The 72,089-nt window shown below is 41.1% G+C and overlaps 1 protein-coding gene across 1 annotated transcript; it reads right to left on the bottom strand.

The window, feature by feature from the left end:
* Positions 1–31,295: 31,295 nt before the first annotated feature.
* Positions 31,296–66,501, bottom strand: LOC134222992 (uncharacterized). The gene is made up of 3 exons (XM_062702131.1): positions 66,470–66,501; positions 34,319–36,319; positions 31,296–31,503 (listed from the first exon to the last, which is right to left on the bottom strand). The coding sequence occupies exons 1-3, from the start codon at positions 66,499–66,501 to the stop codon at positions 31,296–31,298; spliced, it is 2,241 nt and encodes a 746-aa protein (XP_062558115.1).
* Between the last annotated feature and the right edge of the window lie 5,588 nt (positions 66,502–72,089).

Below are 72,089 nucleotides of genomic sequence, written 5' to 3'. Positions count from 1 at the left end.
CTCCTGCGGCAGAACCTCATCCTCCCAAACCTTGGTAATCACCCAGTGCAGCGCTCTAGCCAGTGCTTCAGCACCGTGTTTAAACAGCTCTCCTGGTAGTTGGTCAACTCCAGGGCTTTGTTGTTTTTCAGCCGGCCGATCTCCTCCTGGATTTCCTGAAGATTCGGAGCCGGAAGTCGCATGTCCTGCGCGCGTGCTCCTAGGTTCATTACCATACCGCCACCGTTGTCTGCCATATCGCCATTCAGGTGCTCTTCGTAGTGCTGCCGCCACCTTTGGATCACCTCACGCTCGTTCGTAAGAAGGTTCCCGTTTATGTCCTTACACATATCGGGCTGTGGCACGTGGCCCTTACGTGAACGGTTCAACTTCTCATAGAACTTTCGTGCGTTATTAGCGCGGTACAGTTCCTCCGTCTCTTCACGGTCTCGATCTTCCTGCTGGCGCTTTTCCTCCGGAAAATCGAGTTTTGTCTGTTCCGCGCCCGTTTGTATCGTGCCTCGTTCGCCCTCGTGCGGTGTTGCAGCAATCTCGCCCATGCTGCATTCTTCTCCTCAACTAACTGCTCACATTCGCCGTCATACCAGTCGTTTCTCTGATCCGGAGCCACCGTGCCTAGTGCAGCGGTTGCGGTGCTTCCAATGGCGGATCGAATATCTCTCCAGCCATCTTCAAGAGATGCTGCGCCTAGCTGCTCTTCCGTTGGGAGTGCCACTTCCAGCTGCTGCGCGTAGTCTTGGGCTAGTCTACCGTCTTGTAGCCGCCCAATGTTAAGCCGCGGCGGACGACTCCGACGCGTGTTGATCACCGTCGAGAGTTTTGAGCGCAGACATACTGCGACGAGGTAGTGGTCGGATTCAATATTCGCACTGCGGTAAGTGCGTACGTTCGTGATGTCGGAGAAGAATTTACCGTCGATTAGAACGTGGTCGATTTGGTTTTCCGTTACTTGATTAGGTGATTTCCATGTGGCCTTGTGGATATTCTTACGGGGGAAGAAAGTGCTTCGGACTACCATTCCGCGGGAGGCTGCAAAGTTTATGCATCGTTGGCCGTTGTCGTTCGATACGGTATGCAGACTATCCAGTCCGATGACCGGTCTATACATTTCCTCCCTTCCTACCTGAGCGTTCATGTCACCGATGACGATTTTGACGTCCCGCAGTGGGCATCCATCGTATGTCTGCTCCAGCTGCGCATAGAACGCTTCTTTCTCGTCGTCGGATCTCCCTTCGTGTGGGCAGTGCACGTTGATGATGCTATAGTTGAAGAAACGGCCTTTTATCCTCAGCTTGCACATCCTTGCGTTGATTGGCTGCCACCCAATCACGCGTTGGCGCATCTTTCCCAGCACTATGAAGCCGGTTCCCAGTTCGTTGGTGGTGCCACAGCTTTGGTAGAAGGTAGCCGCTCGATGCCCGCTTTTCCACACTTTCTGTCCTGTCCAGCAGATTTCCTGCAGCGCTACGACATCGAAGTTGCGGGGATGTAATTCATCGTAGATTATCCTGTCGCAACCTGCGAAGCCTAGCGACTTGCAGTTCCATGTTCCAAGCTTCCAATCGTGATCCTTTATTCGTCGCCTAGGTCGTTGCCGATTGTATCGAGTCGTATTATCTTCTATGTTGTTCGTAATGGTTGTTTTTAAAGGCGGCTTATTGGGCCTGCGCAAACCTCCTGTCTCGTCGGAGGGCCGTCGTGTCAGGGCTGTTTAGCGTCCCACCTAACACCAGGACTTGGGCTTGTGCGCTTTGAGCGGCACACGGTCGCTTTGGCGGAGCCTACTTGCGGATTCATGCAGCTTTTTATAGAGGTTTAACAGGGCCCACTGTCAAACCCCACCACATCCTAGGCAGGCGCCACAACTCGCAGATGGCCTGGGGAGGGATCGTCAAGCCCTTGGACATAGTCCCTGCTGCCCCCATATTGCATTCATATTGTGCAAATAGTAAAAAAAATATCACCAAATTTAAATTAGAATCTTGGAAACACTGAAGACGTTTGGAAACACCGAAGACTGTAGAAGAAAACTACATACGTACTTGTCGACTAAAAATGGGGTTATGAAGTAAGCGTAAATAGAAAAATTTGTATAACCTAAAGTTTTGAAAACAATTTTACGATTTTGTTCAGCGGCGCAGCCAAAATTTTTGATAATATAATGTCTGGTTCAAGCTTAAATTTGTTTCGAAATTCCGCGGAATTCCGTTAAATTTCGTTAGAAGCTAGCTTTTTCTAGCGAAATTTTTGCAATTTTACGAAACGAAACGAAATCAAGAAATCAGATTTCGCCATGCTCAAATTCCGCGAAATTCCGCGGAATTTCGTTTCGAACCACCTGAAACGAAATTTTTCGAAATACCGCATATGCTTACCTGGTACTGCCCCACGAACTCCCTTGCAATTGGTGCTAGTCGACGGCATACAATTTGAGAGAGTACCTTGTAGGCGGCGTTCAACAATGTGATTACGAAAATATGGCAAAGCTAGTCAAATATGTAAAATATGTCATTTCTAGGAGGAGCCAATTCAAAGGACCCCCACCCCACCCAAAAAATTTAAAAAAATAAAAACCGTCCGGATTATAAATATAGGGTTATAAGCTGTGTATTCATCACATTTTACACGCCCAAATCGAAAATTGGCCTTATATGGGGCTGCAAGTCTAGTTTCGAGTCGAGCTGCATAATACGCTAGGCAAAATGTAAAAAATAGTAGAATCACGAAAAAAAATCCACAGCGAGATATGGGATGCAATTCTCCAAACAATTTTTAAATTTTCAAAATGATATGTAGATATATATATTCTATTTGAAAATAATTTGGAGCACGAGGATAGACTATTGATTATCTACATTGTACATAAATTTATTTGATTGTTAATGATAATAAGTTTTTTCTCGAATTGATCCCGGAGAAGGTACTATTTTTGATGTTAATTGAATTTCTAATTACGTGTAATAAACCCTTTTACAAAAAATCAGTTCGAAATTTTTAAAATAATTTTGAATTCTATTGGCTACACCTTGCCGTGGTACTTTTTTGTGATTCTACTTTTTCGCTGACGACAGCATTCATCCGGTTCTCCTAGCCAATGCCAGGCTCGTTCATTAGCCGCCGTTCGCCAGTCGCCCTGCACACTGACCTCACATGCGTCTTCTTCGATTGCACAAAATCAGCGAGTATGGACTTTAAAGTATCATTGAGTCCCTTGTCATAAGACGAGTTTATACAGTCCCATTGAATTTCACCACTTAATTGTATCTTGACAGATACGTATTTCGACCTCAAAAGTAAGGCCGTCTTCAGTGTCTTGTACTTGACTCGACTCGAAGTCGAGTCAAGTACAAGACACTGAAGACGGCCTTACTTTTGAGGTCGAAATACGTATCTGTCAAGATACAATTAAGTGGTGGAATTCAATGGGACTGTATAAACTCGTCTTATGACAAGTGAAGACATTCCACTAAAAAGCTCAAAATAATTTTCTTATATCATTGGGTATCATTTCCTTTTTAACAGAGTGTAAGGACTTATCGTTTTCAGACATCGACATTTCTAAAATAATTGAACATTTCCAATCCTTATTCACAGACAACAGCGTAATTTCTATACCTCGGAAAAGATTCGCCAAAACCGATAACATGCATATAATTACGAGGGATAACTCGTTATGGTCCAATGGATGGTTATCAAGATGTAAGACCAATCAAATCTTCTCTAATATCATCGTTCCATCCGCAAACTCGACCGCAACAAACGACCGTGCAATTAAATTGTATCGAAACCAGTTTTCAGGGGAGCACTGACTGGCACAATGCAACAGTCTTCGATGGGAAGCTCAACCCCATTAGTTCTTGTAGCGGGATCTCGCACGTAAACCACCAACCTGTTCGAATGTTGGAATTCCCTCATTTGAATTTAAGTGAATTTGACTCTGACTCCTCCGGTGACCAGCCAGTCTCCATGCTGCAGCTACATACATGCTCTAAATGCTACTTAATACTAATAGGATTATTAACGATTGAATCACCCCAGAGTGTACCAAGAGCTGGAGCGCTAGCAATTTGCCGTGGCAAATTGCTGTGTACGAATGAAACACGATTATTTCCTAATTGACTGAAATCAGCTCGTTTGGAATTCCACATTTGCTATCGAGTCCCGATGAAGCTGTTGCTGCTGTGATTGAACGGGGACTGGCCACAACACTGCAATGCAACCGTTCGCTGATCGAATGGTTCTCTGACCGTCTTGCTGTAGTATCTTCTGCTTCCCGATGAAGTGCATTCCGCATAAGGTTTGATTCTTGTTTTGCATTGCGTGGAACTGTCCCTAGCAGCGGTGCTCGTTCTTAAGAGAATAAGGAGCTCAATCGAAATATTCGTACAGACGAAATAATGACACAGAGATTCATTTTTATCATGATTCACCCGAATCTGAAAGATGCATTTTATAATCGATTGTAATAACACATTTTTGGCGTTCAAAGTTTGAATCTCCTCATCACCATTATCATCATATCCGAACATATCGAAGATCTTAATTTACGTTTGCTCAAAATTCGAATTGATAGTTTAAGAACTAAGAGATTCAATACCTAACGTCATTTTCCAACAAAGAGTTACTTGATCCCTATGACTGAAGGTTATCTTCCATGAGGTCTCACCATACCCAGCATCCCCAGCCTTTCAAAACAGTGTAAAACTTTTGTCATTTAGATCGCAGTACAAATACACTTGCTACTACCAGCGGCAAGCACAGTACGTTCCGACACCGTCGTCGCCATCGCCGTACTTGGCCCACAAAGAACCCACTTTAGCTATCTTGTGCCGTGGTGATTGCATTCGCTTTAGTTTTCATTAAATGCACAAAGTTGCCTCGTTTTCGGGAAAACTTTGGGCTGTCTAATTTCAACACTTGAAAAGAGTCTCCCCCTTTCAGAAGTTTTACAAACAGCACATAAACGTACAGCTTGTGGAACAAGACATGGGCGTTCTCTGTTAGCAGTGGAATAAATCAAGCCCTTTCGGTTTTTCAATGCTTGCCGGAGAGCGTGAGGCCGGAAATTTCTGCAAGAAAAGGAAGTAAACGAGAACAACTCACACATTCCGGTCGAGATACCCGGCGGAACGTTCCTTTTTTTTCCCACATGGTGAAAATTCTGCCACGGTCGGCCACCGCCACATATCGGGACGATGATAGTCTAACGGACATATTGAGCACAGTTCACAATTCGATTCGTTTCGCTCCAGGGGAAACACTGAATGGATTGGCCTTTGTTCGTTGTCATTTTCTTCTTTTGTTCGCTGAAACTATGGGAAAACGATTTCGCTCCAGAGTTTGATTTTTTGTTCAACCCCTATATGGGGTGTGTTTTCAAGGAAATCTTCAACGCTGTCAAATCAGTTTTGCGAAACAATCAGATGACAGGAAAATTCGTTCGCCCAAAAATTTTGCCTCACACTTCAACACCCGGCAACTGAGAAACACTTTGATTAATGGATTCTGTGAAACTTTCGTTCAATTAGTTGATGATGTCGTGTGATTGGAAGTTTTGCCCACCCAGCAGAGGGCATATTTTCTGATGAACAATGATGCTATCCCATGTTATATTGGCAATTTTGGGAAATTAGATAATGGTTGAAATTTTAGAGCCAAATCGAGTTGGGGAAATGTAGATATCATTAGAAATTGAACAAAATTACATTCCCATCTTAAAAAAACAGTCTCATATACTTTTTTGCGGTGTGCAACGTTTTTCTTCGCCGACTGCCCGATCGTAGACAGTTTCCTCGTGCGGTTGTGATGTACAATAGTGAGCATTTGTGAACATTCGTGCCCGTAACTGAATTCGATAAGCTAACATAAAAACAATATAGGGGAAAAGTGGGTAAAACCGACACCTTAAACAACTTTACAGATCCCCAATCTATGAAGGAATTTTCTGGTCTAGAAATTTCATACAAGCATACTTTGGCTCTTCATGCATCAGTCCATGAGGACTAATGACAATATTTCTTGATAGAATTTGATTTATGATGAGAACGCGAACAGTCCATCTTCCAGCCCAACCAGCTGGGGTGCTGGTAAGATCGACACTACATGAGGATAAAACTGAAACAACAATTCGTTATGGAATCGACCATCAGAACACTTCTAAATGATGTTACAACGTAATTGAAAATGTTTAACAACATTCATTTTGATATTTTTGTATGAAATTCATGTTTAGGGGTCACTCATAAACGATGGTTGAACACAATTTTATATATTTAAAATCATCACCACATTTCACATTTTATTTAGTTTCTTTAGTGGGTTTGGTGAAAAATATATATATAATTATATAATTATATAATTATATTATGCGAATGAAGAGTCTAATAAAACAGAGATATTTCGAGATTCGATGACAGGTGTCGAGTTTACCCCAACTGATAACATAATAATGATGAGATACATGTGGATGTTAGATAACTATTTTTTCCACAATATACAAAAGAAGATGTTCAATTATGGATCAGAGATTGATTAAATACTGATAATCAACAAATTATTGTCGGAAAAGCTTATACACCGATGCTAAAATTTTACATAACTCATCTCGTCAATGGTGATCAATGCTGATTGTCTGTTTATTATGACTTTTACACGTCTCCACCAGCTATAAAATGACTACAAATACAAGAAATCCAACGTTTATTCAAAGTGTGTCGAAATTCTGTCCGAAAATCACTTGAGATCAGAGATTTGAAGTGGTGTCGGTTTTACCCACAGTTCCCCTAACTGCTTGAAATTGAATTCCACCACCTCACCAGCTTGAAACTGTTCAGATTTGTGAAGCTGTACTGCCCATAAACTCATAAATGTCCCATGTTTGCTGGATTTCCTATTCACATGGGACTGCTATACTTTTATAGAGCTAATAAAACCCTTGAAAATTGCTTTATTTTTGGAGTTCTGCGAGAAACTGGCCAAATCAGAAACATGGCCAAAACTGGTACAGTTTTCCTTCCTTCTCTAGTAACGGAGAAGATGGGCGTGGCCGGCAATAGTAGCTTCCATCCCGAATAGTAACCTATAAGCAATTGGCGTAAGAAAGGTAAAGAATATACATGGCAGCTATCAATATGCAATCTACTAAATACTCCGTCCGTTACAACGCAACGATCTTTTTGGCCAAACGACTTTTTTGATCAAATGACGTTCTCGGCTGTATGTCCATTTCGGCCAAATGGCATTTTAGATCAAATAACCTTTCATCCTTATGCCCATTAAACTGGATAAAAAATACGTTAACGCTGCGGACCGTTCTGTTTTTGATTTGATCATGTTATAGCGAGTGGTTTTGAGATTGATTTAAGTTCAATTCCCTTAGCTGGTAGATATTGTTCTGAGCTTTCGCTAGCTTGTAAAAAACATTGCTTGAGAAGCAATTTATTTAGAAAAACGCCGAAAATGTTGGGGATCACGATTTAGTCTAATAGCAACATAACTTTGCAAGCAATTCAAAATTATTCGTGTAGTCTAAAATATGTGCAATCGGTGGTCCAAAATAGAAACAGATGGTCCAAAATCAAATCTAATATATCTTAAGATTGTGTGATACTTGTGTGTCTATTTGTAGGATTTGCAACCTTTACCCCATTGGAATGGGGTAAATGGAAAACCCAAGTTATCTTGACCTTCAATTGTGATGAGTAGTGATATATAATTAAAATCAAGACGGTTATTGCTCTGAGTATTTTGTGTTGAATAATTTCATTGGATTAAAGGAATAGGTCCCCAAGGAATTCTTGTAATAGCTAGGGGAGGGCTGGTTGTGCAAAATCTGTATGTTCGCCCCAAAGATGAACTTTTTTGAGGAAGAATGAGACTGACAGTGTTACAAACTTATCGACTTAGCTTAAGGAATTGTTATGATGTGTGTGTGTGTGTTTTTTTTTCTTCCTAAACAATGGAGGGGGAATCTGCTCAACAGACATCCTGGGTTGACCAGGAAGTGCGGGGTTAGGGATCACCGCACTATGGGGGATCCCCATACAAGCGAGCGGTCAAAAATAAAATTGGACTTTTAAAGTGATTTTCCACTTAGTTTTAGCTGTGTATGGTCGAAATAGCATGAATATACAATTTCCAACCCCCCCCCCTTTGGGGATCGTCTATGAATTACGTAATTATTTTTTTCATAGGTTCGATAAACGTGACAAAGCAAACCTATTTGGGAAGTTGAAATTTCGTGCGTTTTCTTAAGGAGAAGGAAGGGGGCTGTACAAAAACTAAGTTCAGCAATTTATGGACATTATGGCGGCGATCATGTTAAATGACATTAATTTCATGACATTCCGTGATATTTTTGTTCTCACTCTCATGCCTCACAATTTGTATTTAGAACAATTTGTTTGACAAAGTACTAGGATCTGAAGGATCATAAAGCATTAAATGTTAATCAAATAATCAGAATTGAAAATAACTTTTGAAAAAGGGTATTAGCAAATTAGAAATCGCAATCCATGACATTTTTACGTGTACAAGTTATTCAAAAATGAGATTAATATATTCTCAAAAAATGTGGACATTCATTGTGGAATGTAAGAATGCTCCATTCTTCCGAAAAGCAAAATTCTTTTAATTTAAATAACAACACTATTTGAATTACTTTTGATTTGTTTTCATGATTTCTACAAGTTATATACAGCATCATTCTTTTCTGTGTCAAGGTTTAAGTCTTCAATGATATTTTCTTCAATTCCATCAACGATGGAAGATGAGATAAATTCATCTAAAGTATTAGAAGATAAAGAACTTTTGAAAATCTTCAAATATTACAAAATTACGCATGGCATAAGAATAACTAAGTGAACAATTTTGTTCCAACGTCTCCTCGTTATCCAAATCGAGCTTAAAATGGATCTGATTCATGTAAGGCACGAAGGAAAATGTCAACATTTGCCTCTCTTGATCATTTTCTTGCATTATGAGTTCTAAATTTCTTCAACTGTTTATATTGACTTTCCGCTGGTTGTTCAGCCAGTGAACCTCAAAGTGTAGATGAGTGAATAAATATTTCCCTACCATTAGCCAGACATTCATGAACACTAGCAGGAATTTCATACGCTCCGTTCTAACTAAGATATTGTTCGTCTTTACTTTTGCAATAAACATGTCAGGAATTATTGATTCCAGGAGATTTATAAATATTTACATATTATGAAATCTCATATTTAGTTCTCCATCAGTAGCTAATGAATAGCTCAGAAAATTAGGTTTAGAGAATGACTCAAACCACTCAAGCCCCAAACGCATTTCAGCGGAATGGCGACGGAAACAGTAAAATTTGACAGGAAATATATGAGCGAACTGTTAAATCCTTCCGTTACCGTTGTGCTGCATTGCATTGGGGGTTTTATTCATTACTCCTTTGAAAAGTTAATTAAATGAGCTCAAATGGTTATAAATGAAGTCGAAGTTCTTACCAATAAATGTATTTTGACCATACCCTTTGAGCGCATAGTTCAGTCTGACCCATTTTCAATAGGAAACGATGGGACTAGATTTCCCGTCGAATGAAACTTGTTGCGAGAAAATCGGACACAAATAAGTGTCTAAATGGCGATTGCGTTCTTTTGCGCACATACATACAGACGCGCATGCACACACATACAGACATCACCTCAATTCTTCGCGCTGAGTTAGTTGATATATACCACTAGGGGTCTCCGGGCCTTCTATCAAACATTCGTTTTTGGAATGAGCATTAACCTTGGAGTACGAGAGAGGCAAAACACGGTAAAAAACAAATGAAAAAAATCAGAGTGACTTAACTCTGTTAATTGCAAATACTGGCAAGAAATTCTTTCGGGACATTTTAGTCGAAGCTTTGTCCTTGATGTGTATCATAAAAGAACCTGGGGATTCCTGAGGAAAAAAAGTTCTTCACTATCAAAGTTGAAAATAGCGTCGTTTTGGAAAAAAATATTGCTTCCGCATTTTTTCAATTTTTTTCACAGTGTAACCATTAGTTTTTGCACACCATTTAAAAGCTTATACAATAACCTTTGTAATGATGTATTAACATTGAAGAAAAAACATTTAAAAATATTTCAATAAATAGTTGAAAATAAAATATTTTTCAGAAAATTTGCTAACTTTTTACCCATTTCTGACTTTGCCACCTTATATCTTTGGAACTAGTGCACCTAGAGACTTCAAATTCAGAATTTCTCTTAATTAGAGTATTGACAATGGAGAGAAAATATTTTAAAATAATTCGGAAGACATGACATTTTCGATTAATGACCGCCCGAAATCCTATAGTGCACCGAGGGAGGCAGGACTACATTCCCGACCCGCTAAACCGTTTCCATTGCCGCCAAGCCCATAGTCCCTTCGGTACAACCAGAAAGTAATGCTTCAAAGGGGGGCCAGTGCACAACGCACCCTCGAGGTGAGCTGCGTGTCCTTGCAGCACCGAACATCGTAACTCGCTTTTTTAGAAGAACACCATGGTATCGTGCCAGCGCGTTGCCTATGTCCTCGGAAGGTGGGCAGGGTCGACTTCGCGCCTGCTTCCCTCTGCACGACTGGTATCAAGAATGATGATACCGCGTGCACCCCAAATTGACCTTTCTGCGATAGGGCCTATTCGCCAGCACACAGAGGGACTTGCCGACGCGGTGCCTACGCCTGCCCCAGCCTTGACGAGGACCCCTTTCCGTCCTCGGGCTCGGAACCCGCCCGTTTGACCAACGCCGCGAAAGCGACGATACCATGTTGTTCTTCGCGCGGCCACTTGTTCGGTAAAAGGATCGAGTTCGACCACAGAGCATGACCACCGGTATGACCCATGAAGCAGACTCCGATCCCTTGGACCACCTCTTATTTGCGCCTGAACTAGCCATCCTTGATTCCACGCGCCACCTTCTATGTAGCTCCGAGACGATTTGGGCGATAGCCGATAAAACGGCGTTCCAGCCAACTTCATCTTTACATATCCTCCGAACTAGGTTGTCCGGGGTAGTGTCCAGACCATATGTGGCAAGCATGTGGTCACGCATTGCGCGAAAACGTGAGCACATGATGTGTGTGTGTGCGTGTTTGTATGTATGTGTGTGCGCAATACACGTACAAAATAATCACCTATTTTCATGCATTTGTCTCTAACCGATTTGTTCGGAATAAATTGCATTCAACTTCGAAACTTGTTATGAATAAAAATTAATGTGAATTATACAATATATTTACCTAATAGTGCTATTTTTATCTTTTCTCATACATTTCTGTTCATATGTAAAACATGTGAAAGGCATCAATACCGATAGACGGATTAATCAGGCGTTTTCTTATGTATATTAGTCCAATCACCGTTGAAATCACAATGATAATAAAGAAGGATTATATAGAAATTCATAGCGAGCGAACTAAACACTGGAGGAAAGGGAACATTTGCGTAATCAGAACATTATCCACTTCCCCCGCGGTGTTTGATACCAGGGGTAAGTGTAAAATCTTAAAATTATTTGCTTTCATTGTACAAACCACTACCAATTGAATGTTGTTAGTTTAATTGTATTATAATGGTCACCTTTGGTGCAAAATCGCCAGAAAAAGGAACAATTTATGCAAGTAAGCATTCATTTTATGAATGCAAAAATCAACTTCTCGCGAAACCTCCCTCCCCCTTCATACGGGAGCTTGGCAGAAGGAAGGTCGTGTGATATGTGCCATCACAAATATTGCCCTCCGTTCGCTTTCAAATCGACTTCTATAAAAACATTCTTCATGCCTGCCGTATCCTATCAATTCTATACTTTCGCCTCTAATTCTATCATGAACATGTACGTCTAAGTTTGGAAGATGATATTAGCATTTCCATATCATTGTAAATCGTTTAACCACAGATAACAGATATTTAGGGTAGAACAAATTTTCTTGAAAATCCTGTGTAAACTTTTGAATTGATATACATTGGCCCACTACTGCCATCTACGCAACTGATTGCGGCAGTAAATACGGACGCAGCTGAATATCAACCGTCGAACGCAGCCAATACTTTTGACAGCCGCATTCGGGCTGCGTTTTCAATAACAATAATACTTGCGCCATCTGCAATCGATTGCCAAACGCGGTCCCAATTTAAAATACATTTGAATTGTCGGTTGCGGATGTTTACACACGTAGCGGATGCCAGCCTCAATATCTGTTATCTGTGGTTTAACTTTACGTAGAAGTAACACACACAGAAATCATGCATTTACTGTATTAAGAGCGATTCCAAGCAACAGCATCAAAATTTAAGAAAATTTTTAATTCATGATTTTCTATTGAGTTGAAACTTTGCACAGTTTTTCAATTTCATCTAAATCGTCATTTTTCGATATCAAATCTTCATATTGAGTCACGACTAACTTTTCAAAAGGGTGTATGTGAAAATGGTTCAAAAATATTTAAAAAGCTGCACAGCAAAAACGGAATGTTCGATTGTTATGATTTTTTCAGCAAAGTTAGACAACTAAATGGTGATTCTTAGAAAATGTGCACAGTAAAAAAAAAAAATTTTGTGTCTTTAAAAATATCATTTTGTCACAAAAACTCAAATATCTCAAAACCCTATCTTTTTTCGAACGTAATTTTTTAGGAAAACGGTCCATTATATTAGCTATCTACCATAAAAATTTGGTGATGGTAAACTAATAAACAAAAAGTTATGACATTTCAAACATTTCACAATTTTCACATATAGTAAACAAAAAAAATTTCCGTTTTTTTTTTTCAAGAATCGCAGTTTGATGCTGATTTTATTGTTAAGGGGCTTGCGTGAGTTAAACAAGTTGTTTGTATGATATTCCATATTTATGTATTCATCGATATTATGTATATTATATGTATAAATATTATATGTATAAATAAATAAAATGAATTAATATTATCCTAAGTATTAAATTAAATGTGGCAGTTACACAATGTTGTTATAGAAACTCTAAGAGTTTTGGGTTTGAATTTTGGTATGGGTTATGATATCATGAAAACAGTTTATTAATACTTATTTTTATTTATTTTTATTCAAATTTTTAAAATATCGAACACTTTTGAATTATTATCAGCACAGTTTGAGTATAGTTTTGCTTTAATTTTATTTTCCGACAATGGAATGAAACAGTGAAATTTTTGGGTTCCTTGGATCGTTTTCGCGTTATTAAATTGCTCGCTGAGCTCTGAAGCCTTTATTTCGTACTCTTCAGTAGTAGTAAAACAAAATGATAATTTGGTTAAATCTTTTCTTTTCTACGATTTGCCCAATCAAAAGTTCTTTCGCAGTTTTAATTGGATGCTCACGTTCTTTGGCTAAACTTGCTCTTGTGGCCATGCGCTTTATTGTTCCTCCAATAGCATCACAAGGACCTTTGCCATGTGATGTAGCAAAAAAATGCCATTCTGCATCAATTCCGTACATTGATTTAAATTGACATAGGCTCGAAAAATTCTTACGATTTTTGTACTGCGACGCTGCTCCATCAGACATGAAATATATCTTTTCGACTTCTTTATGCTTATCAACGCGTAAAAAGTTAATCATTTTTTCAATGAACAAGTTTACGGATACTGAATCGTGTCTTAAATCTTCGGAAATTATAATAAAACTTAAGTGTTCAATTTGCGTACTTCCATTAAAATAAATAACGAATGGATGAATTGTAGCTTGTTGTACGTTCCAGTGATGGGACTGCACTTCATCTTGCAATACAAAGCTGTAATTTTCAAAAAATCACAAATGACTAAAATTCACCATTTTGTAATGTATTTTTCGTATTTTTTAAAAGCTGGATTGTTCTGTTTTAATGAAATCGTGAGGGATTAAACTTTCTAATTTCAAGCAAAAATATGACACAAACTCATCTACAGGTTTTACAATAGTTTCTATGTCACACCTATCCGTGGTCACCCATTGCTCAAATGATAACTGATCAATATATTTTTCTTCAAACTCAGTATTTTCCAATGATGAAGAATCTGGACAATCCGAACAAGATCGTAGATAGCAATTTGATGTTGTATTTTCACACAAAAGACTACCAGTTAACATTTTAATATCCTTTGTTAAATTGATTCTTTTCAAACTATGTAAAATAAGATTAATATTCTCATGGGTTGTGCACACACACACATTATGTGTTCCTGAATTGGAAAGAAGCTTACATTGCCTTGGACGAAGGCTTGCAAATGAGGAAAAACTATTTTAATATTATCGTGAATTTCCTTGAAGCGTGTGTACGTTTCTTTCAAAGTCGTCATCATTAATCGTTTTTGGATTGCTTGACGCTTTCCATCTTTTTTACTGATACATAATCTTTTTGACCAGGCATAGCTCGACTTACTTCATCATCTTCAAAATATTGAACTACTATTTCTTTTGTCTCATCTGTTAATGCAGTACTAGACCTAGTATTTTTGGTTGAAAGACAGTTATTCTTCAATTGTTTTGCCTCTTTTACTGTATTTCTATTGGTTTTGAACTCATCAATGGCATCCTGAATAGACCACGAACTTGGCAGCATCGACAAAATCAATAATTTTTCTTTCCTTGTCGTGGCTGCATTCGAGAACCTTTCCTTCATATTTATAATTACCTCATCGTAGTCTGTATTTTCCACATCATCAGGTCCTAATTTGAGGAGGGTTTCTTCGTACAGCTTCGTTTATTTCACGGTATTTTTCTCCGGGTAATAAACGTAGTCCATCTTACTCCATTTAATCAGAGTCACTTTTATCCCAGCTATGCCCTCGTTAAAGCGTTCGATGTTGACCTTTTGGATACACTCATCTTCCGATTGATTTGTTGAAACAGATTTCGCTGATGGTACGGTGGCAAGGCTCTCAGCACTTAATACTTCTGGTAATTCCTCAGTTGTTGTCGATACATCTGGCAATTCCTCAGTTGCTGTCGTTTTCGAACTTCCTGCGCTCTGCTCAACCGATGATATACAGATTGCTCTTTTGTCAACGTTTAAACGGCAGGACGTGCAAATGCGTAAATTTGTATTCAATGTGGACATTGGAGCATAACCAGTCGCTTTCAGTTTATCTATGGTGCTTTCGGTGAGATTTCGTAACTCTTTTGAACACTTTTTTCCATCAAACGGCCTACAACAGTTGAGAAAGCGGCTACTCATGTTGTTCGTAATATTTCAATAAACAAAATCACTTTTAAGTTTTTACTGACTAGTTTGGTGTCATTTGCTTGACTGAAGAAAAAATTACTATAAGATCTTTAACAACCTTAGTAGTAGTAATTTTTTTGCTTTTTCGTGAGCATTGTCATGGTATGTACCTATCATGCATTTGTTGTTGTTGAAGATACCCGTTTCCTCCCGATCATTAAGTCTATTCTCTAAGAGGTATATTTTTTGCAGGTAAACTATAGACGTACACGTGTATATAAATCTTTGATTTTGCAGCTTTTGTCTTAAAAATAACATTTCTGATATGTTTCTATCAACGTTATTATCAACAGGTTTCAACACTATTAAAAGAATTTTTCGCCAGTCACGTGCAATGAAAATTATGACACTATCAATACTTTTGATTACAACACTGGATCGTGTCTAAGTTTCTTATAGATGCTATGAATAATTAAATCAAAATATCATGAAAACAACTTGTTTAAATCACGTCCCTTAACAATAAAATCTGCATCAAACTGCAATTCTCGAAATAACTTACACAGAAAAAAATTTTTTTTTGCTAAATGTGAAAATTGTGAAATGTTTGAAATGTCATAACTTTTTTGTTTATTAGTTTACCATCACCAAATTTTTATGGTAGATAGCTAATATAATGGACCGTTTTCCCTAAAAAAATTACGTTCGAAAAAAGATAGGGTTTTGAGATATTTGAGTTTTTGTGACAAAAATGATATTTTTAAAGGCAAAAAAATATGTTTTACGGTGTACATTTTCTTAAGAATCCCCATTTAGCTGTCTAGCTTTGCTGAAAAACTCATAACAATCGAACATTCCGTCTTTGATGTGCAGCTGTTAAATATTTTTGAACCATTTTCACATACACCCTTTTGAAAAGTTAGTCGTGACTCAATATGAAGATTTGATATCGAAAATGACGATTTAGATGAAATTGAAAAACTGTGCAGAGTTTCAAATATTTTCGAAATGGTCGCTCAGGATCGACTGACATGCCCCGTGGAATGCCTCATTAGTGTATATATAACACAGATTTTAACATAGTATTAACACCAGGCTATTGACATCCTATTGTTTAGCCCATCGCCAGATCGTAGCCAGGATGTCCCGGGCTATAATTTTTTCATACTGCGTTTCAATGATGACAGTGGGCTATGTCTATTGATGATGATGACACCACGCTTGTCACCGGCTCGATTAACACAGATGCTGTGCATTCTTTAAGGTCACTCCTGATAGAATCCAAGTTTCAAAGTGCTCGCGTTTTCGGGGGCACACCACTCGATAAGGAGGCGGCGGACAACTGTCATTTTTGTTGATTCAGCTTTGCTGCGTCGCAGCATGCGTGAAAAAATAAAAATGACAGTTGTGCGTTGCTTCCATATCGAGTGGTGTGCCCCCGAAAACGCGAACACTTTGAAACTGGGATTCTGTCAGGAGTGACCTTAACCCTTAAATGCACAATGTTGTTTAAAAAAACAAACCGAAAATACGGTTAATGTTAATGATTTCAATGATTATTTACGTTAAAAATATTTTCGACGATTTCTATAAAAAATGCTTTGCGTCTTTAAGGGTTAGCTATTCGCCACTGCTTCCCTTTCTATTCCGACGAGACGTTTGCGCAGCGGCTCAAAAGTCGCACGTCGGCAAAACAACAACATCAATCAGGGAGTCCGTCATTGCGTCATTTGTTCTAGCAAAGCAATCTGCATTGCTTCGCTTTCTTTTCCGATGTGACATAAGCCGCTCAAAAGCCACATGACTGCAAAACAACAACATCGATCAGGGAATCCGTCAGTACGGCGTTTGCTCTAGCAAGACAATCTGCACCAGTACTAATAGCTATCTTTTGTTTTCGCATTCACATGACAGTCACTCATGTGAATGCGAAAACAAAAGATATTTTAGTTACTAGATAAAGATTGTCGCTTCTGTTCCCTTTGTTCTGCTGTCCGGAATATGTTGGGTATCAAGGTGTCAAATCGTATGGATTTTCCTTCTTTGACATTTAGCTCCCCTATCCTCGCTAGCAAAAGATGTTCCGGACAGCGACGACAGCGACAATCTTTATCTGGCAACTAAAATATCTTTTGCGAAAACAGTTGCACTTTCATTTTCAAGAGACCAAATGAAAATGTAGCCATCTCCCGGTCACCTGTCACATTACAATTAGTCATGATCAGTGTTGTCCTACACTCAGTGCAAAAAATTTTGCTCTTTGATTTTACTCCATCTAAATGAATTTATAATCTTTGCTAATTAAATGTATCTAATAGAGGCAGGGTTTCGACTTCTCGTTTCAATGAGACCAAAGCAAGCGTTTTTCGGGCCAAGGGAGGATCTTTTTTCTTTGTTTATGTTGAGGATCATCTTTCACCCATCAATCTTTCTCCAGAATTAGCCTGGGAAGATAAACGAAAATCTTGCCTATTAGATGAAAATCCTTTTTCGTTTCATCACTTTTACCTCTCACTCACTTTTCGCGAGAATTATCGCAGAACAATTACAAAATTGTATCGCCGCGCCGGGATTCGAACCCAGAATAGTAACAATAATAGCTGTGGGGATGCGCTTACTCTAGCCACACCACCACGCTATCTGTATGAAAACGTTAAGTTATTTGGTCCACATAAACTACTACCATTTGCATTTATGGTGCCACGAAAAGACTTTAATATGAAAGAAAAAGAACAAACCAACGATTGGCGGCAATCGAAGTGATCGAAAAATGGTTATCACTCTCCAGGCTGTTTTTCTTTCCCGAAAAGCGATTTCTCCCCGAAAATTTTCGTGAGGGAGCATCCTGTGCTCCTGAGATTGAGTGAGCATTACAACCCTGAATAGAGGGATATTTGAATTTTCTTAATGTCATGTCAAACTATTGAAAAAATGCACACCAGAGCCTCAGGAGCGCGCGCACTGAAAATACACTGGAGTGTTTTCACTGGAGTGTATTTTCAGCGCGCGCGCTCCTGTTGCTCTGGCGTGCATTTTTTTGACAGTTTGACATGACATTTAGAAAATTCAAATATCCTTCTATTAGATACACTTACTTAGTTAAGACTACAAAATCGTTTAGATAGTGTAAAATCAAAGAGCAGATTTTTTCGCACTGAGTGTAGGACAACACTGGTCATGATAGGAATGTGGATTTGTTTTGAAATCTAAATTTTCAAATAGTTTAAATAGATCTGTGCAAATAACGATGACTAGTCGATAAAATGATTGTTTTGTTTTTGATTTTTGAGTTAGAAGTAACATTAGGCCATTAGAAATATTTTATAAACATTTTGTCCTACTGGTCTACGAAAGGTCAAGCCCCCCCTTCCCTTTTAATAATAAAAATTTTAGAACACAGATAACAGATGTTGAGGCTGGCATCCCATACGTGTGTAAACATCCGCAACCGTTAATTTAAATGTATTTTAAATTGGGACCGCGTTTGGCAATCGATTGGAGATGGCGCAAGAATCATTGTTATTGAAAACGCAGCCTGATTGCGGCTGTCAAATGCATTGGCTGCGTTCGACGGTTGTAATTCAGCTGCATCCTTAGGTACTGCCGCAATCAGTTGAGTAGATGGCAGTAGTGGGCCAACGTATATCAATTCAAAAGTTTACACAGGATTTTCAATAAAATTTGTTCTAGCTTCAATGTCTGTTATCTGTGATTAGAATAAAAAAAAATATAAAAAAATCTCGGATTTGTTAAAGAATGTCAAAATTATCCGAATTTTATTTTGTTGCCTCCTCAAAGTATTATTTTTTGGCAAAAACATCTGAGGGGGGGAGGGAGACAAAATATTGTTTAAATATTTGTATCGGCCTAATTGAAAACAAACAACTTGTTTACAATAGTTTGATGCGCTTTCATGAAATAAATATCTGTGAAAATTTGGCAGAATTTCTTTCAATGTTTATGTTTTCTATGAAGCGGAAGAGAATAAAATGTAAATATCGCGTGACCCCTCTCAATGAAACTGAAAATATCAATACTGGCAACAAGATATATTTCTACAGTTATTGAAATAAGGTACCAAATCCTCTGAAAGTGTCTCTCAAATGTCGCAAATAATTGTCACATCCTATCCTAGGGAAAGAATGTAGTGGATAAAATTGGATTTAGGAGTTTTAATAAATTTTTTATTGAAAAATACTATTATCAGCTATCCCTTATAACAACCTTCCCAACCTTTTCAAGCCACGGGCCAATTTTCAGAACACCTGCTGACGGTCCAAAAAAATTATTATATATTTTTTTTTTCCATATAGGGATTTTCAAAATAATCAATATTTTTTTCTCGTTTTTTCCAGAATGGCCAAAAAATCTTTAGAGAAAAAATTAACAAGATTGTATTGCATTCAATAATTCCATTTTTTTCATAACAGGTCTTTTGAATGAAAATTTAATGAGAAACGTGAAATTGTTGCCTCCATTTGAAATATTTCAGGTACATAACATCATTAGGGTGAACCGCGTTGGAATCCAACTTCAAAACCACATAGTTTTTTCAGGGGCACACAACTCCAAAAGCAAACAACAGGCAACAATGAAAAGCCGCATGTTCTATTGACCAATACATTTACATTTGGGCAAGGAAGGCCATTGTATCAGCTAATTTTCGACTCTGTCGTTATTGTTCTTGAACGGTGATGAGAAAATAGACATTTCGTTACTGTGTTCTATCGAACCTGCGAATAGGCTTGGATTTTATTATCATATTTAACAAATTTACATGAATTTTTTTCAACAAGAAAAGATAAATGTACCATTTTTCAGCAACCAACTGTGTCAAAATGTTTCGTGCCAATTTCGTTACAAAAGCTTTAATGTTGGATAATAAAAGCTCCACGTTCTGATCCATGCCTTGCAGCTTAATGTCCAAGTCATTGATTTTTTTTGGTAATATCTATCAGAAAAGCTAAGCCAATCGGCCATTCATGAGCTATTCGTTTGGGCATTGATTTTTCTTAATCGTGTAAAAATAGTGCGATTTCGAAGTGAATAAAACCCTTCCAACCTTCGTATTCTGCCTCCATCTCCGTCAACATTATTTAGAATTGGTGGTGGATTTCTCGTGTTGATAAAGTAGATTGGCCTAATGTCGAGCGTCAGTATTTCAAGAATATTGATCGTTTTCACACATATATTTACTTAGTGAATAAGGCAATGTGTGGGGAATTATAATCATGCCACTGGGATTGTTTTTCCTTTCTTGGAAGTGTCACGATGCCAGCGTTCTTTCCCGTGGAGCCGATGCCGGCTCCATCAGTTGTAAGGATACTTAAGTTTTCAAAAGAGTTCCCAACCTCATTCATACATTCGGTAGTTCCACTCATATGAATCAAAGCTGTCAATTCCTCAGTGATTTAAATTTTAAAGATGATCATCAACTTCTAGCAGGCAGCTTTTTCATGTAACGTTGTTTTCAAATCTTCTGCATAAACTTTTACTCTTCATCGTGTTTCGAGACAAGCTAATGCTACTTTTTCCTTAGGACACACAATGCCGTTATTAGCAGATATGCATTCCTTAACAAGTTCTCCGTCCTAGAATAGTTTCATTCGTTTTGCCAAAATCTCGCTAACAGCAAAACTGGCCCGTACTGCATTTCTCTGCTTTGTGTTAATCAGAGTGAAGAGAATTTGTTGCTTTTATCATCCACTGTTCCACCAATAATTTGAATTAAAAAGGGAAATCTAAATTAAATGAGCACCTTATCTTCGAAGCTCTTTCAACATTCGTTTTCTTCCTGATTCAGTCTAAATTTCGTATTTTGTAGAATATCGTAGAATATATAATTGTAGATCATATTCCTTCAACGCAGCAACACTTTCCGAACAAATTAAGCAATCCAGCTTTCCTTTGTTCAACGTGAAAACGCGATGTTCCTCTCGTTTCATGGGGTCATTCAGCGACCCACTCTATGCAGTAAGCATATGCGGTATTTCGAAAAATTTCGTTTCAGGCGGTTCAAAACGAAATTCCGCGGAATTTCGCGGAATTTTAGCATGGCGAAATCGCATTTCTTGATTTCGTTTCGTTTCGTAAAATTACAAAAATTTCGCTAGAAAAAAACTAGCTTCTAACGAAATTTAACGGAATTCCGCGGAACTTCGAAACAAATTTAGCTTAAACCATTCTTTATTTTATCAAAAATTTTGGCTGCGCCGCTGAACAAAATCGTTAAGTTGTTTTCAAAACTTTTGGTTATACAGTTTATTCTATTAACGCTTACTACATAACCCCATTCTTAGTCGACAAATACGTATGTAGTTTGCTTCTATAAAACGTCTTAAGTGTTTCCAAGCTTCGAATTTATATTTTGTGATATTTTTTACTATTTGTACAATTATGCGGATTCGATCGTGTTGCTGCTGGTCATGGGACGGCAGCTAGTCCGGGAGAACGCGAAGCGAAAAAAATCTCCCTCGCTTAGCAGAAATTTGTTCAACCAGTGTACAATCGATCTTGTTGGTGCTGATCACGCCAGCTAGTGTGGGAGAACGCGAAGTGATAAAAATAATGTCTGCATTAAAGAGCACAGAATTATTTAGTGCAGAATCGATCGTATTGTAGAAGCTTTGTCTTGTACATAATACTCAGTGGTCCAAAATATGAGCCGTCGAACTGGTGGTCCAAAATACCTCCTTTATCCTGTGCATGGCGATCAGTAAATCATGGCCTATTGAATCCTGTCCTCCACAACCAGTACAATGGATGAAGAGATGTGGGACAAAAGATCAAAAGGGCAAAACCTCGAAGGAACAAATTAAAAAAATCTTCTATGCAATCTACCGGGTCAAAACAGAATGTTGAATAATATGTTAAGAATATGATTCTTAACTAAAATCTAGAGTCTATAGATTCGAAAGCCTCCATTTGAAAGACATGAAGACTTCTTCCCGAAAAGCTCAGTTGCTTCGTTGCAAGAGAATTGGAAGCATCCTTCTGCGCTTCTCGGAGGCCTCCTTCCAAGCAGTTCGGAAGCCACCTTTCAAGTGACCCGGAAACATTATTATAAGATGTTAAAAAACTTTCTTTTAAGAGGACCGGAAACCAAGCTGTTTTTCTTGAAATTTCCTTTTATTTCTGCTTCTTTTAAAAGCCTTGGATCTTTTCAAGGGGCTCGGAAGCCTCCTTTCAAGAGGCTCGGAAGCCTCATTTCAAGAGGCTCGGAAGCCTCCTTTCAAGAGGCTCGGAAGCCTCCTTTCAAGAGGCTCGGAAGCCTCCTTTCAAGAGGCTCGGAAGCCTCCTTTCAAGAGGCTCGGAAGCCTCCTTTCAAGAGGCTCAGGAAGCCTCCTTTCAAGAGGCTCGGAAGCCTCCTTTCAAGAGGCTCGGAAGCCTCCTTTCAAGAGGCTCGGAAGCCTCCTTTCAAGAGGCTCGGAAGCCTCCTTTCAAGAGGCTCGGAAGCCTCCTTTCAAGAGGCTCGGAAGCCTCCTTTCAAGAGGCTCGAAAGCCTATTTTCAATATGCTCTGAAGCTTTCAATAGTCAAAACATTTCGTACAGTAAGTCCCTTGATGTAAGAACTTACTTTTAATTGGGAATTAAAAAAAAAATGAAAATTTCAGAAAAAGTTTATGAAGAGCCATATATTCCGTTAGATTCCAGGTCAATTTTTTATATACTTTAAGCGCTACGATTATTTTCATTTACAGCAAAAGAATCATAGGGGGTACCTCAATTAATGCAAAAGTTCGAAGGGTACCTCTCAAGAAAAAGGTTAAGAACTGCTGTTTTATAACAATGAGTGTTAAACTAATTTTCCTCTTCTAATCCTAAATTGACTGTAAGGACGTGACCATCATCGTTATTGGTCATATTTTGGACACTCCGAAGCAAGTATACAATAAGAATAACTTTTTTGTATTCCAAGAATATTATTCAATTGGTGAGCTGTGCATATTTTGCTGTTTTCCGGACAATAATTATTAGCAATTACGATGTGTACAGTTCATCAAGCTGAGCTCTTCTTCGAATATTTCCACAATATGTAAGGAACATTGAAGATTTGTGGGCATTTCCAGATCTTCGCATGGAAATTGCAAAAAAAAAATCCAGAACAGGTTGAAAGATTATTAAAATTGCAGAAAGTTCTTTACTTATGATTGCTTTTAGCTCATACTGACCATAACAACTGTTCTCATGTGCCAAGGACACACAGACAATAGCTCAGTTCGTCGAACTGATTGTATATAAGACTATGGGTCTGTAAAATTCAATCTGAAGTACATATCTTTGTGCATTTTAGAAAGGTGCACAAGATTCTTCTAGTGAGCAAATGTACACACTTAAAATAAATCGCCGAATTCGGTAAAATTTTACCGAAATCGCAACAACAGAACTGGTCGGTAAATAATTTAACTGATTTTCGGTGATTTTGACAATTGAGCAATGGAAAAAATTACAAAAAATCTGTAAAATAAATTACCGAACAGTTCTGCTGTTGAGATTTCGGTAAAATTTACCGAATACGGTGAAATGAGGTAAGTGTGTATGCTATATATATGTGGACGAATAATAAGAAGGAATAAGTTTTGGCTGTTACGCCCTTTTCAAATATAAATGCTCTATCTGTGTATGCGCCTGGCAGATGTGGATACATAGTTGAGTATCCCACTAAATAAAAAAATAAATTTAAGCATTAGTTTTTTGATTTTGAATTAGCTCGATACCATAAAACGACGCTGACAAGACAATATGAAATATGCTTCAGCATAATTACATTATTCTTAAGTGAACTAAGGTTTTAAACGAAATTTGAATCCGTATATGAAAATCCCACAATTTCTATATATTTTATACTTTCTGATATGAAAGCGGTATAAATGCTGGGTCATTGCCTTATCGCCAATGGTATATGCGGCAAGAATGTTGCGATTTATCACAAACTGCCTCTTCTGTTATTATAATTCTTTTGGTCGTAAAACAGTTATTTGACTTCGAAATAGTGTCCGAATTGCGTACATAATGTAAGACCAATTTAATCAAAATTTCGCGGAAAAAAAATTGAAATTTCGTTTCGTTTCGAAAAATTTCGAATCAAATAAACCTTGATTTCGTTTCGTTTCGATGTTTCGAAAGTAAATCCGTATTTCGTTTCGATTCGATCCGAATCAACATAGACATTTTGAATTTCGTTTCGTTTCGTTTCGTTAGGAAAAAGTGTGTTATCGCATACCCTTACTATGCAGCATTGCAACCATTTCAAAATATATAAAATATTGCTTTTTATTTCAAATTCAAATAAAAGGAATTATTGGAACACAATAAAAGTAAAGAAGTCGATTAACAGACCTTATTTTTTAAAACCAGTAATATCCTACAGTATTTAATAATAAATTATGAAAAAGAAGCTTCCCGAGCCACATAGAGAAGCTTGTGGGCCGGTTATGAAGTATTTTCTGCTACGGCGCGCGGACCACAAACAATGGAGCCGAGGGCCGCATCCGTCCCACGGGCCGTACGTTGGGCAGCCTTGACCTAACCTAAGTAGCATGCAACATAGCCAAGACCGTAAGCTTTTGGTGAACAAACGTTGCATGAAGAAGAAGAAGAAGCATAAAGATGATATTCGAAAAAGTTGCACGGGGAAGCATACGAAACTATTTTTAAAAATTCTAGAAGCAATTTAATCAAAAACGGTTAGCAGTGCGGCGTCGGAAATTTCTTATACTATGTATAAAGTGCAATATCATTAAATAAATATAAATACAATACAGGAAATTTATGATATTAGACTGCCAAGGATAACTTATTGTTCAATTTCTCAATACACGCTAAAAATATTTTACTGATATCTCCTGCAGCTAACAAATCAATTCAAACACAATATGACGTAATCAAAACACAATATGGCTCGGAAACTCCGAAAACCACAACCTTGGAATGCCTACGTTCAAATTAGTAGTGCTGCGGAAGTATTCTACTGACAATACAGGGGAACAGTCTCCCCTTATTGAATATTTTTTATTTTATTTGTAAATCCCTTAAAAGGAACATGTTCCATGGAACATGAGCACACAAAAAAACTATTTTGTATTTTGTATTTCTATGCTGTCCAGTGTGTGCTTAAATTAAATTAAGTTATTTCTTGAATGGATCCCGGAGAAGGAACTAGTTCTGATGGTGGTTGAATTTCTAAACGCGTGTAAAAAAGCATTTTCAAAAAATTAAAGATAGTTTTTTTATTATTTTAAATTACAGTTACAGTATTACAATCCTATCTTGCCATGTTAAATTTCTATGATTCTTCTTTTCCTCTGATGACAACGTTCATTCCGTTATCCTAGCGTATTGGGTATGCATTTAAATAGGAAGCCTGGCAGTTGGGAGCGCTGGGAAGACCACTTATTTGAAAGGTAGGTCTAGTTTCAGCAAGAATGTAGAGTCGTTTGTGGATGTTCAAATTTGAATAACGATTACTCCTGTTTTGCGTTTCCTTCGGATTTGTTTGTATCCGCAAAATCAGCTATACAATCAATTGAACTGAACTAATTCTAATCAAGCGGAAAAAAATAATTGTTCGAAATAAGTTAACCGAAATTCAAGAAAAGAAAATAAGTACATAAAACCTAACCAAAGTTACGGTAAAGCTAACCGCAGCCGAATATCGCCAAGAATTATTAACTTTGATTGGCATTTAGGTTTAACTTCCCCCTTTATTCATTTGCGCGGTTATGGTCATTTCTATTTCAAAAGAGCATAATTGTCTTTAGTATCGAATCGTCGAAACATATCGTAAAGCTACGAATGTTAATACTGCTCTAAAATTTTAACTTAATTGAACAGTAACTGTTCCATCTTAACAGAACATCATACATACGAGCGCACCACATAAGAAGACACTCACGCTTTATGAGCATCATTCAATTATCATAAAATAAACTTTTACGATGTTTTCCAGACTTCGCCATCAAATCTCGACTCGGCTCCATGAACAAAATTACTGAGTGACTCATGTGAGCAATTGTCGGTATACCGCCAGTAGGTACCTTCCACTGCACTACCCACAACGGTTCTCGCTTATTCGGGAACCAACAACGAGTTGCACATGAGTACCCGGGAAGGGAAATGGCAAGCTGCAGAAGTGACAAATCAGTTGAAAGAGTCATATGACCGTAAAATTAAAACCGGATACCGGGTGGCCACGGACTGACCGACGACGACCGGAGCAAACGAGCAGCATTGGCCAGCTCCAATGTGATCCGGTCATCTATCTGGCGGACAAAACAGCCATGCAGTAGCAGCATCAGAATATATAATAGCTGTCAAATATAACCGATGCAGGAAAAAAAGAAGCAGAGGACAACGAATGCTTTTCTAGATGGGTTGGCTCGGAAAATATTCAAACAATAAAAACGAATAAAATAGACCAGCGCACTCGTATGCACACGCAATCAGGGGTCAACCAAGAAGAACTATTAGTGGAAGCCAAAGAGTAGCGTCGCATTTTCCTCCAGGACCGGTTGTAGGATCAATTCATCAGTCAAAAAAGTGGCACGAAATAAGTAAATGATATTTATAAAAGCAACTTTAGCCGTTTTCAATTTAAAAAAGAGACTATGCACAAAATGATTTCCTTGAAGAAAAATTGGCATACAAAAGTAAGTGTCATGTTCAGTAAGCGATCAAGCTCAATATTCAAATACACAATAAAATTAAAAATTGAGCAGTTTGACGTGCCTAGCATATCTCTAGGCATGTGCATGTTAATTAGAAGCACATTCTCCGAAAATTATATCACAATCGGTTGTTGCAAGAGCTGGCGAAATTTAGTTTTAGTAGGAGCAATCCAATATTAGAGGACATTTGTTTTATTGAAAGTTAGTTTTTGAATTTTGGAAATTTATTTTGTCACTGCAGAATTCCAAGTTACGAGCTACATTTATATTAAATATGAAAAGTAATCGCAAATATTTTATTGAGTGATTATACTGGCCAAATTAAATAATCTTATGTTGAGAACAACTTGTCCTTTTCAATTATGTGTAGCTAGTGCATACAGCTCTGGATCACCACTAGGGCGCTAGAAGGATGTTCATCAACTAGTTATTGCAGAATTCCTCCCGTGTCTCCGAGAGCAATCAAAATACTGCTCTCCATGGTACTACGGTGGAATTTGTTGCATCGAAAATGGAATGCATATTATGTTAGCAGAGAAAGAACACGGTCGTCGGTGAAATATGATCGTAAAAAGCGGACACAATACGGTACGGAAGGCGCAGGTTCCACGTCGATAACAACGAACGTGAAGTTGAATGGCGGTCAAATATCATTACAAGAGCCATGAAATTGCCAACTTTCAATCAGCTTTCAACGTATTTTTTTCGCGATGAAAGGAACTGAATGTATGCGAACTGTGAAACTATGGAAATGGAAAATGTATTGTTCCGTTGCAACTTATTCTCTGCTATTCATTTTTCTACTTGCCATTTGCAGAACTCCATCCGCATAATTTCATTGTACTACTTGAAAACTTTTGCCAGAACCAACGAACTATAACTCTTTTTTTCAACGCACCATTTTTCTAGATATATTTTCAGTGTGAAACATGCATTGATTCATCCAGGGTTTGTTTTGTTTAAAACTTGTACCATTTCAGAAAATTGCTATTCTAAGGACACGGCAAATTGCACTTGTAATACATATGTTGCATCGTTATTCATTTAGAAATGAAAACCGTAAAACACCCTTTGCATCGGACATCTCGTTTTCTACTACATATTAAAACTGTAGCTTTTTTGTCGATGTAAGTAGATAAAACATTTACCGGAAAACGCCACTACCCTCTGCTAATCGCAAGCAGTTCCTTGTTTCAGTTCACTGTTTAAAAAAAAAAGTTAATTAATAGCAACATTTCCCATTATTTTCTCTAACATGCACTCGCACAAAACTCAACTCATTTTACTCCCTACAATTTCTGTCTGTAAAGAGTCCACCCACCTGCCATCCCGACGTACCCATTCAGATGAAATTACGCGCAGACTTATGTTGCTCTCACAACATGCGATTGCCAGGAACTGGGGCAGGTGCACTTCTTCCTGCCATCGTCATCAGCGTTTGGGCCATCAACACCATCGTTATCAGCTCCGCTTGGGTTGGCACCACCGGGCGGTGTGTGCACAGAAAAGATCATTAAAGGTGCCTACCTCCCACAAGAGATGCAGTTCAGGCAGCGAGCGCCATTGCACGGGTGGTGACAGCGTTAGAAAAACTCATCTTTACTTGATGATCATGTTACGTTGCAATTTGTTTTATTTTATTTCTATTTTTTGCTATGAAGTTGAGAACGCAATTGATGGAAGAAACACTTTGTTTCTCACGGCAAATAGCGTGGCTCGATAACATGATACTATAAAATCATCAATCAACTCTCTTTTCATCAAGAGGATACGATCTTTTGCGATTGGAATAAAATGCTTGTGAACAAAAATTCAATATGTTTGGCTTTGTTTTTAGAATTGTTAACACTTATTAGAAATCATAGCTTTGATGATTAGGTTTTCAGTATTTCAAAATAGAGGAGATTTCGATTTTATACAGGTTATGAGTCTTACACATAAGAATAATTTTCAGGAACTGAGGTTTGGTTCAGGTTGGGAAATTCAATAGTACAGTAGGAAAAGAATTTGATGCGCTTTAGTAGTTATGATGTTGATGCTAACACAGTTGAAGTTATTGGCAACGCTTCATCTGTACCGTAACAAACGGACGCTTTCTTGGAAGACAACAGCGAGAGGAAGACATTCGAGAAAGATTAATGGCAAACATTGAATGGACACTGGACAGCCTAACATTAGCAACTTTTAGGAATTGGTAGACAAGGCACATGTATTCGAGATCGAGATCTGCCAACAATACCCTAATGGGCTTTGGTCGTTTTCCTCGGACCCGGAGGTGTTCAGATAGCGCCGAACTGGGGCCATGATTCTTCACGACATGGTCAATATTCTGATAAGCTACGCCGCAAACACAGAGCTTGCAATTCCAGAGACCCACTCTGAAAATAGGTGCATCTATAGTGTAGTGCTTGGAAATTAGACGACACATGGTTCAAATGAAGTCTCGTCCCATATTCCATTATATGAACCATCAACGTTATGACACCTGTGGGCACTGGCAAAAAAGCCATCTATCAACCTTCCGATTTGCCCATTTTTGTTGCCACCTGATCAAGATGTTCTAACGGTCTACTGCGAAAAAATCATCGAAGGTGAAACTCCTATCGTGAATATCACCTTCTACAACGCCCACCTTAGCTATAAGTCCGCTTTCTCATTTCCTGGGAATAAGTAATGAGACAGGACCAAGCTATGATGCATGTCTATTTCGACGCTGGGTGCTAATCTGATTTCCTTGACCGAACCCTTGAAGAAGAAAAGTTTTTTTTCTTCTTTATTAAAGAGGCTTTCAGCCCTTAGCTGGTTCACCTCTGAAGAAGCAAAGAAGAAAAGTTGTAAGGATGAATCAAATATGATGTACATTTCTTTTTGAAACTTTTCAAACCCCCTTTGTAACTTTCTTATGTATACTAAGTAAGGTGGCTCAAAAAACACCTTTTAAATTTTTTTCAATGGACCACCCTCTTATTTGATTCTACTTGATACCCTGATGCTCTGGACAAAATTTCAGCTAAATTGGTCAATGTTTGTGCGGTGCTAAGCTCGTTGAAAATTTATATGGAAAAATGTATGCAGAAGCATCGAAAAACAGTGATTTGCAGTTGTACGGCACAATTTACGATGAAGAACTATGATACTCATTCAGTTCTTGTAGATTTAAATACAGAATGTTATGCTGGAAACCGCGAGAAAATTAGATTTTATTAGCCAAAGATATTAGCATTTTACTGGAGTGTTGTATGGGTGAATGGTTAATTAATTTCTTTTCAAAGATAATAAAAACGAAATTTGCACAAACCCCACTTCAGAGAAATGCTAATAACTTCGCCGGGAAAACACTAATCTTTTCGGGGTTTTCAGCATGACATTCTGTATTAAATTCTTTACAATCTGGATTAGTATTATTGTTCTTCACCGTAAGTTGTGCCGTCTAACTGCAAATCACTGTTTTTGTATGTTTCTTGCATATAAAGTTCCAATGAGTTTAGCATCGCCCAAACGTTGACTGATTTGGCTAAAATTTTGTCTAGAGCATCAGGGTATCAAATAAAGCCGAATAAGAGAAAAAAATTGAAAAAAGTTTTTTCCAATACTAATTTGAGCCACCCTAATACTAAGTGTATGTACTGTCTCAAAATCTTAGACCATTCTCCTCCTGAACGTCATTTTTGGATGGCCTCGTACGGCCGAGTTGCCGAATAATATGCATTTAATTGCTCTCAGGAGAGCTTTTCTCGTGCTCGTATTTGGTTGCAAATAATGGAGGTTTGTCCTCCGAACATAGGATGTCTAGTATTCCATGAATCTCTTGCTTCAATCATGGTCAGATCAAAAGTTACAGAGCTACTATAAATATGAGTCTTAAGACGTTGGCATAATTGGTGTCAATCGAAAATGGGCTTACCTCCCGCATCAAATACCAGTGGTTTGAGGGTTTTGTTCGAGAAGCTTCCCGTAGTTGTCAATGATCAATGGTTTGAGAGCCTCACAGCGAGTGCGGAACCCAAGTGATAATTCCACGAAACTGTCTGTCACAGCGGAGTCACAGCTTACAGGCGGTACTGCCACAACTACATCCAGGCTTATTGTGTGAGTCAAATTAAAAAAAACCCAGATTAATCCACCTAGCGGTGATGGTGCCTTTCTCGTTCGTTCAAAAGGTTTGGAAAAATCTCATATAACACCAATATGTGGAGAAAACTCGGAGAACATTTTAGGGGTGGAAATTCATATAATCGCAACTTTATTTTTATTGATTATAATTCATATTAACAATAATAAATGAACTTCAGTACTTTGTTTGTTTACCATTTTTCAGAATTGTTTCATAAATACGTTTTGGCATCGAATCGACAAGGTTTTGTAACATTTTCAAAGGAATTTTTTGCCATTCTTCCCTTACAGCCACTTGTAGCTCCCGAACTGTTCCAAACTGCCGTCCTCCCTGTAAACCCGTCTGGCTAGGATTCCCTAAAGATTCTCAATGGGATTGAGATCCGGACTCCGCGCTGGCCACTCCAAAAGGGTTATGTCGTGCTCCGAAAACCATTGTTTGGACACCTTGCTCACGTGAATTGCAGCGTTATCCTGCTGGAAAATGAAGTCATTGTCCATTACATCCTCTGTGAACGGTATCAACATACAGTCCAGTAGTTCAATATAGTTGTCCGACTTCATTCTGGTGGAAATGGTAGCAATATTCGTTTTTCCTTTGCGTGAGAATGCCGCCCACACCATGAGACTACCACCTCCAAAATTTCGGCTTAGTTTTACCTCGGGATTTTTTCGCAGGTCATGCCAATAATACGCACAGCAGTCCGGACCATCGAGGTTAATGGTGTTCTCGACAACGACAGGAAATTTCTCCGGAACTGATTACGGAATACCACGGAACGAAATACGCGACGGACGATAGATGGATCCTTCGGATATCATTCAGCAAAATCACCGACAATACAAGAAAATGTGTGTCCGTTCCCTTCGACAATCTTGTGTAACTAACTTATTTTATTTTGATCATGATTCTTCTCACATACATCGAGTAGTACAAAGCATTAGTGGATACAGTGCATGAAGTAGACGTAAGAATTGTAGTAATAATGTGTGCAAATGCACATAGGGTTGAAATCAATGTAGTTTTATAATTCAGGTGAAGATTATCTAATTCAAAACATATTGTTCTCAAGTTTCTTAACATACCGGCCCCGTTGAAACCGTTAGGTTCAACCATTAACGTCTGGCACCTGTTCTTCTACGTCCTGTAGAACTTCTTCCTCTGCTTCGGGGTCGACTGGCAGACTGCAAACTTCGGTTATGGCTCGTTTGTATTGACCAGCTGCTGTTTTAATCACCACGACTCGAACCTTTCCATCTTGCCCATGTATAGTTTCGACGACCCGTCCAAGAGGCCATCCTAAAGCGGGACAGTTATCTTGCTTCAACAATACGAGCTGTCCTTTCGTGATATTGTCGGATGAACGTTTCCATTTGGTGCGTTGATGCAACTGGCTCAAGTAGTCACGAGACCAACAGCGCCAGAAATGCTGAACAGACCGCTTCATCTCTTGTAGGCGGGTGAGTCGGTTAGCGGATAAATCGGTCAAGTCCGGTTCGGGTATTGCGAGAAGGGGCTCTCCAATCAGGAAGTGTCCTGGAGTCAATACAGAAACATCTTCAGGAGAGTCAGAAAGAGGAGCAAGTGGTCGAGAATTAAGGATTGATTCAATTTGCGTAACTACTGTCATCAATTGATCCACTGAAAAGGAGCGATGTCCCATGATACGACGAAAATGGTATTTAAAGGATTTAATTCCTGCCTCCCAAATCCCTCCAAAATGTGGAGATCGTGCCGGTATGTATCGGAATGATATTCCACTAGCTAAACAATAGTTGTTCCAATCGTCGGCCTGGAATTGTTGCAGGAACTGTTTTCGTAACGTTCGTAGCTCGCGATCCGCTCCGACGAATGCGGTTGCGTTGTCACAATGCAACTCGAAGACTCGACCGCGGCGCGCTACGAATCTTTTAACGGCATTAATGCACGCGGCGGACGATAGATCTGACACGACCTCGAGATGCACGGCCTTCACCACCATACACACAAATAAACCGACGTAAATTTTAACCGACGCTCCTCTCCCACTCAATGGACGAACTAAAAATGGTCCACAATAATCCATTCCAGAATAAGCAAACGCTCGAGCAGGTTTCAATCGAACTGATGGAAGTGGTGCCATAATTTGCCTTGTTGGTGTTGGATTGCAGCGAAAACATGTAATACATTTCCGCACTACTTTGCGGGCCAAATCACGACCGCGAATTGGCCAAAACCGCTGCCTTACTGTCGCGAGCAATAGAGACGGACCTCCGTGGAATGTTTGTAGATGAATGGATCTTACAATCATCCAACTTAATGGGTGCTTAGCTGGAAGCAGTATTGGGTAACGCGTGTCGTATGGTGCATCCAGATTTCTCAGTCGTCCGTCTAATCGCAATAGCCCTACTTCATCCATGATGATGTTTAAACCCTTCAGTGGTGATTTCGAGTCAGTTAAGTTTCCCTTTCTCTTGTGTTCTGGAAAATACGTACTTCGTTAGGAAAATCTTGGATTTGAGCTAGACGAATTAAATATTTCAGGGCGACGTCGATCTCCTTTGATGATAGTTTGACAAATTTCGTTGATGTTTTGGAAGTCTACAGTTGTTGTAGAACCGGATGCAGTATCCAATTATTCGTACGAATTTTGCCAATTCCTAAAATCTATCAAAAATTGTTGAATCAACAACTCGAGCATACAGCGACCCTTCAGGACACCTTTCTATTTCCAGTTCTTCGTCTGCCGCTGGCCATGGAATCATCTGCTCCGGCCAATGCTCTATGGGGGAGATGAGGAAATCCGGACCATGCCACCACAACTTGTCATGAACAATTTCAGTTGCAAGCATTCCTCTGGAGATTCGGTCCGCAGGATTGCATTCAGTTGGCACATGGCGCCACGTTGACCCTCTCGTCAATCGCTGAATCTCCGCCACTCGGTTTGATACGAAGATTTTCCATGAGCTTGATTTTGACTTAATCCAATGAAGCACGATTGTGGAGTCACTCCAAAACATAACTGGTCCAGCAAAGTTGGTGTTCGATCGAATGTTATGAACCAGTTGACTCCCAAGAAGAGCAGCGCAAAGTTCTAGCCGGGGAATTGTTTGCCTGCGTAGAGGAGCAACGCGGGGACTTGGAGGTGAGCAATTCTGAATGAATCTTGTCTTGCTCATCGACCGAAACGATATAGATGCAACACCCGTAGCCTTTAGTTGATGCATCACAGAAACAATACAGAGTATACTGGGAGCGGGTGTTCCAAAGAACGCGCCTAGGAACTTCTAACGCTTGCAGTTGGGAAATATCAGTCCGATAGAATCTCCACCATACAGCCAATTCTTCGGAAAGTTCTACGTCCCATGACAAGTTGACAGCCCAGAGAGTTTGTACGAACATTTTAGCATTTACTATAACGGGACCAAGAAGCCCAAGCGGATCAAAAAGCTGGGACATTTCGGACACTACAGTCCGCTTGGTAATGGAAGAGATCTCGCTTAGCACAGGAACTTTGAACTTAAACGCGTCCCGTTGAGGGAACCATAGTAATCCCAGCGTTTTCACTGCTGGCGAGCGATCGAGCTCCAACTCTGATGCTGTTTCCTTGAGGTCTTCTGGAATACTGTTGAGGATAACGGAACAATTGGAAGCCCACTTCCTAAGTAAGAACCCGGCAGTGTGTAACATCTCATTTAGTTGTGTACAGGTTTCAGACAAAGTTTCTAAATCATCATGTCCGGTGATTACGTCATCTACATAAATACCATTGAGGACAACGGGCCTGGCAAGAGGAAATTTGTCACCTTCATCGATCGCCAACTGATTGAGCACACGTGTAGCATGAAACGGAGAGCTTGCCAGACCGTAAGTGACGGTTTTCAACTGATAAGTACGAATTGGTTCTGATGTTTCTTTCCGATATACTATTTGCTGGAACTTTCTATCTTCTGGATGCACCCATATTTGCCTGAACATTTTCTCGGCATCAGCCGTTATGGCGAAGCGAGGTAATCGAAAATTGATGACGATGGAATATAACGCTGGTTGCACTGTGGGTCCAACGTAGAGCACTTCGTTCAACGATAACTGAGCCGATCCGTGACAGGAACCGTCAAATACCACACGGGTTTTCGTGGTCGAGCTATCTGGGCGCTGGATGGAATGGTGGGGAAGGTAAAACTGTGGGTTATACGACGGGCTCGCACTCAACTCCATATGTCCCAACCTCTCATATTCTTCCATAAACTGCTGGTAGCTATTACGAAGCTCTGGATCTAATACAAACTTTCTTTCCATTTGCTGGAATCTTCGAAGGGCTGAACTGTACGAATCCCCAAGAAACGGTAGTTTTTCTTCCTTCAGGGGAAGCCGAACGACGTAACGCCCAGTGTCATCTCGTTGAACAGTGGTTTTAAAATGTTCTTCGCAGTATTGCTCGTCTGGAGAAAATGCTTTACCTTCATCAAAATTTTCCATCTCCCAAAACCGTTCAAGCTGAGCATCAAGGCCATCTACACAAAAGTTGCTGCACTGTTCTTGGACGACTTCTTGTGGGGGTTCAACCTTTCCACAAACGATGTACCCCAATACAGTTTTCTGCAACGACGGGTATCCAGTGGCTAAAAGTATTTGCTGGTGTTCTAGCAGGTCGAAAAACAATGCAGCACCGATAATAATGTCCACTCCACGACTGATATTAAATTGAGGGTCGGCTAGAGGAAGATTCCGGGGGATTCTCCAGCGGGAAACATCGATATGGTGGCTAGGAAGTGAGACAGTCAGCTTAGGTAAAACCAGGCAGTCCAGGATAGCGGTGAAAGTATCAAAACGCGAGGACAGATGAAGAGTCACTCCATAGTGCACGTTCACAGTTGATTGCCCAATTCCACTAACTGGAGAGTTCAGTTTCGTTCGTTTTAATTGCAGTTTCTGACACAAGGATTCTGATATAAAACTTGGTTGAGAACCACTGTCAAGCAATGCTCTGGCGAACGTGTAATTGTTGTTCGCGTCCTTTACCTTGATCACGGCCGTTGAAAGCAACACAGTAGCACGTTGACACTTATTCACTTCTGCACTTTGATAAGAGCTAGATGGAGCATTGTCTGTGGCGATATCGGCAAAGGAACGAGACGATGAGGGGAGGAAATGACCGCGCGACGTATCCGCACGTAACGACGATTCGACTGGTGGTGAGGCAACCGTGTGCTCTTCCGACGGTGAGCATTTTAACCGCGCGACTGACGATAACTGACTTGATTGCAACGTCTTTGTTGCTGCGAGTTTGCACTCATGTGCTGGTGTTGGTGTAGCTGAAGTTGATGAGCACGCAGCCGACGATAGGGGTGGTAGATGGAGCAGCGAGTGATGTTTTTTAGCACAACTTTTGCAGGATCCACTGGAGCAATTTTTCGCAAGATGTTTCCCTTTTAAACAGTTTATGCATAGGCCTTGTTTTTTCGCTTGCTCAAAACGTTGATGTGGAGTAAGAGCCTTGAATGATTCGCACTGGAACAAATAGTGTGCGTTTTGGCAGGATGCACATCTGGGGACATTTTCAGATACGACGTGGGCAACAACATTGCGTGACTTAGTATGCCTAATCTCGGATTGAGTGTTTGCTGGGTGGGAGAGCTTTATGGTTTGTATTATTCTTGACCTCCGATGAATGAACTCGAGCAACCCACGATATGTTGGAACAGTAGTCGAAGCGTGCGTTTCCCACTCACGAAGTGTTACGACATCCAAACATTGACTCAATCGTTCTGTGAGGAACGAATCCCAGTGCTTTTCGACATTCTCGAGCTTGTCTAATAGTTGAACATGGCGATCGAATTCGTCAGCCAGTTCTGCTAATCCTGTTGCAGATTCCCTTTTCAAAGTAGGAATTGACAATAAGGCTGACATATGGCGCTTGATCAACAAAATTGGATTCTCAAACCGTTCCTTCAAAAGGTTCCAAGCGACGATATAGTTATCTGCTGAAATCTCCAACGATCCAATTATGCGCGCAGCTTCACCAGAAAGAGTAGCTCGCAGATAATACAATTTTTGAACCGCAGTTAACTGCTGATTCGAATGTATTAAAGAAATGTAGAGATCGCGGAACGAAACCCAATCATCGAGATTGCCCGAAAATTCCTTTAACTTTATTTCAGGCAATCGGACATTTGAAGTCATCGGCAAAGTAACGAAAGGTTGCCGTACTGAATTTGATCCAGAAGGTTGCGGAGGTAGTTTTCCTTGCAACGACGCCTTTAATTCAAAATAAAGAGTTTGGAAATTTTGTCTTTCTTCAGAGAATTCCTCTTCCGCGTCTTCGTGTACTTCGATTTCGTCTTGGACTTCTTCGAATTCCCGCCACAAGTTATCGAGTCGTTCGATACGCACTTTCACTTGATCTTGCTTTGTCGGATCGTATTCTTCATTGAAGGATTTTATCAAATAAGCAGATCCCAACACGTTAGTACGCCGACGGTGTAGAAGCTTTATTCTCGTCTGTTTCGTAGTCTTCTTAGGAGGCGTCATAACGAAACCGCAACCAAAATATAAAAAGAAGTACCTGGTGTTTCAGCGGCTTTGCAAATCTGGTCACCCTATACCACAGGCACAGTTGTTGTCTGGCTGGGGACGACACTGTTTAGGCACCGATGATGTGCCTGCTTCGATGGTGTGTACGAATCCGTTATGATGCACAGGAATCTGTTTCTATCGAAACTGAAGAATTTCTTCCGTGCGAAGAGCTGGAAACTGGTTCCAATGCGATTCCGGAGTGATAATTAGGTAATCCACGCGGTGGATGAGGTTATGTATCAACGCGAATACCTCCGACAAAGCTGCAACGGGAAATGATCCCGGGTTTCGGCACCAATGTTCTCGACAACGACAGGAAATTTCTCCGGAACTGATTACGGAATACCACGGAACGAAATACGCGACGGACGATAGATGGATCCTTCGGATATCATTCAGCAAAATCACCGACAATACAAGAAAATGTGTGTCCGTTCCCTTCGACAATCTTGTGTAACTAACTTATTTTATTTTGATCATGATTCTTCTCACATACATCGAGTAGTACAAAGCATTAGTGGATACAGTGCATGAAGTAGACGTAAGAATTGTAGTAATAATGTGTGCAAATGCACATAGGGTTGAAATCAATGTAGTTTTATAATTCCGGTGAAGATTATCTAATTCAAAACATATTGTTCTCAAGTTTCTTAACAAATGGTATATGACCGGATTCAGTCACAATATGGTTACTGCAACCAGATTTGTTGAACTTCTGTTGCTTGGGGAATAGATGTAGTCTAAGTGCTAAAAAAGTGAGCTAGACTTTTTTAAACTCTTTTTTACAATAAATAGTAATTTGACCATAACATCTAAGCCCATAGTCCGATCTGGCCAATTTTCAATAAGAAAATATGAGACATTCTGCATCGAATGCAATTTAATGCGAGCAAATCGGTTGAGGAAAAGTGCCTGAAAAATGAGTGAGTTTTTTTAGCGATTCATCCTTAAAAAAATGGAATAATTTTTGATCCCATAGTCCGATATGACCAATTTTCAATAGGAAACAACGGGACAGGATTCTACGTCGAATGCAGCTTGTTGCGAGCAAATCGGTTGAGAATAAGTGCCCGGAAAATGAGTGACATTTTTTAAGCGCTTTTTTCGTATGAATTTGTATTTTGGCCATAACTTCCGATCCCATAGTTCGATCTGGCCAATTTCAAATAGGAAACAATGGGACAGGATTTTGCGTCGAATGCAATTTGTTGCGAGTAAATCGGTTGAGGATAAGTGCCCGAAAAATGAGTGACATTTTTTACGCGATTTTTTCGAATAAATTTGTATTTTGGCCATAACTTCTGATCCCATGGTCCGATCTGGCCAATTTCAAATAGGAAACAATGGGACAGGATTCTGCGTCGAATGCAATTTGTTGCGAGCAAATCGGTTGAGGATAAGTGCCCGAAAAATGAGTGACATTTTTTACGCGATTTTTTCGTATGAATTTGTATTTTGGCCATAACTTCTGATCCCATAGTCCGATCTGGCCAATTTCAAATAGGAAACAATGGGACAGGATTCTGCGTCGAATGCAACTTGTTGTGAGCAAATCGGTTGAGGATAAGTGCCCGAAAAATGAGTGACATTTTTTGAGTAGTTTTGCGCACACACACACACACACACACACACACACACACACACACACACACACACACACACACACACACACACACAGACATCACCTCGATTCGTCGAACTGAGTCGATTGGTATATAACACTATGGGTCTCCGGGCCTTCTATAAAAATTTTGTTTTTGGAGCGATCATATAGCCTTTACCGTATACTTAGTATACGAGAAAGGCAAAAAACCCAACATGATATGGGTATGACACGATGAAGCTTCAGCGATTGGCTGTGGACTGAAAGCAGATACTACCGTACTCGGGAGCAGACAGAAGGATTGTTTGAAGCAACGAGATAAGATCTACAGGATTCCGATATTGTTCGTGATGATTTGTTCCTGGAATGTTTGTGTTAGATGCAATGGGAAGATGGACAGTTGAGCTTCTTGATCTACGTCAAGCATTCGGATTTCGGAGCACCTGTTGAAGTTGGCTCATTAAACATAATTTCATTTCTGAAAGATACCATGTTTTCATAAACTAATAATGATGATCATTTGGCAATTCGGACGAATACCACTTGGCCGAATAACATGTTAGGCCGAAAGTCCGAAAGCCGAAAGGCCGAAAGTCGCCTAATTCCATTCGGCCATATTGGCCATTTGAACGAAAAGGTTTGGCTAACAATGTCATTCGGCTGAATGCGACATGCAGCTGAAAAGAACATACGACCGAACTCGCCAGAAATGGTAATTTAGAGCAGCGGTTCTCAACCTGGGGTATATGTACCCCTGGGAGTACCTTCGTTGGTCCCAGGGGGTACCTTGGACAACAATGAGTAATGGCGGCTGTATTACAATTCCAATAAAAACTTATTGATAATGTTTTGATAATTGTGTTATGTTTTGTACATAACATGCGTGGCGATTAGTAAACCAAAGCCTTTTGAATCCAAAACCAGCACAATGTATGAAGGGCTGTGCGATAAAAGATCAATAGAAAAAAAACGTTGAATTAGCAAATTAAAAAAAAACTTTAATGCAACACCCAACCGGCGATTGTTAGATTTTCTAACATTTCTGTATAAGAATCTAACAAAACCTATATAAGAATTGGGCATATGCGAAAATGTTAGATTCTTATACAAATAATGTAAGCTCTCAAACAAATATTGTTAGAAAAGCTTACTAAATTGTTAGATTCGTATACAATACTTGTATAAGAATCTAACAATTTCGCATATGCCCAGTTTTTATACAGGTTTTGGTAGATTCTTATACAGAATTGTTAGAAAATCTAACATCCGCCGGTTGGGTGAATGTACCGAAGCTTCGTTTCAAGTAATTTGTACCTCATTTCAAGAGGCTCGGAAGCATCTATTCAAGAGTTTCGGAAACCTTCTTCTCTCAAGCTTGGAAGCGTACTTTCAAGATGCCCAGGAGCCTCCTTTTAAGGCTGTCTTTTGAGAGGCTCTGATACCTCCATTAAAGATGCTCGGAAGCCTCCCTTCAAAATATTCGGAAGCCTCCTTTCAAAAGGCTTGGAAGCCTCCTTTCAAGAGGCTCGGAAGCTTCCCTTCAAGAGGCTCGGAATTCTTCTTCCAAGAGGATCGGAAGCATCCTTTCAAGTGGCTCAAAAGCCGCCTTTCAATAGGATTGGAAGCCTTCCTCCGAGGGGCTCGGAAGAATTGCTTCAATGAGCTCGTAAGCTTCATTTCAAAAGGCTCGTAAGCTTCCCCTCAAGAGGCATGAAATTCTTCTTCCAAGAGGATTAGAAGCGTACTGTCAAGAGGCTCAAAAGCCTTCTTCTAAGTGCCTCGAAGCCGCTTCCAAGAAGCTTTGAAGCCTATCTTCAAGAATATCGGAAGCCTCCTATGAAGAGCCCCTAAGGTCCCCTTTCAAGGGCTCGAAAGCGCCTTCCAATAGGCTCCTATAGGCTTGGAAGCCTCCCTTCAAGAGACTCGGAAGTCTTTTTTCAAGTCAAGCTTAAAAGAATACTTTCAAAATGCTCAGAAGCCTCCTTTTAGTGGCTCGAAACCGCCTTCAAGAAGTTCTGAAACCTCTCTTCAGGAGGCTCAGAAGCCTCCTTATAATAGGCTAGAAAGCCTCTCTTCAAGATGCTCAGAAGTCTTCAATGATGATGATGATGATGATACTACCATCTATTGTAGCAAGGCACCTGCCGATATCTGACAAACGATTTGATCATGATTATACTATTGTTTGTATTTCATCAAACTCCTGTATGAAGGGCTAAAAATAGGTGGGGTGGTTCCTTAAGCAGAAACACTTATGCGAATCCACGGGATGAACAGAGAATCTCCTTCCAGAAGAAAGTTCGTACATAAAATAATATAATCTAGCCCTCGTTTCCCAGATTGACCCAATAGATGGGGAGAAGAGCCCGCCCTTTATCCACGAGATGTTAAAAACAGGAAAGATGCTCAGAAGTCTTCAATAGACAAAAAAAGTCCTGTAGCTTGATGTATAAATTGGAATTTTTCACGGAATTATGAACCCAACTTCCTGTAGAGTCATATTTTCCTTTAGTTTTCAGGGGGGTACCTCAATTAATGTAAAAATACGAAGGGGTACCTCTCAAGAAAAAGGTTGAGAACCGCTAATTTAGAAGAAATGGCATTTGACTAGAAATGTCAGAACAAATTTTTTAAGCCCCTTTTATTGGAATGTATTCAACCGTCTAAGAGAATCTGTGTCAAAAGGTCGAAGGACAAAAGGTCGAAGGACAAAAGGTCCAAGGACAAAAGGTCGAAGGACAAAAGGTCGAAGGACAAAAGGTCGAAAGGACAAAAGGTCGAAGGGTCAAAAGGTTGAATATGTATCATAACGTCGAAGGTCGAAAGGTCGAAGGACAAAAGGTCGAAAGGACAAAAAGACAAGGGATGAGTAGTGAAAAGTGAGACGTGAGAAGGGAGTAGTCAGCATAGGTAAATGAGAAGTGAAAAGTGAAAGTGAGAATTGATAAGTGAGATATGAGAATTGATAAGTAAATATGAGTGAGACGTGAGAAGGGAGTAGTGAGCATAGGTAAATGAGAAGTGAAAGTGAAAGTGAAAGTGAGAATTGGTAAGTGAGATATGAGAAGTGAGTAGTGAGTAGTGAGAAGTGAGAAGTGAATAGTGAGTAGTGACTAATGATATGGAAATGCTAATATCATCTTCCAAACTTAGACGAACATGTTCATGATAGAATTAGAGGCGAAAGTATAGAATTGATAGTTCCGGCAGGCATGAAGAATGTTTTTATAGATGTCGATTTTAAAGCGAGCGGAGGGCAATATTTGTGATGGCACATATCGCACGAACTTCCTTCTGCCAAGCTCCCGTATGAAGGGGGAGGGAAGAATATCAGTGTGGAAGCTGATATATCTTCACTGGCAAAAGGAAGGTGGTTTGATTTGCTCATATGACATCGCGTGCGGAAGGATTTTCTATCGACGAGTACTGTCTCCAAATTCCTAATATGACATCAGCATCTAGTCGAATAGGATATTTATTGCACAGTTCTGTTTTCTCATTGCGTCCGTCTCGTCGCAACCAACTTAGCTGCCACGGAGAGAACAAAGGTTGAGAACCGCTAATTTAGAAGAAATGGCATTTGACTAGAAATGTCAGAACAAATTTTTTAAGCCCCTTTTATTGGAATGTATTCAACCGTCTAAGAGAATCTGTGTCAAAAGGTCGAAGGACAAAAGGTCGAAGGACAAAAGGTCCAAGGACAAAAGGTCGAAGGACAAAAGGTCGAAGGACAAAAGGTCGAAAGGACAAAAGGTCGAAGGGTCAAAAGGTTGAATATGTATCATAACGTCGAAGGTCGAAAGGTCGAAGGACAAAAGGTCGAAAGGACAAAAAGACAAGGGATGAGTAGTGAAAAGTGAGACGTGAGAAGGGAGTAGTCAGCATAGGTAAATGAGAAGTGAAAAGTGAAAGTGAGAATTGATAAGTGAGATATGAGAATTGATAAGTAAATATGAGTGAGACGTGAGAAGGGAGTAGTGAGCATAGGTAAATGAGAAGTGAAAGTGAAAGTGAAAGTGAGAATTGGTAAGTGAGATATGAGAAGTGAGTAGTGAGTAGTGAGAAGTGAGAAGTGAATAGTGAGTAGTGACTAATGATATGGAAATGCTAATATCATCTTCCAAACTTAGACGAACATGTTCATGATAGAATTAGAGGCGAAAGTATAGAATTGATAGTTCCGGCAGGCATGAAGAATGTTTTTATAGAAGTCGATTTGAAAGCGAGCGGAGGGCAATATTTGTGATGGCACATATCGCACGAACTTCCTTCTGCCAAGCTCCCGTATGAAGGGGGAGGGAAGAATATCAGTGTGGAAGCTGATATATCTTCACTGGCAAAAGGAAGGTGGTTTGATTTGCTCATATGACATCGCGTGCGGAAGGATTTTCTATCGACGAGTACTGTCTCCAAATTCCTAATATGACATCAGCATCTAGTCGAATAGGATATTTATTGCACAGTTCTGTTTTCTCATTGCGTCCGTCTCGTCGCAACCAACTTAGCTGCCACGGAGAGAACAAAGCAGAGAAAGGCACTGCTGCTGTACCGTCGACCAATAACAGCTGAATTGATGGATGCCCTCACCAGGGATAGAGCAGAAAAAGGAAATATAACAAAAAAGAAAGATAGAAGTTGCTCGAGAGCAGCAAAAAAGAATGAATGAAGAAGGAAAAAATGAAGAAGGAAAGAAAGAAGAAAGAAGAAATAAAGAGGAAAAAAGAAGAGAAAAATAAAAAAGAAAGCAGAAAATAAGAAGAAAAATGGAACGAACGAGAAAGAAAGAATGGAGAAAGACGGAAGAAAGAAATTAGGAAGAAAAAGGTAGAAAGATAGAAAAGAAGAAAAAAAGGTAGAAGAAAGGAATGAGAAAAAAGAAGAAAGAAAGAAGTTGAAAGGAAAGTAGAAGAAGGAAGGAAGAAGGAAAGAAGAAGAGAAGACACAAGGAAAAAACATCAAGAAAAATGGAGGGAAGACACAAGGTAACAAAAAAAGAAGATAGAAAGAAGAAGCAAGTAACAGGGAAAGGAGAAAGAAAAATGGAGGAAACAAAAAACAAAGAAGAGACAAATAAGGAAGTAAAAAAGAAGGAAAAGGGAGAAAGAAAAAAGAAATAAGGAAGAAAGAAGGAAGAAGGAAGGAAGAGGGAAGGAAGAAAGAGGGAAGAAAGATGGAAGATAAAGAAGGAAAAAAAAGTGAAAGAAAGAAGAAATAAGGAAAAAACTGTTTCATGGAAAACTGAAGGAAGTAAGAAAGAAGGGAGGAAGAAGGAAGAGAGAAAAAAGAAGATGGAAAGAAAGAAGAAATGAGGAAAAAAGTTGAAAAAGGAAAGAAAGAAGGAAGTAGGAAGAAAGAATGAAAAAAGGAGAAAGATTGAAGAAAGATAGAAAAAAGAAGAAAGAAATAAGGCAGGAAGAAGGTAAATAGAAGCAAATAAAGAAGAAATCAAGGAAGAAAAAATGATAATAAAAGAAGAAAGACGTTAGAAACATGGAAGATGAAATATGGAAGGAAGAAAGAAGTAAGAAAAAAGAAGAAGAAGAATGGAAGGAATGAAACATATGAAGTAAGAAGGAAGAAGGAAAAAGAAAGGAGACAGAAAATAGAAGGTGAAAGGGAGAAAAAATAATCTTTTCCAAGTTCGTTTATTTGGTAGGCTCAGGCGTGTATAACACTTTACGGAGCCATGGTTCTTTGTGATATATACAATCAATATCATTTTATTATACAGTTAATAAGAGAGGGGAAGGAGCCAGCGTACTCGTGGTGACTCGAGGTTAGTTTACAATGTTTAAGGATGGACGGGGCTTAGGATTTGGAATAAGGAAATTTCAGCTTCTCATCCGGGCATTTGGCGTCAGTGACGATGTGGCGTGTCGTCATGCTCGAGGAATGGTTCGACTGGGAGCATCTTCCGGATGGCAAGAGCTATGGAGCTCTACGGAACGAAAAGGCAGAGACTAAACAAAAAAAAAACTTTGAAGAAAGAAAAAAAAACAAAATATTAAATTTTGATGTCAGAAGCACAAAGAAAACTATAAATGGCCTGCATATAGACAACATCACGATCTCCCAAAACACCTCGAACTTCCCTGAAGGGTTGTTTACCTCGGGCCACAAGGGTATCCAATAATTGCTCTCTGGAGGCGTCATTTTCCGAGCAGGACCAAACTACGTGATCGATGTCATCATAACCGGCTCCGCACCTACATAAGTTGCTATCGACAAGGTTTATTCTGTACAGATGTGCGTTTAGTGAATAGTGATTGGACATAAGTCTCGACATCACGCGAATGAAGCCTCGACTTAAGTCCTCACCTCTGAACCACGCTCGCCCAGAAACATTTGGAACTATGGAAAATAGCCACCGTCCAAGTTCATTGTGTGTCCAATTCCTTTGCCAACTTTGAAGAGTATTCTGACGGACTAATGGGAAAAACTCGTTGCTCGAGAATTGTCTATCATAAACCTCACCTTCCTGTGCGCCCACCTTTGCCAGCGAGTCTGCCTTCTCATTGCCGTAGATTGAGCAGTGAGATGGGACCCAAACAAAGGTAATCTTGAATGATCTTTCGACCAAAACACGCATCTGCTCTCTTATGTTTGAAAGAAAGTAAGATGCGTGCTTAACAGGTTTCATCGACCGGAGTGCCTCGATAGAACTAAGACTATCCGAGAAGATGAAATAATGGTCTACGGGCTGATTGGAAATTATCCCCAAAGCGAAGTTAATTGCTGCCAGCTCAGCAACATAAACCGAACACGGTTCCTGAAGTTTTTGGAAGGTAGTTGAAGTTACATTGAAAACACCGAAGCCAGTGGATCCGTTGATGCGAGAACCATCAGTGAAATATCTGTTGTTGCAATTGACATGTTCATATTTTTCAGAAAAAAGTGAGGGAATAGATATTTGTCGAAGATGATCTGGTATTCCTTGAATAGCATGTTTCATGGACAGATCGTATACAATTGAGGAACTGTCGTTGGTGAAGTGAACTCGAGGTGGATTATAACACGGAAGACAAAGATCTGATGATATGTAGTTGAGATAAACTCTCAGGAATCTTGAACGACAAGTTAGTTCAAGCATATTATCGAAGTTATGTAAGACAAGTGTGTTACTTGTTCCACATTTGATGAGTATTCTAAGTGAGAGCTCCCAGTAACGGTGCTTTAAAGGAGTGACTCCAGCAAGCACCTCCAGGCTCATGTTATGCGTTGAATGCATGCAGCCAAGGGCAATACGCAAACAACGATACTGAATTCGTTCCAATTTGATCAGGTGGCAATCAGCTGCTGAGAGGAAGCAGAAGGAGCCATACTCTAAAACAGAGAGAATAGTCGTTCTATAGAGTTTGATGAGGTCTTCCGGGTGAGCACCCCACCATGTTCCGGAGATAGAACGTAGAAAATGGATCCTTTTCCGGCATTTTGTATCAAATACTCAATGTGGAGCTTCCAGGTACATTTAGAATCAAACACGACCCCAAGGTATTTAGAAGATAAAGATTGGTTGATGTCATCATTCAACAGCTTGAGTTTCAGTTGAGCAGCATACCGCTTCTAAGTAAACACAACCAATTAAGTTTTTTGCGGTGAAAACTCGATCCCTAAATGTCTGGCCCAAACAGTCAGATTATATTTGTAATGGTCCTTGCAAGACAGCTGCACATGGACCTCTTAGAGAGACCACGGCATCATCTGCAAGTTGTCTGAGCGTGCATTGTCCTTCCAAACAATTGTCAATATCTTTAACATAGAAATTATAAAGCAAGGGACTTAAACACGAACCTTGGGGAAGGCCCATGTAGCTATTTCTGGAAGTTGTCAGAGTGCCGAGTGTGAAGTTCATTTGTTTTTCTGACAACAAATTGTACAAGAAATTATTCAAAATAACGGGTAATCCACTACTGTGCAGATTGCCTGACAGTACTTCTATGGAAACTGAATCAAAAGCGCCCTTAATGTCCAAGAATACTGAAGCCAATTGCTCCTTGTGCGCAAAGGCCAGTTGTATATCTGAAGAAAGCAACGCTAGACAATCGTTTGTTCCTTTCCCTTTTCGAAATCCAAACTGAGTATTTGAAAGCAATGCATTTTCTTCGACCCAATGGTAGACTCTTGAAAGGATCATTTTCTCCAATAATTTTCTCATGCATGATAGCATGGCAATCGGTCGGTATGAATTGTGATTAGACGCTGGTTTCCCAGGCTTTTGAATAGCTATTACTTTGACCTGTCGCCATTCAGGTGGCACAATGTTGTACTCCATGAAACAGTTGTACAGGTCAAGTAATCGTCTTTTGCGATATCTGGGAGGTTTTTAAGAAGATTGAATTTGATGTTATCGCATCCCGGAGCAGAGTTATTCGATGAAAGAAGAGACATAGAAAGTTCCAGCATTGAGAATGGTCCACCCAAAGAACCGGGATCAGTGACTGATTCTCGAAATAGCGGTTCTGCTGGTACGGAATCTGGACAGACCTTTTTTGCGAAGTTGAATATCCATCGATTGGAGTATTCTTCACTCTCGTTGGTGGAAATGCGGTTCCGCATGTTGCGGGCCGTTTTCCAAAGTGTTGTCATTGAGGTTTCTCGTGATAGTCCCTCGACAAAACGTCGCCAGTAGCTACGTTTTTTTGCCTTGAATAGATTTTTGAGCTTTCTTTCGAGCCTCAAATACTCTTCAAAAAGCTCGGACCTTCCGTGTTTACGGAAGGCCTTGAAGGCATCAGATTTCTCAGAATACAACTTAGTACATTCATCATCCCATCCAGGAGTGGCTGGTCTTCTTATGACAGATGTACTTGGAACGCGTCGTTTCTGAGCTTCTAGTGCGCTTTTTTGAATCAACTCAGTAAGGAATCGATATTCATCCAAAGGTGGAAGAGTATCAGTTGATTCAATACCAATTTTACCGCCGATGAATTTTGGCCAGTCCATGTTTTTCGTGAGGTCGAAAGGAACATTAACTGGCTCAGATTGTTGATAGCTACTTTTAATTGTGGTAACTATCGGCATATGATCACTACCATGGGGATCTTGAATTACCTTCCACGTGCAATCTAATGATAGTGAATTTGAACATAAAGACAGATCAATACGGCTTTGTTGACCATTTGGTCCTAATCGAGTTACTTCACCTGTGTTCAAAATATTCAAATTGAAATCGTCACACAAATCATAGAAAATAGGCGCTCTATAATCGTCATACGTTTCGCCCCATCCAATACCATGTGCGTTTATATCACCCAATATCAATACTGGAGATGATAGGAGGGAGACTGCGCTCCAAAAATGTCGACGATTAATAGAGGCATTTGGAGGAATGTACACTGAAGCTATGCAAAGATCTTTATTCTTCACATTTACTTGGCATGCGACGATTTCTAAGCCGGGAACAGTCGGAATGGGAATTCTGTAGAAGGAGTAGCATTTTTTGATCCCCAAAAGAACGCCACCATAATGATCATCCCGATCTTGGCGAATAATGTTAAAATCGTGGAAGTTGATTTCATCTTCAGAAGAAAGCCATGTTTCACAGAGCGCAAATATATCGCAATCGGAATTGCGAATCAAAAACTTGAACACGTCTAATTTATTTTTCACATTATGACAGTTCCACTGCAGCGCAGTGATTGTATCTTGTATGGCCGTATTATCCATCGAAAGATACAAGTCCTGCAAGAAGAGGCCATGAAACAGTCAATTGCTTCAGATAACTTTCTAATGTTGGTATAAAGAGGTCAATGATTGGCCTCAATGAATTCGGAATATTAAACAAATTCAAAAAACGGTCCACAAGGTCCTTAAAGGAGATCAATCCTCGCTTGGACGGAACACTTCCTAGAAGTGCGAATTTGTTTTTTTCTTTCGTTGATTCTCCTAGCCGGATGTTTCTTCGAAACATCGGATTTAGGCAATGGCGGGAATGTCTTACTGCAACTAGGATCAAAAGAAGCAGTAGGGACAGATTGCTTCGGGATTTTAAATAAACCCCCATTACCTTCAGATTTTGGCAAGCTTTTATGGATGACTTTTGTTCTCTTACGGCGCGATCCCGGGGAAGACGGTTGCTTCCTCTTTTCGGGCACGTGTACCTCCGCAGAATCATCCATGTCGGCTGCGTCAGAGTCCAATTCGTCAATTGATATGGAATCATAATAATCACTTACACGAACGGTGGCTGAAGTAGCAGTCGATGCAGTGGCTGTGGCGGATGTGTCTTGCGACCTAACCATTTCCGCATACGACTGCTTGGAGCGCTGTACCAACGAGCGCTTCACTTTTTGGGTGCGCTTTTTGTACACCGGGCATTCTTGCAAACCATGGGGAGGGTTCAAACCACAATAAGCACATTTTGTTGCTTGTTGCTGGCAGAACTCCTCCCGATGTCTTTCTGAGCATTTGCCACAACGTGGTTTGTTGTCACAAAACTCGGCAGTGTGACCAAGTTGTTTGCAATTGGTACAATTAAATACCCTTGGCACGAAAAGACGCACCGGAAACAACATATTTTCTATATCGACATACTTTGGAAGCATCGAACCGGCGAATGTCACCCGAAGCGAGCCTGACTTGGAATAAACCTTTTTGCCATCTACCGTGGCTGCTGAATGCAATTCCTTGCAGTCCAGAATATCCACGGTAGATTGCAGGGCGTTCTTTAGGCGACCTTTCCCTGCAAGCACATCCTTGCAAGTCAAGCTCGCTGCGTTGATTACGCCTTCTATCTCGATCTCCCGCGAGGGCACATAAACTAAATATTCAACATTGTACGCCCTGTCGCCAGCAATTTCATTGGCCACCTGGTATGTAGGTGCGGTGATGCGTAGTTTGTTCCTGTTGATTTGGCTGAATTCAAGCTTCGTAAAACGACGCGTCAAATCTCGTTTTATGCCCAGAAAATCTAGGCTCTTCACTTTCTGCCGAAAGTAAACAACCCAAGGCCCAGGCGAAGCCGCATGGTACAATCGTGTGCGCCCTGCATCTTTTGGAGGCCCATTGCCTTCCACAGTCTCTGTCTCCATTCTCACCCCGCAAGGTGGAAGGATGATTTTGCTTATGTTAACTTAAGACTAATAGCTAATCAGAAAAAAAAACTTAAAAAAAAACTAATTTTATTTATTCTATCAGTCCCACTCCGAATCAAGCAGATGGGAGAACAATAAAAACGTTTCTACTTATCTGCCCCTGCTGCTGTAGGTAGCAGCAGTAACAATAGCCTGCTTCACTGGCGTCGCCAGAAGCAGCTACTTCACTCGCTGACAGCGATCGCCTTGGATCCGTAGGTAGGCACCACACAATAGACTCGCACTACCGAACACTATCCGCGATGAGACACAGCACACACGTCTGGCTCATTCGAACTATCGGCACGGAATGAGAAAAAATAATAAAGAAGAAGGAAAAAAGAAGGGCCTCTCTCATTTCGACTTTTGTCCTTCGACCTTTTGACGCAGTTTTTTGTTTCGACCTTTTGACCCTTCGACCTTTTATCCTTTTGACTTTTTGTCCTTCGACCTTTTGACTTTCCGCCTTTTGTCCTATAATCGTATAAAACGTGTTTAGTACTTTCCATTTAATTCTACTACGTTTTGTTATTTTTGAAGATACGTATTTCGACCTCAACTGCGAGGCCGTCTTCAGTGTCTCAGAATGTTTGGACGAAAATGCAGTTTGGACGAAAATTGCAGTCCAGTCCTAGTGAATAGAGGTTGGGATTTCCACCTATTCTCAAAGTACATGTTTCACATTTGTGTGCTTCAAGGTCGTGCGGTTAGTGGCGTCAGTTGTCTGGGCACATTTGCATGCTGTGGAGTTTGGGTCGCCCTAGTTAGGAGAAAACTTTTTGAAAAGTGGAAGATTTTCCACTGGTTCACTGGGTGTTGCGTCCTGTTCGTTGTCTAATGCTAGGTGTTGTGTTGAGTATTTAGTATTTAGTAGTCTGTGTGACCTCTGTCTTTTCAGCAGTTCACAGATGAAGATCAATAACGTCGCTGACCTAGTACTTACAGTCAGTCAGTCAGGAAAGGAGGGGAATGATGCTACATACTAGAGAGCCAGATGTTATAATAAAACTCACAATTTTGAATAAGCTTCTAGGCAACTCTAAATTAAGTATCAAAATTCAAAGGCAAGGAAATTTTTTAATTTTTTTTGGAAAAATGCAGGTAAGTATCTCCTGGCTAATGACTTAAAATCAGTAACAGATCAGTCAATACTTGTGAAGATAGTAATGAACAATCCTTAAGTTTAAGATTTATTTCATCTAAAAAATCTAATTTTTTATCAAAAACATTTTCTTAAATCTCATTTTCAAATTGCATCAACGCCAGAATGTAAATCATTATGTCTGTGTTGAAATTGAAACGATTATTTTTAATCAAGTTTTAGATTTCAACATCAGATCAAATACAAAGTTGGTCTAGTCCACCAAACTTATTTGAATTGATTTGTTAATATTTTGGAAACTTATTCTTGATTGCTTTGTGAACTTTTTGAATAATATTGACTTTTTGAGCCAAACGTTGTAAAAGTACATCACTCGTTAATAAATGAAGGTGCCAACGATGGTAATGGATTCTGGGTTTTTCGAACCCCCCCTCCCCCTTGTAAGATTTTTTTCATATAAGAGATTTTTTATTTATATGGAGCGTAAGATATTGACCGACCCCCCTCCCCCCATAAGTGCTTACGTAATATGTGTACGGCCCCTAACCAATCTATCAATTAATTTGATTGGTGGATTCCCAGCCTTTTTTAACGTGTTTGTTTTGGCAATTTAACTTTTTGAAAGATACAACGAAGAGATGAAGAAGCGGTATTCACTAGATCAAAGAGCTCGTCTAGGGAACTAAACTAGATTATTGATTTACTCACATGCACAAAGCAGAACACAATATTTATTCCGATGATCACGCGATCGTTCTGCGTGCTGGACGGTCGAACGTGAACTAAACACACGCTAAAAATGAATCACTCAAAACCGAACTGAATCCCTATCACCTTCATGAAATACGGGATCACTCACAGCTTGAGTGTAAAAGATACTACTACTTCGATAAAATGATGATTGCCCTTAAACTAGGGATCTGTTGCCGTAAAATGCACTCGGATGGATAAGCAAATTTGTTTCTCATCAGTTGTATCAAAAAATGATGGTAGTCCATTCTTAGCTTTCTTGAAATTATCATTTTTTTGAAGTTGATAATTTGAGATGTCCCGTTTTTAATTAATTTTATACAACTTAACTTTGAGCAGCTCATTTTGAGCATGCACGGTTTTGACAGCAGTGTCCATTTCACACAGCTTCAAAGCTGAAATTTATTATGCAATTATGAATTATCATTGAACTTATTATCTATATGAAATAACTTACAAACTAGTTTCACTTCAATCCACGAGCCACAGTCTCCGTCGCCGCTCTAAACTATTCTAATTAAATCCTTTTGCCTCTGTTCCATACAGTATGTGCATTAATTTAATAACCTGTGTTGCCAGTTTCACAAAATATCAAACTTCACTCAACAGTAGTATAAAAAAGTGTTTTCCTACTTAAAGCCTGTCAACGTAATATCTCGGACAACCGTCTTCCAATGTTGTTAAAACATTTTCGCAAATCACTGACAAGATCTATTTTCATGACAGATAAATCTCTAACATCACGATTTAGCTTTCCTCCAAATTGATGAAATGAATATAAAACATTTGGACATCATCTAAGTGCCCGAAATTTAACTTGGACAGGCTTTAATCCGTTTTTCGAGTGAATTGTGCAGAAATACTGTGCGTCTATAGCTGTGAAAAAAAGTGCGTCTATAGCTGTGCGCCGGTCCGGAATTTTTCGGCGGCGTATGTTATAATTTTGTTTGGCGACACGCGGAAAGTCATTATAGTAGAAAGCGGTGGCGGAGTAAGTCGACTTATCAATTGCATTTGTTTACATTAGAATTTTCGTGAGATATTTAGTTGAATTCCCACGCAAAAATCCTCAGAACCACTGGAAGTCCATCTGATTTATTTTTTTAATACTCCAGTCCAGTCCAGCAGGGACTATGTCCAAGGGCTTGACGATCCCTCCCCAGGCCATCTGCGAGTTGTGGCGCCTGCCTAGGATGTGGTGGGGTTTGACAGTGGGCCCTGTTAAACCTCTATAAAAAGCTGCATGTATCCGCAAGTAGGCTCCGCCAAAGCGACCGTGTGCCGCTCAAAGCGCACAAGCCCAAGTCCTGGTGTTAGGTGGGACGCTAAACAGCCCTGACACGACGGCCCTCCGACGAGACAGGAGGTTTGCGCAGGCCCAATAAGCCGCCTTTAAAAACAACTATTACGAACGACATAGAAGATAATACGACTCGATACAATCGGCAACGACCTAGGCGACGAATAAAGGATCACGATTGGAAGCTTGGAACATGGAACTGCAAGTCGCTAGGCTTCGCAGGTTGCGACAGGATAATCTACGATGAATTACATCCCCGCAACTTCGATGTCGTAGCGCTGCAGGAAATCTGCTGGACAGGACAGAAAGTGTGGAAAAGCGGGCATCGAGCAGCTACCTTCTACCAAAGCTGTGGCACCACCAACGAGCTGGGAACCGGCTTCATAGTGCTGGGAAAGATGCGCCAACGCGTGATTGGGTGGCAGCCAATCAACGCAAGGATGTGCAAGCTGAGGATAAAAGGCCGTTTCTTCAACTATAGCATCATCAACGTGCACTGCCCACACGAAGGGAGATCCGACGACGAGAAAGAAGCGTTCTATGCGCAGCTGGAGCAGACATACGATGTATGCCCACTGCGGGACGTCAAAATCGTCATCGGTGACATGAATGCTCAGGTAGGAAAGGGGGAAATGTATAGACCGGTCATCGAACCGAATAGTTTGCACACCGTATCGAACGACAACGGCCAACGATGCATACATTTCGCAGCCTCTCGCGGAATGGTAGTCCGAACCACTTTTTTCCCCTGCAAGAATATCCACAAGGCCACATGGAAATCACCTAATCAAGTAACGGAAAACCAAATCGACCACGTTCTAATCGACGGTAAATTCTTCTCCGACATCACGAACGTACGCACTTACCGCAGTGCGAATATTGAATCTGACCACTACCTCGTCGCAGTATGTCTGCGCTCAAAACTCTCGACGGTGATCAACACGCGTCGGAGTCGTCCGCCGCGGCTTAACATTGGGCGGCTACAAGACGGTAGACTAGCCCAAGACTACGCGCAGCAGCTGGAAGTGGCACTCCCAACGGAAGAGCAGCTAGGCGCAGCATCTCTTGAAGATGGCTGGAGGGATATTCGATCTGCACTAGGCACGGTGGCTCCGGATCAGAGAAACGACTGATATGACGACGAATGTGAGGAGAAGAATGCAGCATGGGCGAGATTGCTGCAACACCGCACGAGGGCGAACGAGGCACGATACAAACGGGCGCGGAACAGACAAAACTCGATTTCCGGAGGAAAAAGCGCCAGCAGGAAGATCGAGACCGTGAAGAGACGGAGGAACTGTACCGCGCTAATAACGCACGAAAGTTCTATGAGAAGTTGAACCGTTCACGTAAGGGCCACGTGCCACAGCCCGATATGTGTAAGGACATAAACGGGAACCTTCTTACGAACGAGCGTGAGGTGATCCAAAGGTGGCGGCAGCACTACGAAGAGCACCTCAATAGCGATATGGCAGACAACGGTGGCGGTATGGTAATGAACCTAGGAGCACGCGCGCAGGACATGCGACTTCCGGCTCCGAATCTCCAGGAAATCCAGGAGGAGATCCGCCGGCTGAAAAACAACAAAGCCCCTGGAGTTGACCAACTACCAGGAGAGCTGTTTAAACACGGTGGTGAAGCACTGGCTAGAACGCTGCACTGGTTGATTACCAAGGTTTGGGAGGATGAGGTTCTGCCGCAGGAGTGGATGGAAGGTGTCGTGTGTCCCATCTACAAAAAGGGCGATAAGCTAGATTGTAGCAACTACCGCGCAATCACTGAACGCCGCCTACAAGGTACTCTCCCAAATTTTATGCCGTCGACTAGCACCAACTGCAAGGGAGTTCGTGGGGCAGTACCAGGCGGGTTTAATGGGCGAACGCTCCACCACGGACCAGGTGTTCGCCATTCGCCAAGTACTGCAGAAATGCCCGAATACAACGTGCCCACACATCATCTATTCATCGACTTCAAAGCCGCATATGATACAATCGATCGGGACCAGCTATGGCAGCTAATGCACGAACACGGATTTCCGGATAAACTGACACGGTTGATCAAAGCGACGATGGATCGGGTGATGTGCGTAGTTCGAGTTTCAGGGGCATTCTCGAGTCCCTTCGAAACCCGCAGAGGGTTACGGCAAGGTGATGGTCTTTCGTGTTTGCTATTCAACATCGCTTTGGAAGGTGTAATACGAAGAGCAGGGATTAACACGAGTGGTACAATTTTCAATAAGTCCGTCCAGCTATTTGGCTTCGCCGACGACATAGATATTATGGCACGTAACTTTGAGAAGATGGAGGAAGCCTACATCAGACTGAAGAGGGAAGCTAAGCGGATCGGACTAGTCATTAACACGTCGAATACAAAGTACATGATATGAAGAGGTTCAAGAGACGACAATGTGATCCACCCACCGCGAGTTTGCATCGTTGGTGATGAAATCGAGGTGGTAGAAGAATTTGTGTACTTGGGCTCACTGGTGACTGCCGAAAATGACACCAGCAGAGAAATTCGGAGACGCATAGTGGCTAGAAATCGTACGTACTTTGGACTCCGCAAGACGCTCCGATCGAATAGAGTTCGCCGCCGTACCAAACTGACAATCTACAAAACGCTCATTAGACCGGTAGTCCACTACGGACACGAGACCTGGACGATGCTCGTGGAGGACCAACGCGCACTTCGAGTTTTCGAAAGGGAAGTGCTGCGTACCATCTATGGTGGGGTGCAGATGGCGGACGGTACGTGGAGGAGGCGAATGAACCACGAGTTGCATCAGCTGTTGGGAGAACCATCCATCGTTCACACCGCGAAAATCGGACGACTGCGGTGGTCCGGGCACGTAGCCAGAATGTCGGACAGTAACCCGGTGAAAATGGTTCTCGACAACGATCCGACGGGCACAAGAAGGCGAGGTGCGCAGCGGGCAAGGTGGATCGATCAGGTGGAAGCTGACTTGCGGACCCTCCGTAGACTGCGTGGTTGGCGACGTGTAGCCATGGACCGAGCCGAATGGAGAAGACTCTTATATACCGCACAGGCCACTTCGGCCTTAGTCTGAATAAATAATAATAATAATTAGTTTAAGTTGAAATTATTGTAATTCCTACATGGTTCAATTGAACCAGTGGAAATCCTAACTGCCAGAGGCATTTGAAATGTAACAAAGTATGTAAATAAGGATGATAGTGTTAAGAAAACACGGAACACCTAGTCTTAGAGATGAAGAATGCATGTATTAGATAATTAGCAAATTAAATTAGTTAAAAAAGAATGAAAAAGGAAGGGGAGTCAGAAACATTTTATTAAAATGAAGTTCCACATCCACAACATCCTGTGAGATGTTCAGTGTTCACTCGTTTCAAAGTATCAGACAGATCAGATAGACGGGGTTTCGCCAAGCCGCACCAAGCGGTTTTTGGGTTGACTTGTGATATATTATACATAAAAGGAAAACGAAAATCATTTTGTTTCAACTCATACATAAATTTTTGTAGGATATCCTCAGTTATTTGGGTTGAGGTATATTCGATACGCCAATTTGCCAAACGAAAGTTTGCGCTGAAAAATAGGTCATTTATTTTAGGTGTTTTGTGCGATTTGGCACAACCCCGACCAAATGTAAACTGATATTTGAAATTACTACACTTATAAATGCCAATCCGATCATTAGGCATTGAGTCTACCAACCGGCTTCGAACCCCTATCACGAATGCAGATCGGTTGAGAAATGTTGGAGTTATGACAGTTTTGGTGAATCGAGAATTTATCGACAAAAAAAGTGATTTCGTCCATAACTAACGAGGGGTCCATCTTTCTGAAAAATTTAACTCGGATCCCTAATAAACTCGCCGAAAGCATTCAAATGAACATAAATTTGGGCATTTTCAAAGACCGTGCAAATAATGGCCCGATCTCAGCGAGAATTACTCACATGTATAAGATACGAAATAACAAAAAGTAATATACAAAATGTTTAAGGCATAACATATGTTGTTATTACAATATCAAAGGCAAAACATAATTATTTTTCGTTTTGTATTAAAATATCTGATAATGTTATGCCTAAAGTATTTATTTTGGATATTAAGTTTTGTTATTATTTTTTGTCATCTTACCTCTTATTTATATCAAGTTTAATAATTACTGCTGTTTTCAAGATATTAACTTCTACTCAGGCTCTATAACAAAATGGTGTGGCGTTTGCCATATCACGAAGTAAGCCATGGAAGCAAAACACTTAAAAATAGCAAACTAGTGCTTGAAAATGGAAAAAAACGGTAATTTTTCATTGCAATAATATGGTGTTATTTTCAATTATCCCCTCGATTTAACATCCTGAAATGAAGCCTGAAAGTAGTAGAATAAGCTCGAGAAAACAGATTGAAAAAATGTTTGCGCCATTCATAGATACAGCCGTTAGAAGAAAACGTTTTTTTCGAAGAAAAACCTCAATAACTTTTGATCCGCATGAGATATGGCAACGCTAAGTCCATGAAAAGTTGCGCCTTGCAAAGCAAAAAAAGTGGTCTGAACATCACTTTGCTGATAAATTTGAAACAAAAAAGTTAGAGCAAAAAAACTGTTTTTAAGGGTCACCCTAAGTAAACTTGGGAAAATTGCTCTAAATCAGTCAATTTAAGAGCTAGAGAAATAATTTTTTTAGCAAAATTCTTGGAATCTGGCTGAACTATAACTTCGCGGAACATTGTATAGCCGTATCTCTGCAAATGAAAAAGTGGCCCACCCTAATTTTTATGAAAACCTCAACAAGCCCCTCACCGTTACGAGCAACTTTGTAGAACAAAGTTTTTTTCTATCTCTGTTATTTTCGGCTTGAACAACTTATTACCGCTTTGTATGCCACCTGGACCACTGTGGAATGGTTCTAAATCTCAGTTTATATTCATAAAATGCAGCAAAACTCTCCCGCCGTGTTCCACTGCAGTACGCCATTGCTGCAATGATATCACTATCCAAAAAACCAAATCAAGAGCAAATCGCAACCGTCCTGTCACAATGAACAAGCTGATCCAATCATCATCATTCATCGGACGTCCAATTTAGTATTGTTAGCTTGTTCCGACGACAAACGTGTCTGGATGATTCGATTTCAGCAGAAGACACTGAACTAAGACCGTCAACTCAAGTTTCTCCGCCAGTGGCAGACTGCTACATCGGTACACGCATCTCGGTTCGGAGGACAATAGGTTTCAAACGTTGTCGTTTCTTGAATCGAAAGCAAAACAAAACCGCACGGAATGAAAATAATCAAGCCATTCCACCATCGTTCCACATTCCAATCGGGACGTGAAAATGTGCCATCCCAATCCCAACTCGCAGTACCGATAGCGCACCCAGATGTTCGTACGACCCACAATCCCCGGCTGGTTGATGGGTGAAATTCTCGGAAGGATATGATGGCACGTCATCATCATCGTCACTGTCAGTCTGCTGCCCAATTTCACCTTGCCCTTGTTACCCCCACGCCGATATGGACTTGAGCGCGCTTCTTTTTATTCGTCAGGCTGAGCAAGATTATAACAAACTACTGGATCTGCTGCCGTGAGAGGGTCCTGCCATTATTTTGTGTATTTTACGGACACATATGCCAACATTCGAAATGCTCCCATTGTTTGATCTGTGTGTCATTCATTGGTCCAATTTGGGGCCCCATCAAAATATAATCCCCCCCTTTCCGCCCATCGCGTGGTGAGGAAATACAGTTTTCATTGAACCATTCACCACTCTCTGATCACCGGCGATGATCTGCCACTGGCACGGACATTTTTTGGGTGAGGTTTGTTTTCGTTTATGTATTTATTTTCCATCAGCACTTAAGCGGCACCAACCGGTACGACCCTTGTGTTGTCAATCGACCGCTTTTCGTTTGGAAGGGGTAAGCCTGCGATGGAGGGCCATGATGAGAGTACGTTGATAGCACCTCGCTTGCACTACTGGCTGCCATCGGAGCCGGGAAATGACAGAAGACACAATAAGGTGACAGAGTTGTGATATGTGACAAACAAAGCCATCAAAAAAGGAGAGTTATTGGTTCCTGCGGGGTTAATAAAGGAACTTGGGCTGTTTACAGAGGATAAAGATGATGAGCATATTGTCCTTATCATGTGTGTAAATGGGTTTCCTTCTTGCAAGGAAACGTTGCTTCAGTAACTTGTTCACGTTCAGCTTAGCATTCGGTCAGAAATAAGCGAAAATAGATTTTCTGACGCTTATTACAAATTTTAATTAAATAATGATATGTATAGCAAAATAGACGTCCATCAATATCCTGTTAATTATCCACTCCATTGGCTTGGCCATGTCCTTGCAAAATCGGAACCACAGAACTTTCTTTCCACTTCGCAAAGAGTGAGCCATTCAATCATTCCTTTTTGATGGCCTACCGGAGGCTTCTTTTATTTTGGGTGGCAGCATTTTCAGCGTCGGGTATCCCATATTGTTTGAACTATCAGATTTACCTTTGCATTCCCTCAGCGCGAAATCAAGTTCCTCTAGGGAGAAGGTGACGTTGAAGTTTTTCCCATTGTTTGGGGTTCTGGAAGGTGAGAAGCTGCGATTCTATTGGATTGTAGCCGCTCTTTCCCTACCTTTGAAAGGGATGGCGTCCAAAACTCCCACGGCGACTGATTGATAGCTAGCGTAGGGCTAAAGCATATTCTATAGACCTGATCATGATCCTTGTGGTAGGACGACTTGATTTGCAAGGATGATATTCTAGCTTGGGGGGTTGTCCGCCAGTTCTGGTTGTGGTGAAGCGTCGGCACTGACGGGGCCACAGCTACTCGGATACCCATCTACGGCTTGAGCTCCTAAAGAATCGGAGTGTGTAAGATCTTGTCCTTGACTTCTAGGTTTTCTTGCAGCTTGCCGATTATGTCTGTAAGGTCGGAAACTTTACGGATCAGCTTTTCAATGGTTCCGCTCTTATGAACGGCTGCCAGAACTTTGTTAGCTCCGCTGGATTGCTTTGTTTTTTCAACCGTCTAAGACGAGTTTAGTATCCTCCATTGAATTCCACTAATTATTTCGTTATCTTTGCAGATACGTATTTCGACCACAACTGTGTGATCGTCTTCAGTGTCTCGTACTTGACTCGACTTTGACTGTGTGGTTCGTCCAGGTAGCAAGTCAATCTGTCATATTCTACAGCAAACTAGCGGACAGGTAAGACGCGTTGCATCTGGATGGGTGGTTCCTTTCCAGCTTATTACCGATTCTCACAATACGTATCTGCAATGATAACGTAATAATTAGTGGAATTAAATGGAGAGTATTAAACTCGTCTTAGACGGTTGAATACATTCCACTAAAAAGAGCTTAAAATATTTCTTTTTCTTGACGTAGTTCGGAAATGGTTTTCGGTAGTGTCTGGATTTTCTGGGCTTTGCTTGTTATGGTGGCTTTCGCGTAGATTCCGCCGAAGCTCTTTCGAAGTGGCTCGAAGCTCTTTCGGGCTCGGACGTACGAGACTCCCTGGTCCACTCGGATTAACTGGATCTCAACCTTTTAAAGTACACGAGGCACGTGAAAGGCTACGATCGATGTAATCGGTGTGATTACTCACTGTGCCATTTTTGGGCCGCCCCCGCTTGACGAAAAAGTTCCGCGAAAACGCAACGAAAAACGAAACTGATATGTTAGTACCGTGACAGCGAGAATAGCTCACTATATCTTAACGTACTCAACACTCAAAGTTAGAGACGAGAAACTGTACTTTCAGCACCACGACGCCGAGAAGGGCGGAAGCAGGTCACTTGGCATAAAGCCATTTGACATAACGCCATTTGGCAAAAGGTCATTGGAACGAAGGATATTTCGCATAACGATCATTTGGCATACATTTTTTGGCGTTGGCTAGGGCAATTGAGGAAATCTTGGATTCAATTCTTTTCTCAAAAGTAGGTGTTGGTTCTACATCAAGCAACGGAAATTTTGATTTCCTTTTCGGAAGTAGCCGTTTGCCTGGAATAAGTCAATGATTGATGAGATTCCTTCGTCGAAAGTAGTTCTGCCGTCTCGTCCGTCCGTTCTTCCGAAGAATGTATACCATCACTATAAATTTATCAGAACATTCCGCGACCCCCAGAATTCATTTCATTTATTCAGACTAAGGCCGAAGTGGCCTGTGCGGTATATAAGAGTCTTTTCCATTCGGCTCGGTCCATGGCTACACGTCGCCAGCCACGCAGTCTACGGAGGGTCCGCAAGTCATCTTCCACCTGATCGATCCACCTTCCCGCTTCGCACCTTCTTGTGCCCGTCGGATCGTTGTCGAGAACCATTTTCACCGGTTTACTGTCCGACATTCTGGCTAGGTGCCCGGACCACCGCAGTCGTCCGATTTTCGCGGTGTGAACGATGGATGGTTCTCCCAACAGCTGATGCAACTCGAGGTTCATTCGCCTTCTCCACGTATCGTCCGCCATCTGCACCCCACCATAGGTGGTAAGCAGCGCTTTCCTTTCGAAAACTCCAAGTGCGCGTTGGTCCTCCACGAGCATCGTCCAGGTCTCGTGTCCGTAGAGGACTACCGGTCTAATGAGCGTTTTGTAGATTGTCAGTACGGCGGCGAACTCTATTCGATCGCTCAGCGGCTTGCGGAGTCCAAAGTATGTACGATTTCCAGCCACTATGCGTCTCCGAATTTATCTGCTGGTATCATTTTCGGCAGTCACCAGTGAGCCCAACCAAGTACACAAATTCTTCTACCACCTCGATTTCGTCACCACCGATGCAAACTCGCGGTGGGTGGCTCACATTGTTATCTCTTTAACCTCTTCCTATCATGTACTTCGTCTTTGACGATTAGATCCGCTTAGATCCGATCCGCTTAGCTTCCCTCTTCAGTATGATGTAGGCTTCCTCCATCTTCTCAAAGTTACGTGCCATAATATCTATGTCGTCGGCGAAGCCAAATAGCTGGACGGACTTATTGAAAATTGTACCACTCGTGTTAATCCCTGCTCTTCGTATTACCCCTTCCAAAGCGATGTTGAATAGCAGACACGAAAGACCATCACCTTGCCGTAACACTCTGCGTTTTTCGGAGGGACTCGATAATGTCCCTGAAACTCGAACTACGCACATCACCCGATGTATCGTCGCTTTGATCAACCGTGTCAGTTTATCCGGAAATCCGTGTTCGTGCATTAGCTGCCATAGCTGGTCCCGATCGATTGTATCATATGCGGCTTTGAAGTCGATGAATAGATGATGTGTGGGCACGTTGTATTCGCGGCATTTCTGCAGTACTTGGCGAATGGCGAACACCTGGTCCGTGGTGGAGCATACGCGCATAAAACCCGCCTGGTACTGCCCCACGAACTCCCTTGCAATTGGTGCTAGTCGACGGCATAAAATTTGGGAGAGTACCTTGTAGGCGGCGTTCAGCAATGTGATTGCGCGGTAGTTGCTACAATCCAGCTTATCGCCCTTTTTGTATATGGGACACACGACACCTTCCATCCACTCCTGCGGCAAAACTTCCTCCTCCCAAACCTTGGTAATGACCCAGTGCAGCGCTCTAGCCGGTGCCTCACCACCGTGTTTCTCCTCAATCAATCTCCACCTGGATTTCCTGGAGATCCGGAGTCGGTAAAATTATGTCCTGCGCGCGTTCCCCCAGGTCCATCACCATACCGCCATCTTCGTCTGCCACATCGCCATTCAGGTGCTCTTCGTAGTGCTGCCGCCACCTTTGGATCACCTCACGCTCGTTGGTAAGAAGGTTCCCGTTTATGTCCTTACACATATCAGGCTGTGGCACGTGTCCCTTACGTGAACGGTTCAACTTCTCATAGAACTTTCGTGTGTTATTAGCGCGGTGCAGTTGCTCCGTCTCTTCACGGTCTCGATCTTCCTGCTAGCGCTTTTTCCTCCGGAAAATCAAGTTTTGTCTGTTCCGCGCCCGTTTATATCGTGCCTCGTTCGCCCTCGTACGATGTTACAGCAATCTCGCCCATTCTACATTCTTCTCTTCTACTAACTGCTCACATTCGCCGTCATACCAGTCGTTTCTCTGATCCGGGGGCACCGTGCCAATTGCAGCGGTTGCGTTACTACCAATGTTGGATCGAATATCTCTCCAGCCATCTTCAAGAGACGCTGCGCCTAGCTGCTCTTCCGTTGGGAGTACCACTTCCAGCTGCTGCGCGTATTCTTGGGCTAGTCCACCGTCTTGTAGCCGCTCAATGTTAAGCCGCGGCGTCTGACTTCGACGCGTGTTGTACACCGTCGAGAGTTTTGAGCGTAGGCATACTGCAATGAGGTAGTGGTCAGATTCAATATTCGCACTGCGGTTAGTGCGGACGTTCGTGATGTCGGAGAAGAATTTACCGTCGATTGGAACGTGGTCGATTTGGTTTTCCGTTTCTTGGTTAGGTGATCTCCATGTGGCCTTGTGGATACTTTTGCGGGGAAAGAAGGTGCTTCGGACTACCATTCCGCGGGAGGCTGCGAAGTTTATGCATCGTTGGCCGTTGTCATTCGATACGGTGTGCAGACTATCCGGTCCGATGACCGGTCTATACATTTTCTCCCTTCCTATCTGTGCGTTCATGTCACCGATGACGATTTTGAAGTCCCGCAGTGGGCATCCATCGTATGTCTGCTCCAGCTGTGCGTAGAACGCTTCTTCCTCGTCGTCGGGTCTCCCTTCGTGTGGGCAGTGCACGTTGATGATGCTATAGTTGAAGAAACGGCCTTTAATCCTCAGCTTGCTCATCCTTGCGTTGATTGGCTGCCACCCAATCACGCGTTGGCGCATCTTGCCCAGCACTATGAAGCCGGTTCCCAGCTCGTTGGTGGTGCCACAGCTTTGGTAGAAGGTAGCCGCTTGATGCCCGCTTTTCCACACTTTCTGTCCTGTCCAGCAAATCTCCTGCAGCGCCACGACGTCGAAGTTGCGGGGATGTAATTCATCGTAGATCATCCTGTCGCAACCTGCGAAACCTAGCTAATTGCAGTTCCATGTTCCAAGCTTCCAATCGTGATCCTTTATTCGTCGCCTAGGTCTTTGCCGATTATATCGAGTCGCATTATCTTTTATATTGTTCGTAATTATTGGTTTTCCAGGCGGCTTATTGGGCCTGCGCAAACCTCCTGTCTCGTCGGAGGGCCGTCGTGTCAGCGCTGTTTAGCGTCCCACCTAACACCAGGACTTGGGGTTGTGCGCTTTGAGCGGCACACGGTCGCTTTGGCGGAGCCTACTTGCGGATACATGCAGCTTTTTATAGGAATTTAACAGGGCCCAGTGTCAAACTCCACCATATCCTAGGCAAGCCCCACAACTCGCAGATGGCCTGGGGGAGGGATCGTCAAGCCCCTGGACATAGTCCCTGCTGCCCTAGATCCCCCAGTAGCAGGGATCGAATCCTAAAGAGAAAGAGCAAGTCTCTCACTTATCATCTCTGTATACATATACGATATGTAGCATACCGCGAGAAACTTTTTTCGCAAGCTGTCATGATAGAGAACTGATTCGGGATGTTATACCATGACAAATTTCTTTTAGAAAGCTCCAAATGTGGGGAGCACTGGCTCTGAAGATGCATTTCAACTTATTCTACACAGCTGTGTGTGCAGTAACCAACGCGAAAGGAGCGAAAACAAAGCGAGAACCACCAGTTTTCTGTGGGGGCAGCCTATCCGATTCTGTTTTTTCGCACTTGTATGCAAGTTTGATAAATTTGTTATCATGGCTTGTTATGATTCGGAACAGTTTTTGCCTCTCTTTTATCGTTGTTCGTTATCTATTGAGAGCGATTTCTGCAAACCCTGCCCAGAAGTAATGCTTGGAGATAGTTCCTGGGGAATAATAGATGTAGCTCAAGGTAGTTTAGTATTACTTTCATTTGTCGAGTCCGACACTACAATACTCTTCCGTGTGGTAGCTTGGCAACTACTAAGCACGTGTGCTGGGTATCGTAGTTTTTTTTTCTATGCGGTCCCCGATCCTGGACCTAACCGCACTGTCCATGTTTGAAACGCCGATTGCCAGAAAAATTGAGTGGAATTTTTTTCCGAGTTGGCGTCACTACCGTACTTCCATTTCCGTTTTGAGACCACTAACAGCAAGCGAAGAAATTTCACACCAGGGTTGCTGCCAAAAATCATCACACTTTTGTTGTGTCACCCACATCAAATACATAAGAATTGTACATACCTTTAGATTAAACATACCTTGGCTAAACGTCAACAAACATAACTCATGTAACGCCTATAGATTCCGAGATAAATGATTAATAAATACTCGTCCACTTCTATCTGGACGATCAACCAGCAAACACCAGCCTCCATCTTTATTAACTGGCGACGAGGTAATTAATTTTTAAGAACCTAGCGTGAATAACGCCATTGCGGCATTGTGAATTTGTGACCTAATGTAAATTTTAACGGGTGATTATCATTGCACGCTGCGAACGGTTTTATCAACAGCACAAAAGTGCGAATTCCAACGGCATTTTTGCGAACATTTTTTTTTCACGGCAACAGCTACGGAGAAGCAGGTCGATAACAGCCTACGGGAGCGGGAAGGCGACACGGCAAAATTGCAGAGTATTGTCTCCCACTGCGACGGCTTTCTACAACACCAGACAACGAGGACGGTGGGAAATCGTTCGCGTTGGATAACCACGACATAAGCAGCTAGTTTAGTTATCATCGGTCTGCTGTGGGGAAGGAAAATCATTTTCGTCGGAAGACCTCAGGCAACTCTCGAAGTGACGTGCTACCCAGGACGGTTGATAGTGGTCCGAAAATTTAACGGCTTCGGGTTGCCTTCCGGAAGAGGGTAATTGCGACAATTGTCGGCACAGGCAAAGGCCTTGGGCGAGAACCAATCGTATCTGTACGAGAATTGAACATGCTTGGAAATCAGATCCCAGGTGGCATGGCTTCTAGTATTGAGCCATACCGCAGGGAACTTCCTTTTCAGACCGGGTAGACCGTCTGCAATTCTCTGTTGAGGCAAATGAGTTGTCAGATGTTCAGAAAAAGTCACATTTCATGAACTTATGTCTATTCTCAACTGAAACTAGTGTTCCAGCAAGGAACATTAGCGACAGTTGGTTACGCTGAAATTGTTAATCAGTTAAAACAAAGGTTCGATAAAACCGAACCTGATTTGGTTCAGCGATTCCGGTTTAGTCATCGCGTCCAACAACCAGATGAGTTAGCCGAGGATTTCGTCTTGGCGGTAAAACTCCAAGCGGAATTCTGCGGTTTTGGCGGGTTTAAGGACATTGCCATTCAAGACAGGATTTTGCATGGGCTGAGGGATGAGGCTCTAAAACAGAAACTTTTAAATGAAGAAAATTTGTCCCTTGAGTCCATGGACAAATTTATTACTACCTGGAGTATTGCTAAAGACAATGCGAAGACAATCAATACGGGCTTTCCTCAGGGGTCGAGGAATAATCAATTGCTTCAGGTATATAACACAGCAAGGAATAGTCAGGTGGGATCACCGGAGCGACCGAATCAAGTTCGGAGACCAGTTAGGGAAAGGTTAGGTTTCCAGCCCTACAGACCCAACAATCGAGACACATATTCACACAATGACGTGAGACGTACTCAGGATTACAGCAGCCCAACACAAAAAACAGTTAGGTTCAATAAATTTAACGACAGACGTAGGACAGATTATTCTAAAATAACATGCGACTTTTGTGGGGTCAAAGGACACATAAAAAGGAAATGTTTTAAATTAAAGAATATGAAAAGGGATGCGGTAAAGTTCGTGGATGTTGCGAAACCCGGTACGAGCGCGGAGAAAGAGCTGAGCACCTTAATGGGCAGAATGTCGACGATTCAAAGAGCTGACGATGACAGCGATGATGATGAATGGAATTCAGATAGCAATTGGAAGCGCTCTCACCATGGCCCACCGAAATCAGCTTAGGTGCTACAAGGGGCAAACTCCGCAGCCGAGGCAAAACGTGTGGCTGGGAGTCGGTACGGGTGGTAGAGATGCTATGATCGAAGAACGAACTGAAATTGAAGAACAACACGAAGAGGACACCGAAGAAGTCAACGCTGGAAGCGGCTCTGATGATGAACCATTCAGGGGATTCCCTATGGTTCCGGCAAAGGCCAGAAAACGAAACGCGACTTCGGCGAACTTGCCGAACGTGTGTCCACGGCGATCGAAAAGGATTCGCAAGCGAACGGTAGATCCAAATTTCGTCTATTCTTAAAATATTATGTTCGAAGTGCTGAAATATTGAAAAAGTGAATTGTTCAAATGAAATGAATTTTGTAAATTTTGTTATGCTTGAAATTTTCAAGTTCTGATTTTAAATATGAATACTATTGTATTAATTTCAAGGGGGAACAGGGGGAACAGCTGTTGTGTCACCCACATCAAATAAATAAGAATTGTACATACCTTTAGATTAAACACACCTTGGCCAAACGTCAATAAACATAACTCATGTAACGCCTATAGATTCCGTGATAAATGATTAATAAATACTCGTCCACTTCTATCTGGACGATCAACCAGCAAACACCAGTCTTCATCTTTATTAACTTTGTCGTAACGCCACAAAAAGCGCCTTCATTGCGTACACTCTGATTGTATTTCTTCAAAGATATTTCCTGTCAAGGTATTTGCTTCAGTTACATCCAAGAAATAAGAAAGCGATTTAATCAAAATATATTTCACCTTGTGGTTTACTGAATGCTCTATGAACGAATGAACATTTTTTGTATTTTTTCTTGTGTCTGCATCCCGATTGGTCGACCAATAAGCGCAGCATCACCACCATCGGCACGTTCGTGAAGGTCTTTTTTTTCACTCCTATTTAGAATTAGTAGGATGGAATATGGGTTAACAATTTTAGGATTAATCATTCATTCAATCACGTTCGCTTTTAATCCTTATCAAACAATTTCCTAGAATGTTTTGTGATGGTACAAGACTATTGTATTGGAGTAGCATCACTTCCATCTTTAATACAAATATTGATTTGTGACTAATCACTATCTCTTAGATGCTAGCAATGCACTCTCCAATAATCGCGATACGTTCTGGTCACGTCCTTGCGAATCCCGAGGAAAGGAAAGGATGGTGTGTTGGACACCCAAGTATCACAAGTTGTGCAAATCTGGTTGCAGTCTCAATATAGTTACTGTGGTCGATTTGTAATATGTGTGTTGCTCGTTTTTGGAACTGCTGGTGTGAGAAGTAAATCAGTTAAAACCGTTTAAGTAGAGCTTAAAAGCGGGCTTGGTAGTCATATGGCTACTGCTTCTGCCTCATACGCAGGAGGTCGTCCGTTCCATTTTCCTACTTTGTATCTTTCTCTTTATTTCTCATGTTCTAGCAATCGCTAGAACTGGAAATGGACTTCCATACCGTTTCCATTTCTATTCCTATACCTTCAACTTGAGTATTCTAACAGTAATCTGCTAGAATTGGAAATGAACTTATAGAGCTCGTTTCCTACATCCAATTAGAAATTCCATCAGTTACCTTCTCCTATCTATCACATTGGCAGCTCGTTAACCAAGACGGACCTCTGCCTCTCCAACCTAACCCAGAAATTCCACCAAATTCCGCATGAACTCGTGGCAAGTGCAGAGGTATATTCGGCTTGCAGTGGGCGAGTGATTGCATCATCATTTCCTCCCCCTTCCCTACATTGACTTGCATTCTGACGTGGCAGGCGCCAGTATGACCTAACAAATGAGATCATAAGTAATTGTAGATTGAAGATGTGTGCTAGTCGCAAGCAAACATCTGTTGGTTCCCTGTGCAAGAACAGCTGATCTGGTCATAATGGAGTAGCAACTAGGAGAAGTCAATCAAGTTAAAGCTCAAGCTCAAGCTAAAACCGTTTAAGTAGAGCTTAAACTACAGAAAAAACTAAGATTGAGATACAAAGTTTGAAATGGACGCTGATGAGGAAGAAGCGGTAGCCAGTAGACCACCGATCTCGTCTACTGAAACTTTCCCAAAACCATATTTGTGCTAATTTATGCAGATGTGTACACTATCCTCCTCTTATGACTTACTTATTATAACACAAATGACAACTAGGGATTTACCATCTCAACGCACAGAATTTATCAAGCTGTTCCACAGCCGTTTCTACGAGGTTTTTGAGCAAAATTATCATTCATGCATTCATATGCCATGTGATTAGCACAAATATCTAATATGCTATTCAGATTCGATCAATGTTCTGGCCAAGATATGTACATTGTACATCGTTGCTAATGTTAGTAGATTTTATTGCAAAGGGTGGCATTGTCGAGGTAGACTTGTAAAAAAAATGACCTCAGTAATAACACAAATCAGTATTGTCCACATTGATTCCATGAGTTGTCAATAATAACGCAAGTGTGGCTGCGCTCATAGAAATCAACACCATAAAATACCGAACGACCAGACAGTCAAGCTTCTGGAACGACAAATGAGCAAAGCACAAGGCGGCAATCCACGTATAGTCTTGGTTTGACTGCACACAATTTTTACTCTCCATGTCACTGGTAAACAGAACGGAGGCGCCATCACTATAAAGAATGGCACTTGAACGGAAAGCTACGACGACCGACATTCTCATCATCGGTTCGTTTCCTTTCTTGCGTCCCAGCTTTCACTTCAGCCAGGACCGAATCTATTTTTATTGGCAGCGAAATAACATGGAAATTTAGAAAAAAAAATGCCAGTTGATGTAATGAGGTGGAAGAAAACACAACATAGGTATAACATGTTTTTAAAATCAAGGCGAAATTGTTGGGTATTGACAAAATATAAACCAAGTAGAAGAAAATACTGGAATGGTAAGAAATTTAGACTCGTTGAATATTCCATCAAATAAGATGCAAACAAACATCGTATAACGAAACATAAATAAATACATGCTTTACCCCATTTCAAGTCAAAATCACATTCCTTTGGAAAGCACTGAATTTGTTTCCAATTGTACGAGTGGCGTCCAGCCAATGCCCTGCAGGTCTCCTGCAATTCCGGCCCTGCCAGCAGCAGCCGTCGTCGTACGTTGTAACTTGTCCCGCCACACATCCACACAGCACTGCTGACACTGCTCGCATTTGTCGCAACGTTGTAACTCGGCGATATATTTGCGGGATTGCAGACATCCACCCACGGACGGACGGGATACCGCTTGGTACGCACTTTCATGGCACGGGCACCCTCAGACACTCTCAGCGGGTCACTTCTAGGAGGGCCTCACGATGATTTACGATGCGGTAGAAGGTTTTTGCGTGGATATGGTGGTTTCCTCGGAACACTCGTTCAATCCAGAAAGCGAGGAAAGGCTCCCTCTGTTTTGCAGTACGTAGAAAAGGCCGACTGTGCATGTGAAATAAATAACCATCTGGACAAACACGATATGCAAAGGAATACAAGAAGGTTTTCAAAGTCAACAGCGTAACCCGGGCGGCCTTTTTTTCGCTCCTACTGGAACGAAAAAACAATATCAACTGGCTTGGGTATGGTTCGCGAATCTAATGCCGGTTGTTTTTCCTGACAAATTCGAGCTCGATTGATTGATTACTTTTGTGGACTAGCAACAACAACTAACCCGAATAGAAAAAATAAGCTTCTTCATGAAAGAGAACAAGTGCGAAACTCTGTCGGGTTCAGCGTTCTTGCCTTTGACGAAACGGAAGACTATCATTTCACTCCAAAATCGAAACAGAAGGCTCTGAGATCCTTAACGATGAAAAGCATTCGACTCTGCTCGACAAATTGAGCAATCCAAAACAAAAAAAAAGTATAGTCATTGATTATCGATTTTCTCGAATTAAAATGTGGAGATAACAGAATAATTTCATTAATGAATATTTAATTATAATTATATTTAATTACTTAATGAATATTTCATTATGAAAACAAAATCAGTTTCATAAATTAGGTGTTTATGTAATAAAAGATAATTTATTAAACCCTCGGGCAGTGCTATACTTCCGCTGCAAGCCTAACTGATCCATCTTTTCTTGATTTCCTATCATCGACATTCGACAACTCCGATCAGAACTTAACGGTATCTCACTCAGGATTCAATGAAATCCTGGTCGCAACTCAACAGAAACTCGGTCATTGTTTAACGGAGTCCCGGTTGGCATTTAACAAAATTCCGGTCAAGATTCGACTGAATCCCGATCGGAACTCAACAGAACCTCGGTGGGGGCTCAACGAAATCTCGGTCGAAACTTAACGGAGTTTCGATTGAGACTCAGCGGTATTATAATCAGGGGTCAAAGAAAGCCTGATCGGAGTTCAATGGCATCTTGATCGAGACTCAACGGATACTCACTTAAAAATCCCGCAAAATCCCAATCCGGACTCAACGGTATCTCGTTCGGAGCTCAACGGAATCTCAGCTCAGCGGAATCCCGACCAAGATTCAGAATCCTTGTCGAGATTCAACGGAATCTCGACCGTGACTCAAAAAAAAGTCGCGGTCGGAGCTCAACGGGATCTCAGTCGGGACATAATGGAATCTCGGACGAGATTCATAGGATTTTAAGTCACGACATAACGGAATCCACGAAAATCTCGGTTGGGACTCGGGTATTTCGGTTGAAGCTCAACGTAATCTCTGTCCGAGCTTAACGGATTCTCGGTCGAGACTTAACGGTGTCTTGGTCGAAGCTCGACGGAATCTTTTTGAATGCTTAACGGAATCTTGGTCATGAATCCCGTTCGAGACTTAACGGAATCTCGATAGTGACACAAAGGAATCCGGATGGAACTCAACGAATTTC

Source organism: Armigeres subalbatus, chromosome 3, assembly GCF_024139115.2.
Source record: "Armigeres subalbatus isolate Guangzhou_Male chromosome 3, GZ_Asu_2, whole genome shotgun sequence".
NCBI classification, from domain to species: Eukaryota; Metazoa; Arthropoda; class Insecta; order Diptera; family Culicidae; genus Armigeres; species Armigeres subalbatus.
The sequence above is the reverse complement of the archived record's forward strand: the minus strand, read 5'-3'. Positions and strand labels throughout refer to the sequence as shown.

What these genes read in the sequence shown, in the direction of transcription:
- LOC134222992 (XM_062702131.1), bottom strand. Translation starts at nt 66,501, where the DNA reads ATGACTAAACCGGAATCGCTGAACCAAATCAG. An exon ending in GAATCGCTGAACCAAATCAG is followed by an intron (nt 36,320 to 66,469) that starts GTTCGGTTTTAT and finishes AAATTGCTCCAG; the next exon opens with TGGATCCTGCAAAAGTTGTG. An exon ending in GTTATAGTAAATGCTAAAAT is followed by an intron (nt 31,504 to 34,318) that starts GTTCGTACAAAC and finishes CATTTCCACCAG; the next exon opens with AATGAAGTCGGACAACTATA.